The following is a 70,236-nucleotide window of genomic DNA, read 5'->3' as shown; positions in this document are numbered from 1 at the left end:
CTGAGCAATGAGCCCCGGTGTGCTGGTGATTCAGCATCGCTCCAGCCTAAGACGCTGCTGCACCAGCCCAGGCAGGAGGGCAGATCACAGGCAAAGTGCTCTAAGATGCAGCCAAGTCCCCCTCATCTGTGTGTCACCTACTTCTCCAGTCCTTTCAGATCAACCAGGAAATCACAGAAACAAATGGTCCAGGCTCACCTGGACCCAGATCCTGACTACACGTTCTTTGTAATGCATGTAGTGGGGCAGTAAGACATGCAACTGCTCTTGATCCAGTAGGACAGGATAAGTAGCCCCAAATCTGGCTGTTCGCACTGTACAAGCGTGTCTACTGCTTCTCCAAAATATGTGCCTTCATCTGCATAAGGGACAAACTGGGGACGTCCAGGCAGTTGGCTGACATCTCAGGAAGCTGCAGGAGCAACCAGCCAAGCTATGTATAAGCACCTAGAGAACAGCAAGGGGCTAGAAGTAACAGCCAGCATAGGCTTCTCATAAACAAATCACATCAATCCAATCTGATTTCCTTCTATGACAGTACAACAAATTGTATGGATGGAAGATTTGCAGTATATCAGACAGCCTCTAGTTAGGCTTTTGACAATGTCTTACAACGTTCTCATAAATAAGCAGAGGAAATATCATGGAGCTGAAATTACCATCAAGAGTGTATAAAACAAGCTGAAAATTCATACACAGAAAAGTTATCAGGGACTCATCATCAAAATAGAAGTATGCATCAAGGACTTCCACAGAGGTTTGTCCTTGGCTGTTTGTGCTCAGTATTTTCATCAACAGGTTGGCTAAAGGAATAAAGCAGAGGTTCCCCAGCTGTGGGATATGTGCGATTAGTTTTAAACAACCAGTTTTTAGGGGGCATATAGGCCAGAAAAGGCCTCTGGCTGCTGCTTCCAGGGCATCCTTCCTGTGCCTCTGCTTTTCTTCATGGTGGTCTTGAGCAGAAAAAAGTGAAGCTGTCACAATGCAGAATCTTATTACATTTTTTGTTGTCAAATGGGTACTCCTTGCAAGTACATCAGAGGCCAGGGTTAGAATTCAAAATCACCTTGATACATTGGAGAAATGGCCTGAAAGATAAAAGAATTAATCAACTGTATTGCAAGGACCTGTGAACAGAAGTGATGAACTGCACAGAGATGGGGAGGTAGCTAGGAGAAGATGACAACTGATCACAAGGTGAAGATGATCCAAAACCATCCTGCTATTATGAAAAAATTAAAGATACACTGGATTATATATTTAGATGTTGGCCTACGTGATGTGTAATTGAATGTCTTCTGCTCTGCTGAACATTGTTGAGGCTGCTCTTAAAGGAGGAACAAACATACCCTGGAAGGAAAGACTGATTGATCTATGGTTATTAAGTGAAGATAACAGTCTTCAAGTATATGTGGCCAACAGAGAAATAAAGGAAACAATCTGTTCTTTGTACAATAGCATAGTCAAGTAATAATGGGGTTTAATTGCAGCAGAGGAGATGGTAGGTGGGGTACTGGGTAGAACATGCCCACAGAAGAAGGTGAATCAGATGGTGAAGCACTGGAGTACGTTGCCTGTGTGGGTGGTAGACTTCCCATCACCAAAGGTTTTTAAAGATCAAGTTAGAGACATATTAATCAGGAATGAAATAGGTGTAATTTATCCTACTTCGGTGCAGGCTGACCTTTTGAGGTCACCTCCCCACCCTGATTTTCCATTTCAGCAGTCTGCCTTATAAATATGGCATGGAGGTCTGTTGCTCAATAGATGGTTAAAAGAGTGAATAGCAGCTGGTCTATTCCTCTGTTTTCAGGAGGTATGTTTACATTCCAGGTGTAAGAGTGGAGGGGAGAGACAGTGAGTTCTGATCCCACCAGCCAACAGAGGAGACTGGGCATCTATCCATTGAAGGCTGTTTAACTTTCCCAGCCTTTCAGAGCATAACATAAAGGACAAGGTGGCTCCCAGATGGAAGACAACAGACTTCAAAAACATGGAAGCTGACAGAGAGGGAAGTACATTTAACGTAAAAGTTAAAATTGCCAGAAGAAGAAAGCAAAGAAATTTCCACTTTGGTGGAATGGAACTACTGAAGGATCTGTGCTCTCTGTGTTTTTGGCCTCCATAGAAAATACTTGGGCAGAAACCCTCCAGAAGGTATGTTTGTTTTGAGCAGAATCTGGAGTTCCTGCACCGAGCTTTCTGAAGGCTGAGTTGCAGGACTAGCCTATATTGCCTCTACTCAATGTCATGGGAGACTGAAGGTTTTCACTGTGTTCTGGAGTCTGACACAGGCAGACAGACCACAAAGAAAAACACGGGAATAGATCCTGTAAGCTGCTTCAAATAACACTTGCTCCAGACCCTCTGGTGAATGCTGAGAAATTCTAGTTGCATGAAAGATGCCAACAGAGGAAGAAAATATTTCACAGTTTGCCTCAGGCTTCAAAAGGAATTGCTGAACATGTTAACTGACACCCTTTTTGACAGGCTGGTTTGTGGTCAATGCCGCTAACTAACAGGCAAACAAATGCCTGTACTCCAAGTCGGGATTTGTGCTCTATGCCACAAAGCCAAGGAAGTTGCTGCCAGAGAATCCCCAGAGCTGCTCTGTGAGAGTGAGCAGACCAACAGGATATCTGAAAAAACATCAGGAATGTTCCTTATGTGACAAGATGGACCATTCAGAAGGAAGGTTCTGCTGGGTATGAAAAGACTTGGTATGTTGACTCAAAGGGACACTCTGAATATGTTGCCAGGTATGAGCAGCTGACTTCAGAAAGAAATTAGTGGATACGGAAACAGGGAGATGGGAGTAGGAGGTGAAGTAAAGTCAAGTTGTGTACGAAGATGAATATTTAGCCAGAAATGGAAAGTAAATCAGAATTTAAGAGTCCTGCATACATTCATTACGATAAGATACATTTTTTCTTGTAGCACCGGCAATTCCATTAACCAGAAAGATACACAATCACTTTTCATACAAAAGAGACAAGAATTTTATTACCATTGTATCAGATCCAGTGACCACAGCAAATTCAATCTCTTTCCTTTGCCAGCTACATGATTCACAAGGTGTTCGCTGCGAAGACTGACAATCCAACCATTTGTGTGTGCTGAATGACCTATTCTTGATGTGAAGACTCGCATAAATGGTCAGAAATGTTCAGGAGGATGATGAAACCTGAAACGGATCCAAGTGCAGCATGATAGAAATGAGCTTTGGCTTTAAGGTAGGAAAGACGAATATCACAGATACTGCTAATGCGAGCTGGTTATTAAACTAAACTACTGATCCCTGGAGATGGAAACCAATCAGAAATCCTAGATCTGAGAGACCTGGCCAACATGGGACATTACCTGTTGGTGACAGAACATGGATTTCTCCCTCTAACTCCACCTGGAGTGAGGGATTAAAGAGACCCTGATTGTGACCTGCCAGTATTTCAGTGAGACTACAAGTCTAGTTCTTTATTTAGTCCAACATTCATTTTCTTGTATTAAGAGTCTGCTCTTTTAACAAGAGTTGCAAAAACTGACTTGTGAAAACATACTTACTTACGGAAATGGCAGAAATGTCTCATGAGATCCTAGCAGGAGCAACACATAATACCGATACTGTTGTCTGTCTCTTGGCACCAGCTTTTTATCAAATGGCTTTTGAGAGGTCTGACTGGAGAATATAGTATTAGCCCCATAGACAGAATGTACGACAGTGAAAAGCCAAGAAACTATAGTCAGTCTTTTAAGAAATTTCAGTTTGGACATTTTCTCTGTATCTTAGAATTGCTGGATCACCTATTTTTCAAATTACCAGCAAAAGCAACATAGCAGTGGTTTTCCAATTTCTCTCAATCATTATTAATTTTTTTTTTTTTTAAACTACTGAATTAAGGTGCAGAATTCATTCCTTGGTTAAGTACAGGTCTGAATTAACTCTGCCTTTTAGACTCAGGGAAAATTTAAAGCCCTTAACCATCACAATACGTTTATCTGCCACTTTTCTCCCTCCCACTTTGCACTTCCCAGTACGTTTGCCACCTTGTAGGGGAAGCTTTTCCAGGGATGGATTGACTTTTACAAAGCCTGGCTCAGTATAGCAGAGGACTAAATGACAACTTCTTTGTGGCAATATTTACTGTGAAAGAAGAATAAGCTACTAAATTAGAATAATCTCATAGGATTTAAGCACACTTTGATCTTGGTTTACCAAGGCACTTACTATGCCTTATATTTCCCTTGAATGGAATCTGCATTTTATGATGATGGGGGGGGGACCGGACTTCAAAGGAAAATAATTATGAACACGTGGATAAGATTATTTTGAGTGCTGCTAAGTATTGGTATAGACAAAAAGATGGTGCTTTTGAGATAACACTGAAGATGCACAGAGGACCTGAAAACATAAAACCCAGCAGTGAATGGAGCCTTGAAACATGAATCGAAACCCACAGCTGGGATTCATGATCCAGCCAAGAGAGGCTTTTTATTTACCTTTCCATGTCATTGAGTGCAACAATTCATTTATTCTTGATATATGAATACATACACACACACAACACTAAGTAATATCCTGCTGATCCAAAATGCTCCGCAGGCCTCACACCCTCCCCACCGGCAATCCCCATTGCAGCCCTGGGGTATGTATCTGAGAAATCTCTGCTTCGGACAAGGGAGAAAGCTTCATGAATCACCAAACAACACTTCTCAGGTGGGAAAAGCACGTTCTTTGTTCCTCTACCTGGAATTAGAAAAATATGTGTAAAAGTAAAGCTCTGAAAGCCCCAGGAGAGTAATTGCTCTTTTTCTCTTTCTTTTTGCTTTTGTTGAGCTTGTGAGTTTTGGAGTGGTTTGATTAAAGGCCTTAAAATTCTTTAACACTCACATTCAAATGCTTCAGATTTTTCCCCTGGCCTCGTGGAGTCTCTGTCCTCCTCCTCCTTTCTCTGTGTCACTTCTACGCTGCAATAAAACAATTGAATCACACGCTGGTACATAAATATTGGCAGATTTTTAGGTTTGCTGTTTTTTTCAGTCAGCCTATTGGGCAGACAGCCTAGAAAGGCTAAGTTATTTGCCAGAGTTTGAATTTCTGGCAAATGGTGCAGATCCAGTACAAATCTCAAATCATATTTCAGGAATGCCTTTCCAACTCTTCTCTCTGTGCGCTAATGACTATTATGGTGAAATGTGTTCCAGAAATGTGAAAATCAATGTAGTGGGAAATGTATCAAAACCACCTTTTCACTTATACAATCTCGGTTGTCCAAGAAACACAATTAATTAGTGTTATTGAGCTGTTTAGCTCCCCAATAAAAGCTTTTTGAGGGATTGTATGAAGAACCATTGGTACTGGAGACTTTGTACTGAAGTAATTAATCGAAGTTGATTATATTCTGACAAGTTAAACACAGGTTTGTTTGATATTACACACACATGGAAAACACATGCGCTATTGAGCTCCATACATAGGAGTTTAGATTAATGGTGTTGATGAATTATGCGGAGATTATATACTTTGCAGACACATAATGGACCTGATTTTGAAAAGCAGGCTGTCATTTTGCTCCTGCAATTTTGAGGGTGTGAATAATTGTAGGTGATTTTCTAGCAGCTAGACATCTCACTGCCTGGTTGAATTCCTTCGGGCAGAGGTCATGACTTGTTCTGTGCAAGGCACCTGAAGGCACTGGGACAGAGTGTACAGACAGTGAAGAACAAACCTACACGGGTGCTGCATGCTGGGACCACAGTGACCAGTGAGGACAACTGGTTTCTTGCATGGCTGTGGCAGCTGAGTTGGGACTTTCAAGAAGTACCTTCTCTTTCTAAGTTTAGGGGCATGTTGTGAACTTGAGACTCAACTCCAGAAGGGGAAGGAGGAAGCTGTCACTAAGCTTTCTTCTGTCACTAGGCAGAGGCTGGCGACAGAGCCGCCACTTAGTCCTGAGACCTGAAGCAGTCCCTGTGGGTCATTACTCAGGTTCAGCCTAATACCTGAGTCTACTACTCAGCATAATTTTCTTGAGACTCTATCTGAAGGTAACTGAATGTCATCAGGATGAGGACAGAGGTAGTAGCTGATCTCAGTTTAATGGCTGCAAGATACAGCTGGGAGGTAGAACGTCAGGTTCAAACAAGTGGCTTGATTCAGGCAGGGAAAGGACTCAGATTTTAGTCTTGGCTGCACTACTCAGCCACCTAGAGCAGCCTGTGCAGAACACAGTCCATATCAGATGCCTTCCCATGGTGTTTACCTGAATGAACACGTAGGGGTGCCCCTGGGATGCTGCAGCCAGTATTACATGGCGTTTACTGAATGCTTAGTGCACCACCAGGCATGCTTCCTTGGGCTTTTCCTAGGAGTGTGCCCAGAAGGTGCTGGGAGTGCAGACACCCTAATCTCAAGCTACAGGGGCAGGATGAGTGGAAGATGTGGGGAGCAGCCTGGCTTTCACAGCACTCCCAGGACTGGCTTCCGGGTCCATAAGCCATCTTTTCACAGAATCACAGAATGGTTGGGGTTGGAAGGGGCCTCTGGAGATCATCTAGTCCAACTCACCTGCTAAAGCAGATTCACCTACAGTAGATCACACAGGAATACAACCAGGAGGATTTTTAATTTCTTCAGAGAAGACAACTCCACAACCTCTCTGGGCAGCCTTCTCCAGTGCTCTGGCACTTTCAAAGTAAAGTTTCTCCTCATGTTCAGGTGGAACTTCCTGTGTTTCAGTCTGTGCTTGTTGCCCCTCATCCTGTCATTGGGCACCACTGAAAAGAATCTGGTCCCATCCTCTTGACATCCACTCTCCAGATTTTTGTAAGCATTGATAAGATCCCCTCTGAGCCTTCTCCATCTTTCTCTTCATGAGAACAGATCCTGATGAGCCCCCACATGTGTGATTCAGTTCAAGACACTAAATCTTGGAGTCAAAATGCAGGTTTTCATGTAAGCCAGGTACTTAAACTCCCACTAACATGATGGAGATCTCATTGAAACTGCCAGCACAGGGTGCAGAGGGATTCTGCCCTGCCTAAAGCACGATTTCCTTGCTGAGCTGCTGACACTTACCCTCTACCTCAGACGTCTGTGGATATCTGCGATCAGAAATCCCCATTTAGGTGTCCTTCACCAGGTTAAACCCTGCCCGTAGAGATGTGTAACAGCTACAGCACAGCGGCAGCAGGCTGTTTGTTTGCAGCATCACTGTGGTCACAGCCATGTGCTGGCTGCTTTTCCCAGTCTTCTCTTGTCCCCTGGACGGGACATGCCCAGCGCCCTGTGGCAGCAAACTGCCAACGCCACCCAGCTTGAACCAACAAGGAGAAGCCCCAAAATCCCAGCTGTGCTGAGTGGCCCTCTGAGGTCTGCTGGCTGCAGAAGCAAGAGATAATATTAACAACCGGAGCAGGGCAGAAAGGAGCAGTCAGCCTTTCTCCTGGGACTAGCATACCTTCCTCAAAGTTTTGGTGTGTTCAGACCTAGAACATGTTTTCAGCTCAGCCATTTCAGGTCACCCTGGCTGAGAAATGAGTTAAGAAGATATATCATACTCCATATTCAATAGCTGTACCCAGAGACTTTCTTTAGGCTATAGCTTTAGGTGTGTTACATAGAGAGAGAAGGGGAAAGACATGCAGAGCTGTTCTGTCTTGAATCTTACAGGCATGTGAGGAACAAATATGAGGAATCACCATGTGCCTACAGAAGTACAGTAAGTGGAAACTTAAAGAGGGCCACACAGCTCCTTTCTTCTCTGTTTGCGGTCTCTGAATCCAGCACTTGGCTCTCTGTGCATCATTAAATGTTGACCACTACCATGGTCTATAAAGAAATACAGAACATGAATCAATCATTTAAAAAAATGAGATCACAAATGTGAACCGCAAAAATGGCTGTGGCCCCCAGCTTGTCATGCTCCAGGTCCATCTGAGACAGCTTATGTTGGCATGTACTCTAGGCAATGATAAGCTGCATGACTGGCACCCCACCACTGGTTACTGTCCAGTCTTCAGTGGAGATTTCAACAACCTCTCCACCTTGCCTGATCCTGGGGAGTGCTGGGGTATGGGAGCAATGGGGTAGGCAAAGCACAAAGGTTCAGCAAGGGGTGGAGGGGAATCAGTGAGAGGTGACCAATGGCAATGCCCAGAGACGTCAAAAGGTCTTGTGGTACATGGTACTTTACAGATACCCTGGACAGTGCAGACGTGACAGAGGAACTGAGCCCCAGTGGGCCATGGCTAAGGACAGTTACTCCAGTTTTGTCACTCCACATGGAAGTTGAAGACCTCACACAACAGCACAGGTATGGGTGCTGGAGCAGTTTAGCTATATAAATACCTAACCCTTTCCCAAGAGTGCTGCTGCTTTGATCCCTCAGCTAGCTGCAAACCTAGAGAGCTGCAAAAAAACCCTGCAGAATTAGAGCCTAATTCTGCAGTTATTTGCTGCCTCCAGGAAAGAGAAATCATTGTTGGGAAGAGGCTTTTAACTCTCCCCCTGAGCTGGCTGTCTGCTGGAGGCAGTGGATAATCCCAGAAGCAAACCCCAAACCTTGCCGTGCGGGCGGACAGGAAGCAGTCCTTTCCGAGGAAGGGGAAGGACCTGGCTTCAGCTGCTGCTTCTTAATTAGCTGCTGCAGGTGGAGAACTGTGCAAGTCCCTCACATTGCTTTTGTAACTATCACATCTTTATGTGGCTGAACTGTTTTTTTCCACTGTAACTTGGCCATTTCTGGGAGAGAAATATTTTGGGCCACATTATCAATTTTCCCCCCATGGAAAGCTTATAAAAATTAATCTATAAGCAAATTGATGTGAGGAAAAAAGTTAGCAGAAATGTTTTCAAATGGACAACCTTCAAAGGATTTAAGCTCATTCCATTTGAATTACAAAGTAAGAGCTTCAGTCCAGCCACTCTTCAGTTCCCTACCTCTCTTCCCCACCCATGCTGCTTTGCATCACACTTGAACAGGTACCCAGTGAGTACTTTTTTCCTAACAATTAAATTTAGCATTGGCAGAAGTACCTTGATAGACTGTTCCTCAGGTTAAAGACTTCATTTGCTGCCCACAGCAGGCACAAGAAGCTGTTGAGCTGCCTTTCGGATGGCAATGTGCTAATCTGTCTCAGACAGGCAGAGGAGGGTACTCCTTCCTCCAGGCCTACAAGTTACAGAGACTTTCTGTTAATGATCCTAAGATAGTTCTCAGCTAGGGTAGCGGTTTGTCTGCAGACATCAATCTAGCTGGACTAGATGAAAACCACCATGAAGATACGTGACTTTGTAGTAATCCTGTGCCTGTTTAGTTAGTGTTAAAGCAAATTAGTGACACCGAGGTTAAATGACTGCTAATAACCTACAAAATCACAACCCTGCCTTTTCTTTAAAGTCAGATGCCAATTGCACAGCCAGGTGAGCACCGAGATTGTCCTCAGAGAGGACTGTAATAGCTACCATCCCTTTGGGATAAATACAAGAAACAAAAGCCTTCAAGATGCTTTGTGGAATCAGAAGATGCATTACTGCATGAATAATACAAAGAAATAAAGAAATCACCTCTACTTACAGGTGTCTTGTATCTCACTGGTTATTGGGTTTGTGTGTTTATGCAAGAAAGCAGAGCAGATCAGAGAAGCCAAGGACATGGCCTAAAGAAACATTAGGATTGGGGCTCCAAGGACAGAGGCAAAGCAGGGGAGGAGAGAGATTTTTGTTAAGCTGATTAAAAAACAATTGTAACATGAAAATACAGCTCCTAATTCCTCCTGTGTCTGGGGACACAGCACACTACACATTCCTTGTAGAAAGAGGACCACTGTAGCGAAGGCTGACCCTATCATTACCTTGATTTTCAAATCAACACAGCCCACAGCACTGTGAATTTTAGCGAGTGACCTGGAGTGCAAAGTGCGTGTTAGGAACAAGAGCCAGGCTCCAGATGGAGAAACTGAGGAGCTGTATGCTCACAGGCTCAAGACAGATAGCATAAAGGAGATGCCACCAAATCAACCATGATGGAATCATATCTGAAAGCCAAGTGCATCTGGTCTTCAGCTGCATCCTGTGGAGGAACCAAAGTCCTTGATCTACCTCCACCACTCCTCCATGTCACCTTCTGTGGTGTTCCTGCCTCCTGCTCTTCCTGTGCTCCTCTCCCCCTCCACTCTCAACTCCTTTTGACTCTACAGTGCCAAACAGCAGAATGACAGAGCTGTCGTCCCATGTCAGCTATGTGGCTGCTGATGCTACTTCCAATGCTGGTGTGGTGCTGGAAAAGGGTTAGAACAACCCTCAGCACATTTGACCTCTTTCATGACCTCCTCGGCAAAAAGGTTTTCCTTGACCTGAAGCTAGCAGCATGAGGTGTCATCAAAGAAGAAAGCATCAAACAAAGAAGGAAGAAGCACCCGGAAATCTCTTGATAATGGTGGAGAGATGACTTGTGGATTGGAGACAAAATTGCTTTTGGAGCAACAGCTGCAGAGCATCTAGCCAGACTAGGAAGCCCCATAGCTGGAAGCAGAGACACGTCTGCTCTGAATGAGGAGGATTTCCATGGAGCCAGGGAGACTCAAAGGTGTCTTGACAATCCAAAACCTGCTAATAGACGTGAGCAGCAGCAAGGAATGACAGATCTCAGAAACCGTGTTGAGAAAGCAATGAAAGGGGCAGAGGTCAGAGCAGACCTCACTCAGCCACCTGGCTGCACCAAGTGGGTTAGCCAAATGACCTCAGTAAAACTGTTTTCTACTCCATTTGTAACCCTCAGAGGCCAATCAAGGAGAGGAGATATTGTCCAGTTCAAATAATGCAAAACTTGATTTCTTCGAGGGAAAACTCCCTGACAGGGTTCTTGGCTCTGCTCAGCGTCTCACCCAAGCGAGTGGCTAGGAAGAGGAATAGGACAGGCTTCCAGCAGCCAGCCCAAGCACGCCAGCTCAGCCGTGCTGCAGAGCAGCCCGCGACAGACGACCAAGCGGTCCAAGTTTGTAGGAGCTGTTGAGATGTGGCGTGCAGGCAGCCATCAGGCAGAAAGAGCCAGATCAGAGAATTAGCAGCAAGGGGAAAGCTGAATCCTCTGACCTGGCTGAGGACCAGGCGAGACCTGTTCTTGGCATAATCTGGTGCAAACAAGGGCTCCCAGGATAAATGGGCAGTGGAACAACTTATGCACATTTAGCTGGACTTCAACTTGCAGGACCAGATCAGAAAAAGGAAATCAGACACCCCAAGGGCTTGGGGAATTTGCCCCACCATTTGAGTATTTCTCTGCAGCAGCCAAGCAGGAAAGGAAGCAGCTGCTAGAAAGAAAGATGGACATTAATTGCCATGAGCCCCATAAGCACAGATATGTCAAATGGAAAAGGTGACTCTAGTCTGGTCTGTGGCATTCTTGAACAATTAGAAGAAGTGATAGATTTGGTTTATAAAACAAGTGAAGTTGGCAATAATGCAAAAACTAAAGAAAGGAGTGCTGGTACAGTGAAAAATTTCGCTATAAAACACCAACTTGCTATAATAGGAGGCTGGGCCAGAGCAAAACATCACAAGAGCCTAGTAAAAAGCCTCTTTCCCAGTCTGAGAGTTGCAAGGACACCACATTATGTCAGTGAAGCCCAAAGGTACACAAACGAGGCCCCAGATTTCTGTTTAGTTGCCTGGAGTTGAAGGAGGAGACTGGCTACAAATCATCTGCTGGTATCTGTGAAATGCATGGAAAAAGTGGACACTGCCTCAAGGATAACCATTAATGGAGCAGACATGCTAAAAACAGTAAGGAGTAGCCTGTCCAAAAGTGAACCAACTAATTGGTCTCAAATGGAGACAGTGACAGAGAAATGTGTGTTTGTCCAACAGTTGGGAAAGCTGGGTTTGCAGATTAGACATCTGGAATTTGAGCTAGATTTCTGGATAGCTGAGATAGTGGATGAGCTAATAAACAGTTTGGATTTCATTATACCTAGTAGATGAGTAAGTGCCAGGAAACCATGTCTTAAAGACCCTGCCTGTGAAAATTCTTCATAAATATGTGGCATAGGCAAGCAAAATCATTTGTAGATGACTAGTTAGCAGAGAATAGGGAATGACACAGTTATAAGCGACATGCCATGGGGGCTTTCCAGACAAAGAAATCAGTTTCCAGAGGCTGAAACCTGTTTGAGGTCTAGAATCTCCAAGGGACTTCAGCTGCCCAAGTGTTGGTATATTGGAAGCAGGAATGTGTTTCCCCTTGTGTGCTAGATGTTTCTGATGAGGAACAAATAAAAGAGGGGGAGGGGGAATGAGGCCCAGAAAGCATGACAAAGTAAATGGACGTAGTAATTATGCAGAAGAAAACTAGCAGGCAAAGAAGAGTGGGAATAAATGCAAAGAGCTTGGTGTTCATTTGGTGCTGTGGATGGCTTACAAACCTTTGCTGGTGAGGTCTTGGGGTTGCCCTCCCTCTTGTTGCCAAGGTGGCACAGGACCAAAATAGAGGACGGTGGCCACAGAGCAGCTACTTCACTACTTAACTGAAGCCAAGTGCATGGGATATTCTGGGCAGCTGGCAATTTCAGGAAGGCAAGACTCAGCTCTCACCTTGGGCCTCCCTGTTTGTTCAAAGGAATGGGGGCAGCCCTATGTCCAGTTCAAGGCTGCAAGGACCACTGCAGCAACAGGGTCAGCCTTGCTTTCCACTCTGGATCTGACAAGCAGCTATGAACCTTGGTGGAAAGATCTGCTTCACAGTGGCAGAGCAAAACCCTCTGTGTCCACTGAATACAGCCACATACCCCTGCCATAGGCCAATGGATCACACCTCAGGCACAGCCCTGCGAAGATATGGCTGGACTGCTTTTAAGCATCTCCACATGACAGCAGTGCATCCAGCTTGTGGATGTCCCAGGTCATCCTAGGCCACCTCAGCAGGCATCTTCATATAGTGGTGACCTGCCATCTCTTCTGCCGCCTCAGTGGGGTGGCTCTGCTGCACACATTGAAAGCCATGGCGCCTACCTGGTGCCTTTACAGATGATCGGAGATAAGCCAAAGGCCTCCAGGCTGCAATGAAATTCCAAAAATAGAGAGCATTTCCCAATAGAAACACAGTTTACATTGGGCAGATGGGAAGAGAAGGAGGAATTTCCACTGACACAATGACAGTGGAGCTGTCCAGAAACAGCTGCTCATTCTGGATGTGCAGGACTGGGGAGGACTTGTTTCCTAACAAGAGGTTTACTTCTAAGCTTGAAGCTACTGCCCAATGCCAGCTAGCTTGGGCGAAAGAAAACCATTGCAATGGTCACTAGTACACAAGTCAGTGCTTGTGGAGTTACAAAGGCTCTTGTGATCATTCACAGGTCGTTTTTCTGTATTTTAAAATACCTTTCATATAGAAAACTGATGCTAACAGATACTGAACTTATAGTTTAGAGACAACATTGCTCCAGCAACATAGAGGATTTGAAAGTGTCCTGATTGTGGCAAAGGTTTCAGGTTTCTGAACTGATTTATCATATTACTGAAGCACACCTTGGGGTAAAGGTTTTATTTATATATCTTCACTATTGTTTGGATAGGAATAAAATCATTCTGGACAACAAAATGAAAATACTCTGACAAAAGGCTGTTGCATAAGTATGTAATAATTTATTATTCAACAATAACTACTTGCAATATGATTACAATAGATGCCACTTGTCTTTTTGTCTAGAACATACTCTTTAGACTACCACCATTGTAGACATGTCCTTGCTGAAGTAAAGGTGCTTTTATGGATTAAATGTAGCTGCTGCCTTTCAGCTGGAAGGAGTTAAGTCCTTTTGTGGATCTCAACATCAACAGCCTCCATATGAAACATGGGCATTGGTACACATATGTGTATAGAAAGATAAGTCTCTATTGGTCTTCTTTACTGAGACTTGGGTGTCTGAAATAGGGACAGAATGGGACAGAAAAACAAGAAGTGAAGAATCTTGTCCCGACAAGACTGGTGAAAAGCTCAAGGAAAAAAAAAATTAAAAATTATTTGGCCAGGCAAATGACACAAGGAACCATGACCAGAATGCCAACATTTTGCTGTTCAATTCCTCCCACGCTGAGGAGAAAAAAAGTTGAATGATCACAGTGAATAAAGAGGCTAGCCTCCAAACTATGTTATTTAATGAGCAATTTCCCCCCCGTAACAGAACCTACCTACTGGACTATGAGTTGTGAGTGCTCAGGTCGAAAAGGTAATACTTTTATTTTTTCTTAAATCTTTTGAAAACATCATTAATATACATGAACTTTGCATGTAAGTGTTCAGCAGACTTATTTATAACGTTGTTTTTACCTCTTCACCTACATAACTCAATCTCAGATTCCCTCAAACCAATTTATCTACATTATAAAATCAACTGGTTGCTGATAGAACTACTGCACACTTTTTTTCCTGTCAAAAAGAACTGTCAAACCCTGTTTTCTGCACCAAGAGAGGTAAGGCAGGAGCCGGTCCTTCTCAAAAATGAGGTGACATGCATTGCTGTGCTAGCAATAACTGTGTTATCTAGAAATTATTTCAAGCCATTGAAATTCTTTTAACAAACTCTTTTTGGTCATATTTTATTCACAGGGTAATTTTCATTCCCTTGTAATAAAACATAAAATGTTAGGGTTGCTTTAAATATATATCTATATATAAACATATATTACCACTATGTCTTTGAGAACTATGGTTGTGTACCGTAAGATGTGGCAAGCTCATACTAAAACAGAAGAACTCTTTCTCCATGGCATATTCATTATTCTCCCCTACTGAGTAATTCTATCACATGCCCTCTACAGATTCTTTATGCTTCAACAGAGATGCAATTTCTAACCAGAGCAGCTTCAATATAGAGTCTGAGCTTCCATGGATGTGTAATCATTTACACCTGTGCAAAGTAGATGTAAACTCACTTTGCACTCACTTTACACAGGTGCAAATGACTGCACAAGGTGAGAAGCAGTGGAGAATCAAGCCCATAATGACTGCAAAGCATTTAAGCAAGGGGTGATGGAGACCAACAGAGGCACATGGGGTATAGCAATCAGGTGACAAGTGCACGTCAGCAGCGGTTTGGGAGTCTATGCTCCCTCATTGTGTGAGCAGCCTCTATTATTAGCAATGGAAGTCAGGTGTGTGTGCCCAGAGGATAATAAATCAGGCAGGTGTGTGTGCATGCTGCAAATCTGGCTGCTTCAGCTCCTCCAGCACTGCTGTAAGGGCCAGGCTGCAGCAGAAAACCTGAGTTGCCACCAGGACTGGAAGATGCCAGGTGGCTGTGTGGTTGTGAGATCGGTGCACGTGGAGAATCAGGCTAAACCTAGGGGGTCTGGCTTGGTTTAGGGCATGTTTTTTGTTGTGAGTCAAACAGGTAATCCAAAAACCTAGTTCAAGCACTGCTGAAATAGTACAGGTGCTCTCAGCATTTTTTATTATCTTGCCCCCTGAAACTGCCCGAGAGCTGGGGAGTGCAAGAGCTTTCAAAGGGAACTTTACTTTTTACGAGCTGTTGGACAGGACAGGGTACATAGATCTAAAATTAATCTGCTGCCCTTTGTCAGAGCTCTCTGACTGTAAGGTTAAAGGCAGTAATTACCACAACGGGATATTTGGAGCAGGTTGGAGGAGAAGGGAGAGAAATTTTTTCATGCTGACTTTTTTAGCCTGAAGATTAGGTTTTATATAACAACTTTGCTTGGTAGTGAAAAAGACCTTCTGACATGTGTTCCTCTTAGTCTTACACCTGCCAGCTTTCTTCACTTTTCTTTCCCTAGCCTACTAATAGAGATGGTAAATGCATCCAGAGAAATACAGTTGCTATAAAGTACTGAAGTTTCTGTGTAGCGTGACATAAAAATACTGAATCAGAAATAAAGTATGTGTGCCATTTTTCCAGGAGACTTTTAAAATGTGTCTCTGGATATATATGAAAATATAAAATACTGCTCACAAAAAATTAAAGCAGAAAGCATACGCTCATGAAGGAAAACTGCTTCATTTGGTACAGGTATCTTTTCAAGGCAGAGCAGTCACACCCTGTGTGTGGCAGGCTGGAAATCTAAGTGTCCCCACTGATTTTGCTGTGTTTGCAGTACCTGGTGTGGGAGAGGACTGGCCATCAGTACAGAGGTGTTTTCTCATGGCTAAAAAGTTACGCAGAGCCGGCACTGATGTCAAACCCAACATTAATTTGCATCCCACAACAGTCAAGCTAAATCTGATTCACAAGCAAGATGATGACAGCTAGGACAAGGGATCATTTTTAGTTGTGAAACAGGCAATTTTGAGCACACAATTGTGGCAAATAATCCACATCGTTTCTTATTTAATGCAATCACTTGCCAATGACAGCATCAAAGATGTGGTGTCAAGGGAGGGTGGGTGAAACCTGGTACTGACCTGTTGCAGGCCCCTGTGGGCTAGAAAAATCAGAATCTAGAAAGGGATGACTGTTTCAATACTTATGTTAACAATAGACTGAAAGAAGCCTTTATTTTCAGTAACAGGTTTTGAGCAAAAGACTTTTACCATCTATTCCTGTTTTTCCTAGTAAGTTATGAAATGTTCATTTACCCCACATCAGGTACCCCCAGTGGCTTCCTCTGTAATGGGCTTTTTGATGTCTTTTAAGCATGAGCTACAATTAACAGAAAGAACATGTTCTCTGTAGAATCATAGAATAGTTCAGGTTGGAAGAGACCTTTAAAGGTCATCTAGTGCAACCCCTTGCAATGAGCAGGCACACCTTCAACTACATCAGTTACATAGAGCAGGAGCATAAGGGTTGTCCTGGGACCTCCTTCTCTTGAGTGACAGCAGTGCCAAGCAGCACTGCCTTTCCAAAGCGGTAGCATATGGGGCCAAGAGCGAGCCCCCCTTCCCCTGGTACCGGGCTCCTTGAACCTGCCAGCAGGATCCCACAACATCACCTCTCCCACGAGTGCTGTACACGGTGCAGCCCAAGTAACAGACACGCAACAGTGGGAGAAGAGAGTGGAACAGCTTCAAAGAGCTGAACTTCCTTCGGGTACTCATCTTGCTTTGCCTGCAGTCCCAGACGTAGCATACCTCAAAGTTGCCATAACTGTGTTGTTCTCTGTAATACAGGAACAACTGTGAAACTTCTGTGCCTGGTTGTGTTGAAATGCCTGAAGGCAGCTGAGATAGGATCTGGGTGACTTCACCATAATTGGCATTCATGGTAGGATGCCTCCATCACCTTCTTAGTGGCAGCTGGCCTCTGGTACCTGCTGTAGTATGCTGCTAGTCATGGTCAATGGTGCGCATGCTCTTTGGCTTCTTTGGAGGACAGTGAAATACTGTGAGTTAATCCCTGCAGACTTATTCATTTATCTCCCAGGTCTCCTCAAATGTCATCAATTATAAAGGAAAGCTTACAGCAATCTGGTAGCAGCATCTTGTACCACTGCTGCCATGAAACCATTTTCTTTTTCTATCAAGCTGCCATGAAATCCATTTGATATTTGCTGAAGGTGCATTTAAGGTACTAAAATATACTTCCTTTTAAGTGTTGCACAGGAAGACTTTTCTAGAGCTGTGGTGGATTCTTTCTGTCTTTATGTTTTCAAAGTCTAAAGCCAAAGAAGATTTAAATAGCTAAAAGTTTAAAACAGACTATCTTGAAAGCAGTCCCTTATTAAGAGATGACCCTCACAGTGCCTAAGTCTCCTCCTCAGCTCACACTTATTTTTTTGGTACCCCACAGAACATATGCTCGGAGCCATCTTAGGCTGGCAGTCCTACCTTATACCTAAAACTACTTGGGACCCAGGGCTTGAAGTATTTATCTTCCTAAATCCCCAGAGGATTCAGTTTGCTCTCAGAGCAGTACATCATAGGTCATACTTTAGTACAAAATCATGGGAAGTCCTTTTCTTTAAATGTGTCCCGTAACATGACCCCTGATTCTCCTACCTAGCCGAGTGGATAGAGCATTTTGGTGGGGACTAGAGCACGTGACTTCAATGCCATCGCTGGCTGAAGAGGATTAGACCCAGTCTCCTTTGGGCATGCCGGGCTGTCTAGCAGCGCTGTGTGGTCACCCTGCCTGGATAGTTACTCTGCTTCTGCTGCAATGGTGCTGCTCTTGTGAGAGGAAGATAGGAATGGGGTTCTGGGAAGGAGACATGGAGAAAGGGAAAAGGGAATGGGAGTGGGAGACAGGGAGCAACTCTGGGAGAAAGAGGGTTGGGTCCTGTCCCCGGTAGCTCCTTGCAAGGGAAGGGTGGGAAGCCCATGTGCCCTCCTCCCAGAAAGGTGTCCCAGCCAGTGCCAGCAGCCCGCTCCTTCCCTGCGGGATGACAAATGCCGCAGAGCGGACATCCCAGCTGCAGAACCCTGTGTGGTTTCCCATGCTGGGTTATCTGACAATCTCTTCTGAGCTCCCCACGCTGCTGAGAAGCTGCTCAGTGCAACTGCCTTCCGCAGTGTAATGTTATTTATCATTCATACACTTGTGTACATTCCTCACATTTTAACTATGAAAGCAGAACAAATTGAGCATGTTAACCATCCTTCCTTCTCTCCTGTCATCCCACTTGCCTTTGTAGTGTTTTTTTTTTTTCCCCACACTCTTGAAGGCTGCTATAGCGGTGTTAACTAATCAGTTTTCAAGTGTTTCCATTTACACCTTTTTTCCCCTTGTCCCTATAGGGGAAGCATCCAGCACACCCTTAAAACATAGTATAGCAGAGAGTATCGCTTTGGTGACCAACTGCTGTGTAAGAACAGATCTGCTTAGTCAGATATCATAATTTGTTGCAAGTCCAGCACACACAAGCTACCACATACCTTTGCCGTCTATGCCTGCAAAAATCGGGGAGACCTAAGATTTTATATTGCTCTATTGTGTCTCCTGCCCTCATTTACTCTGCTCTGGGGTGTCACTGGACATGAACAAATTGCCTTTTCTCTTTTGATGGGTTCCTTGTGTCTATGTGCCAGGGCCACATTTCTAGATTACAATTTCTGAAATGACTTTGTAACCCTGCAGCTGAGCAGATTGAATGGAAACCGTTACATTTTAATGCATCTATCAGCCAAAAGGGCACGTCTTTTTCACCAGTCTCTTCTTTGTCTTAAAATATGATTTTACAAATGACCGCATACAAGCATGTGTGGGTGCAAACACAAGTACGAAGCCTGAGACAAAACAGCACATCTGGCCCTCAGCTTGGCTGCCCGTCCGTCTGGTTGCACTTGCACTGCCTGGTTCTGGTCCTGCCTGAGGCTCAAGCAGGTCTGAAAGTGCTACCCCCCTTTTTATTTATTATTTTTTTAAGTAAAACCACTGCTAAAGTCCAGCAATCACTGACATCCAGTGGCGGCCGAGCATAATTACAAATGTTTAATTTCTGAGAGTCTTGTGTGTTACCTGGGGAAACCCAAGTTAAGATGAAGGCTTGGTTTTGAGCTCTACAAACGGAGAACAAGTCAACTGAAACACAACATCGCTGGTTTTAGATAGGAGAGAGCAGGTACTTGAGAACTGATATTGAAAAGCATCTCTGTGTTCGCCGCACAAAGGGGCTCCCAGTCGACTGTGCTGCTGTATAGTTTGGGAGTAGCCCCAGATAGCAAACAGAGCTCTGCCTTTTGGAAACTACTGTGAGACCAGACCTGAAGTTTCCTCCCCAAGCAGTTTTCAGTGGGATAAAATTCAGATTTGAGCAACAGTGACCCCACTATTTTAGTCTAATAGAAACACTATGCTGCAGGGTGAGCCTTTCAGCCCTCCCCAGTAAGGCTCAAATATTGATTAAATCCTCTGATGGGTGATCCTTCCTGAAGAAAACAACATCAAAGTTACTGTTTTGGTTTAATGCCATTCAGCATAGATAATTAACAATTTCTTTATGGTTGGAGGAGGGTGGGAGAGCATTATGGACCTTTTTTTTATCCTGGTGCAAATACTACTTGTTCCTAAATGCTTGTATAGTCTTATCTTTCTTCTGTATGGGCTATGGTGCAACTGCTGAGAGAGTTACCTATTTTTCTTTTTTTTTTTTTTTTTTCCACACAGTCACTCTTCTAGAGTGTCTGACTGAATTTAGGGAATGCTTAGGAAAAATTGTAAGGAAAATATGGAAAAAGGGTCAGATCCTCATAGAAAGCATGGAGACAAAGTCTCTGGATGGCATAGCCTGTCTTACAGGACATTACTACAGGAAATACCACTTTATCAGTGAAAGCGTAATTAGAAAATTCAAGCTCTTTTCAGGACATCTTTGATATTTTTTTTCCATTTTTGGGGGGTCATGGGGATAAAACTGAAAGAAAAAGGTCATCTAACTTCTATTTTTATTTCTGAAACTCCTTCAAGATTGTTGGAGCAGGAGGTGAATTTTGACGAGCATAAAATACTTCCAGCGCAGCAAACTTTAATGGTTGCTGACACCACCATAATTTAAACCTTGGGCCTTTGTAAACAGTTTGCATAGAATGCCCTGTAGGCAATGTGAGCTCATTGCAAGGGCTCCAGTGCTTTCTGTCTTCACAGACTTCATTTGTCTCTTCTCCTTCAGCACCCAGTCCTTTCTGTTCTGTTTCGACCCCTTCTGATACTCCTTCCAGAGAGAATATTGCTTCCTTTGACTTTTTTGCCAGTCATCATGGGCCCCTTTGCACTGGCATGTATTACAGTAGTATCTCTTAAAGCTTTAGCCATAAACAATACCCCATTACAGGGCATTAGCCGTACCAGAGATGCTCTCTGCTGCAAGGGGTTCAGTGGCAAAGGATGTATCCAACAAAATGGGGACTCATAGTTCATGCTGAGGTCTAGCTGGGATTTGAAGCCACTTTCACTCAGGTGTCCTGCTCTACATGACATACTGTCCTTAGCAGCAGAGAAACCTGAAAGAGGAGAAGCAGCAGCACATCTTAGAGTGGCAGATTTAAACAGAATGAAAAGGAGGAATTTCACTTCTTGCTTTGAGTTTCATAGATCTTGGTTTGTGCCTTCTGCCCATGTGGGTAGGGATAGTCTTCTGTTTTGCACTGTATGGAGGGCCAAACAGAAGAGGGATGGCTGAAAAAGTGGGAGAAAGGAGTGACAACCCTTCCCTTGCAACTCACAAGACTACCCTCCCTGGATCATCTTGGCTGACCATGCGAGTAAGGGCTCTCATCTTCCCCTGCTTTGCCTCGCAAACAGCAAGAGTGATTCCACACTCATGGAGAGCATTAGGAGAAAATGACAACGAACCAGGACACACTCAAGAAGCTGAAGGAGCCAAGCTTGCTCCGAGGCTGATACACGTCTCCACACAGCATCACTAATGAAGGATTGCTCTGCCCGCAACTGGGGAGAAAGCCAGAATCTCTTTTCTGATACTGAAATAAAGCAGCCCCCCTTTTAGACCAGTCAGGATAGTAATTGCTCATTCCTCAGGTCGAACAGTACATATGCAATCTCTTTGTTAAGTAGCTTTCTGAATTTTTGCTCCTTGGCTCTTGCAGTTGCAGCCTGTGTGATTGCCAGCCCTGAACGTCGGCCAGGAAACCCCACTCCCAACCCAGAAGGGGCTAATCCAGCGCTCAGCACTTACAGCTCAGACACAGCTATAAATGGGCTGCTGGTTACAGCCACTGGAGAAGGGAAGGGGGAAATGTCCCACATACGGCTTCTAAAATTCAATACAAGTCCTCTGGTTATAGAATATGCAGAAACCTTAATTATAAGAGAAGACCAGCGTGTGGAAGATGAAGGGGAGCCTTGGTGGCTACCGCTGGCTAAAGTTGAGACAAGACAAATAAGCTGGAGAACACTTTTTCTTACAAAATAACTATAAGCCACAGCATCATAGAATCACAGAACAGTTTGGGTTGGAAGGGACCTTCGAAGCTCTTCTGCTCCACCCCCCCTGCAATGACCAGGGACATCTTCAACTAGATCAGGTTGCTCAGGGCCCCATCCAGCCTGGCCTTGAATGTTTCCAGGGATGTGGCATCTACCACCTCTCTGGGCACCCTGTTCCATTGTCTCACCACCCTCATTGTAAAAAATTTCTTCCCTATGTCTGGCCTAAATCTTCCCTCCTTTAGTTTAAAAGCATTAGCCCTTGTCCTACTGCAACAGGCCCTGCTAAAAAGTCTGTCCCCATCTTTTTTCTAGGCCCCTTTTAAGTAATGAAGGGCCGCAATAATAATGTCAGTATGCTTTAGGTAAATATGCCCAGGCAGAAAGCCCAACGTTGAGAAAGAACAGGGTAACTAGTTCAGATAGAAGGGAATTAAATTTGAGGTAAGCTAAAACCAACATCAGATCTCTTTGTGGTATTGAAATAACTTTGCTACTGCCTTGAACATCAGCCTTCAGTGTAGAGGAAGTGGAACATGCTGTGAGGGAGACTGGGTAACAGATGTCTTACCTGTCCTTCTCAGATCTTCAAGGTGGTAGTCTGTTTCTAGGATTTGGAAGCGTTGTTTAGGTAATCAAAATATGGTTCCTAGCTAACTTACACCATGCAAAGTCACCATCTGTGTAGATTAGATATAAAACACTACCGTGCCAGCAAAACAGCATTTTATGCTGGTTTGTACAGGCATAAGGGCTTCATGGACTTACACTGGGAAGAAACAAAGGGTAAGAAGTCCTTCTGCCATGTTATTATCAGTGTGTTCAGAGTCCTGGATGGGAGGCAGGCAAACAGCATTGCTCAATTCATCACCATTAGAAAATGAATGTGTTTCCACACCCCTGGACAGCAAATGACAGAAGGCATTGGCTCCTAAGGAGCTAGTCTGCAATTTTACCGTGACTGGCTGAAGGACTTGGAAATAAGAAGCATTTTTCCGCATGGGCCCTACTGAAACACGAACCTGGAAGCTTGTCCAGCCAACAGCTGGGATTTACACATTTCTTTCTGTACCTGTATTTCTTTGTCCCTCCAAGGGTGGATATAATCTGGCTGCTTGATAGCTTTAAGGCTGGAGAAGACCTTGGCTGAGCTAAGGGCATCTGCCTGAAAGCAAATCACAATATCAGGGTTAAGAAACAGGCAACCTTTGTTGCTGATTGTGTACTCTGATTGCAAGAGCAATCTCGTTGCTGTGTGCTGAGCATCCCAGGCCAGTGGCTAAGGTACCAGGCTGCTTAGGCATCACATTCAGGGCTGGAAAAAGGGGTCAGAGATAATTTTTCTGCATGCTTCTTCTTCCTAATATAATATATGACTGGTTCCTATCTTCTCTGACCACAAGAACTCCTGCTCAGGTTCTCAGAATCTGCTACTTTGGGGAGATCTAAAAATGCCTTTCTCAGAACAAAAAGATGGTTATTTTACCATTATATGTAGAATCAGAAAAAGCGAGCCTGCAAGATTCTTGATTCAGAACACCAGTTTTGAGGCTCTTTACCTAGTCTGGGGAACACATGCATTTAAGTCCCTGTTCTTCCTCAAATGAAGGGGTTTGAAGTCTTTGCCTCCTTCTACCGAGCAAGAGAAGAGCTGCTTGTTGGCTAGTGACTGTTGTGAATGGATCCACAGACAGACACTCAGCTTGCAGCTCAGCAGTGGATCTTAATCTTTATTCTGGTTAATCCTTACATAAAGCAGAACAGCTCTAATGACAAATCATGAACATGAGAGTGAGCAAACCTCAGCACTTCTGGCAACTGGGTCCTTGTTCGGGATTTGCCGTACAGATGAGCAACTTGAACTTTCCTCTTCTCTGTGTTAAATGAGTATTACGCCCTGCTGGGCTCTTCTGAAATACAGCTGCCGCTCTCTGACCAGAAATATTGTCATGGCTCTGAGAAGATATCCCATGCAGTTGGTATTTTCCTCTTGCTCTGTCCTTGCGCTGCTGGTTCCGATGAGTGCTGTTAGCATGTCAGGACTCAGTAGCAGAGAACATTCCATTCCTGCTGTCCTTGTCAGGACCACAAAAACGGAATGATAATTAAAAAAATCGCTTTGGCTCAGATCCAAAGTTTCAATAGTTCTTGAATTTTCAGCAAATCGGGAAGCCTGCCACCGCTTGAATGGGTCATCCTGTTTCCCTGTGTGTTTTTTTTAAAAACGCCACCACTGATTCACCCATGTATCCATGTACCCTTCACAGCATAGGGGATGTCATCTCTCCTGACCAGCCTCCAGAGCAGAAGCTAGGGGGCCTTTATGGGGAGGGGATTTTACATCCCTATACCTAACTCAGAACAGGATTTCCAACCAAAGCTGATGTGTGCATAGCATAGCCTAGCCCCATGCTGTATGATCAGGGGGATAGAGCACTACCAGTGTCCCCTCCTTGTATTTAACAGATATCATTACATATCTGTTGGAGGAGGAAGAAGTTGGGTTGGCCATTATCAGGCTCTGAGCTGTTTGGTGGGACAAACTAGCCCACTAGCTGGCACACCTCTGATGTCCTCAGTTCCCTCTGGATGAAATTCATTAACACCTTGAAAAAGTAAAAAAATATTTCCTCACTTCCAAAATGTTCACTTTTGGGTTGACAAAAACTGCTGTGTTGCTGTTTCTCTCTTTTTTACTCTTCTTTTTGGCAAATGAATGAGGTGTGTGGGGGAAATCCCTCAGCCTACTACTTATGACTACACACAAGGCTGGGGTGAGATTTGGAGGACAAACAGTGAGAAAGACCATCTCTACTGACACACATTAATGGAGAGTGCAGACATGTGACTGATTGTAGGCTTTCTGTTTTGCTGTTTTCTTTCTGACTCTACTCTGTGTCTTACATTAGGCTGTGCTTGGGAGGAGGGAAAGAAAGCTAAAGGGTCCTTCGCCTAAAGAATGGAGTTTGGGGGCATCTTGGGCATTCTGCAAGCTTGAGCTCCATGGGGTCACTGGGGCCGCCTTCAAGAGGTCTTGGTGGCTTTGCATGCTTCACTTCTTCAGCATACTAACCTATGTCCACTGGCTAGTCTTCATGAAGCATTTAATTCTGTAGTTTTAGAGCTGTTGAAAAAGCAAAGAGAAGATTTATAACAACATTTGCTAGTTCTAGGCCAACTGGTTTGGCACAGGAAAGAGCTATGTTTTTCAGAACAGCTTTTCAACATTCCACTGTTAGCTAAAATGTATGAAAATTACAGTTTTGAAATGACCAGATGTTTTTGCTGAGAAAGAAATAGATGACCTGAAAGGGGAAGATGAGGCCTGAACTCAGGCTTCTAGGCTACAACTGTCAACTTTTCAGCTAATGGATGACCTACCACCATCTAAAACTACTAAATTTGTGTGATTAATGCTGCTAAATTGCAGCCACAGTATATTTATAATTTTCTCCGTCAGCTTGATACCATTTGTGCAGCATCACTATAAAAGGTGAAGGAGAGAATAGGCGATTAATCTGGTGTCCTTGTACAGAACAATATGGGATAGCTCTCCTCAAAGCAGGAGCTTTCAAGTGAAATAAACTAATGGTTTCATCTGTTTCATTTCCAGCTCTACAGTTTTTTAAATCAAGAGGAGCATATCCTTTCCATGTTGTCTGCCTTTCTAGACAGAAACTGAGACTAGAAACTTTCTTCCTTTCAGCGTCAAATCACTCACTACAACACAACCATCCAGTACTTTATTCATGTGACTTAACAAGAGCAGCGGAATCTTATTTTGGCCACCCATGATAGCCTAATTGGACTGGCCTGTGTTAAAAATCCATGCTGGCTTGATAGGATACTTCAAATGCTTTTCTTATTGCTCGGTTGAGCAGTTACCAGTCAAATGAGATTAAGAACAAAGAGAAGGACTCTGGAGAGAGATGTGATGGTGTTGGGTTGCAATCCACCTCCTCTACTTTATAGCCATTGTTTAAGGTGCTCCCAAAAAATCCCGTAATAGAAAAGCTCTTTTCCTTCAAAGCAGACATCTGCTAAGGGGGGAATTAAGCGAAGCTGAAGATGGTGGAGGAATTATTGAAACATAATTACTGCTGTGCAATGTCGTTCTCCAGTAAAAAGGAGTCGATTCCTTAGCAAAGCCCAGCTGGCTGCCTCCATGCCCAATTATCAGGGGTTCTTGTCTTGCCACCACTGCACTATAGGTGAGATTAAGAGCACCCTGGAGCTCCCTTACCACCCCCCTGAGAAGCCCTGATTCTACGAGACACAGCTCACCCCGCTCCAGGCAACAGCAGGAGAAGCCAAGGGCAGTCAGCACCTTGGGGATCAAGCCCAGAAAGCTGCTGCTTCTGCTCCTGAAAAAGTGTCATCAGCTGGCTCTGCTCCTCTTCCAAGAGAGCTGACAAAAAAAGCTATTTAAAAATCTGTTTAAAATTACGTATTCTCTGCTCTAGATTTGCTAAGCTCGTTATAGAAGTGGAACGAAATTCCACAGCACATTTAACATTTTTATTGTTCTTATTTTCTGAGCTTTTCCAACCTAATAGAGAATGGTTGATCCCACTGGTGATCCGAGAGGGACGAGGTGTGGGAATCACAACAGCCTGAGCACCATAGCAATACTGTGACTACCAGTTTGGCTACTTCATTGTGGAGGCTGATCCAAGGAGGGATTAAGAGGATTTTGTTTTCCATTTTTTAAGTTGAATGGGCTGGGACGAAAGCCTTTTACTGCATTTCTGAACAAGTCAGGGTATTTAGAAAAGCAGTAAAAATGGACTGCACCAGCACTGGACTTTGAGCAATATAAAATCATTTACCACAGGAGACTGACTGTATGAAACCACCCAACTTCCACCTCTTTGATCCTTTAGTGGTCACTCTTGACCTCCCATCTTTCTCCATTCCTTATAGCCTTCTGCAGAGAGAAACCAATCCACTGTCTAGCAAGTAACAGGAAAATCCAGCCCTGGAACATCTGATTGCCAGGATGTATTACAGTCTGAGGACTGTGTGGTGGCTAAGATCAAATACGAATCAAATATAAGCCACAGCTTAAAGTCAAGTTGACCTTCACCTTCTGACAGTTTTGAAAATGATTGATCACTTTTCATTTGCTCCCCCTCTCCTTCTCCCCACAGATTCCTAATTAAGGGCAGAAGCAAAGGGAACAACTAATTGTTATCACCAGTTTGGATTTCCAGACTAAGAAACTTCAGTTCAGGGAAATGCTGTCCAAATGTTATGCTAAACTGACCCACAGCCAGGAAATTTCAACACTGCACTCCTTGCTAATCTACATGCATCAAATCATACACATTTTCCCCTTTTAGCACCTACCACTTGTGCCTGAAGAGTATCCAGCTCTTGACAAAAGCTTCTGCTGAAGAGGCAGTGTTCGCCTTTTCCACCAACAAAGGGAGTGCAGGTGAGGGGAAAGTAAACCTCACATCTAATGAGTGATATCTCGGTTTGGATGACCGACTTGTACTACCTCCCATCACAGCCAGCTGGAGGCTTTGTTGACATTTCTGCAAAACCAAGGCCTCAGTACCTCAAAGGGATTAGCTTTTGTGACCCTTTGAAGGCTACTGCTAACTTTTTTAGGTAACTTCACCAATCTACCTGCTGTTTGATAGGTACTTGTTCTATGCAGTTAAACCAATGTAGCTACAAAGCTCTTGATCAGAACAGTTTTACAGGAATGAAGTAGCAAAGCTGTAGAAATGGCTGGCAACACTGAACACACTTCTGGCTAAGCAGGCACACAACTGGGCAGGCTGCACAGGGAAAACAAACTCCTTGATTTGAATCAAGCAAAACAGTGTTCAATTTGTGGTTAAACATCTATTGCAATTTCTGGCAACTGACATAGTAGCACAGGCACATGTGGAAGTAAAAGTTCATCAACTGGCTCCCAGAAGGGAGGAGAAGGTGGATTTGTCTTCTTTCCCTCCCTCCCTCCCTCCTTTGTTCCCTTCTTCCCTTCCTTCCTTTGTCTGTAGCCTAGCAGTTATCTCAGCTGGCTTATGTTATAAAAGACCCAACTTCAAATCTTGCCTGTTATTTCGCAGGCTCTGGAAGGTTACCCCAACTTTTAGCTTGTCTTGTAAGCAATACCAGACATCCATACCACACAATTATTTTATATAGCTTCCCTTTAGGCTATCTTGCAAGCAGACTACTTCTCCTGCCTGTTGCCCGCCCTGGAAACTGCTCCAGTCCTTGCACATGGGGACTCTCAATGGGCCAACATACTGAAGTCGTGTTTCTGCTTTAGGCACTAGCAGCAACAATCTGGGCCAATAAATCTTCTAATCCTTTACAGATCAAAATAGTCCAGAAAAACCTGCCCAAAATCTTATCTCAAAGTAGGTCACCACTAGGTTGATGATCAGATGTATTAAAGACTATTTTTTGTGCTTAATTGTATTAATCAGAAAACAAACAGATTTCAACAATGGAAAGTTCTTTTTAATACATAGATGGGAAGGGTGTCAAGAAGACAGTAGATACTGCCAGGAATCACATGTAATAATTTGAAAACACATTACACCTCTAAATGGAGCAGGTCTATTAGTATTCACACATATAACAGTGCCTGAGTTTATAATTAAAGATCAAAAATCATTATGTAGTCAAAGTAATAAAGTACATGCAGGCCACAAACATAGAGACAAAATGACTATACCAGTTCTAGTTGTCAGATACAGTTTAAACTTGGCAAAATTTTGGAAACAAAGGCTGTGAAAACTGGCTATCCACAAGTAGCAGAAATTTATTCTACTGGCTGAGATCAAGCACAGAGCTAAATCCCATATGTGTATTTGTGTGTGTATCCACACACACAAACATTTATACAAATATAAATGCATGCATACATATGTATAAATCCAAAGACCACCTAAGAGACTTTCAAATTTTGACACTTTCTAAAGTTAATTTAGATTTTCCCTAGCTGATTTAATGAATGAGAAATAAAGCAGTTTAAATCACTATCAGGATAATCCATTACTGTTCAATGCTTTGAATACTAGTCATAGTTTTCAAAAATGTTTAGCAAATTATGACTGAAACAATTAAATTCAGCCTATTGTTCGGTACATCTGGAAGTAAATGTTTAGTAATACTGGTATCATATGAATTAATTACAAAGGAAGGCAGGGTAGTCAGATTACTCTGTGTGAATGAGATTATATTTATAAAAGCACAAACATATATATAGTTAAAAGACTATATACAAATCTCAATAATTGTGTCAAAATCTGAATCTTGTTCATGTATTCTTTGTAAAACCCATACAAATTTCAGCTGTGGGCTTGACCTCAGACAACAGAAGAGATTTGTTGACAGTCTAGGTTAGCCAGTTTTCATAGTTCTCCTATCCAAACTTCTGCAAAGTAACAAATCACACCAGACGATTACTATTCATTTGCTGTATTTCAAAATTACTTTGTTAAAAAATCCAATTAAGCTTGTGAAATGATAACAACAGCACCTTGTCATTAGTTCAGATTACAATTTTCCTGAAGGGCATTTCTAATCAGGTGTTTTGGGAGACGGCTGTTTTTTAATTCTGTGCATGATAAGTAAAATCAAACAGATTCACAACTGATTGTGATTCTCCTGAAGACAGAAGAGCTTCCTCCACCTGCCAGTGAAAGGTCCAGGATGTTTCTGGGCAGACAAAGTTAATTATAACCTATGTGGCAATTCCCTAAAATTTAAGTGGCCAGGTTCTGTAAAACATGCAATAATTATGCCCATTGTCAATATTAATTATAACCCTTTAGAATATTTTTAAAATACACACACGTGTTCACTGGTTTCACTTTCCCTTGCTTTGTATTTTAATTTATTAGCTGAGATTTTGGGGAGGAAGATTCATCCCCCTCACCTATTGGGTTCTCTTTTTCTAACTAAAGGACAAAATCCCCATCCCTCTCAGATTGGTAAAGTTCGACTTCTAGGCCAGAATCTTTGGAGCAGTGTGTTTGCTGTCGATCGCTTCCTCTCGTCTCTCTGCGTTGCTTTGGTTTTGCTTGTAGCCAAGGGGATGGTAACAAACCAGAGTTCTGGCTGGTGCTGTCCAAGGTAACGGCTCCTCCGAACCCACGGCTGCACCCAGGGCTGTCCCACGACATGACACAGCATGACAGGACACAACGCGACAGGACATGACACAGGTGTGTGCTACATCACCAGCACAGCCAGGGAGAGCACTACCTGCTAAGCAAAACCGTCCTATGTTTTGGGGACTTAAGCATCAAAGTCACGACTGGAACCTATTCCTCAGTTCTAAAGGCAAGACAACATGCATGGATCAAAGTCCCTTCTTCTGAACCTCTCTTCATCTTAACAGGTTCCCTCAAAAAACAAAAACAAACCAAACCAGACAAAGGTTAATATCTGTGTTTGAAAAACCTATAAAATTTTGGCCGTTGACTAATCACAGTAAGATAAAATGCATTCTACACATCTTAATCTTCCCAGAAACATACCCCTTTGCTGCCTCAGTAAATCTGGGAGCTTTGAAAGCACAGCCAAAATTACAGGGACACAAAAGTTGCATTTTTAACAGGGACTGCATGCAGCCACAGAGATCTGTTTGGCAGGGAAGGGGAAAAAGAAATCTGTGTGTAAGCTCGCATACACCTTCACTGTTTCAGGCAAAGTATAATAATTTCCCTTGTGAATAGCTATAAAGTTATTGTAGCGTTAAAGCTGCGTAGACCTACAGTAATGGTATTTCCTGACATTTCCAAATGTTAAAAGGTCAACAAAAACAGTACGTATGGAAACAATCTCTTGTCATTACATTCTACAGCATGAATTAAATAAACATTTCCTCTTTTTTCTTCCTTCTCCTGTCATTCAATGTAAAAATCTAAACTATGACACCAAACCTGCATGAAACCAGTAAGAGCTTTAATTAAAGAAGAATTCAATGAAAGGAATTTATTCTGTTTCAGTCAGATCCACTTTTTCTTTGCTTACTGAGAAGTTAATGAAATTCCAACAGTAACCACTGACAAAATGTGAATCTGTCCAGAGAAAGTCTTCCCCAAAAGGAAGCTTCTTGCAGCAAAAGCCACCCATCCCTAACCGGTACACAGACTGGTGTCCCCCAAGGCAGTAGTGTTTACTGCCTTTGCTTTGCACATTGTGCAAGAGCACAGCTCCCAGTGAAGCAGGAAGTTCAGCCACTGCCTTGTACATGCCAACAAGCCCATCAACAACAACTTTCCAACTGTTTTTTGAGATCAGACTGGGATCTAGTTGCTCCTAACATTAGCCTTAATCTGCATAGGCCACATATGAATAGACAGCTCAGCAGTGGGATGCTTAATATAGCTGGTTTTGCAGCATGGATCTGAGACTCCAGACCCGCACAGTGGTTTCTTAATATCTTCTTGTATTGCCAGACAGCATGGATTATGTTTTCAGTGTGTTAAGCTGTAAATCCTATTTCATGCAAAACCTTGCTGGGCACACTGATGCTCTACCAGAGCATGACTGGGCTAAAGCAGCAAAGATGTGACTTATCTGACCTTCTACTGTGGTCCTCAGTCATCTGGCAAGCTGGAACAGGTTCAATGAAGAGCTGTCAATAAAGTCTGAACTAGACTGTTGAAAGCAATGCCCACCACAGAAGCCATGGCACTGCAAATTTCTCTTAAGCTGGGTGAAAAATAGTACCCTTCTGCATGATGAGACTGAAGGACTTTGGACAGAAGACAACCACTGGAACTGCAAGAGAAGTGGAGACACATATTGGCTAGCAAGAATGAGGGACTGATCTGATGTAACACCCAGGAGACGCTGCTATATTCAGAAGCATGTAGACATAATATGCAGCATGTGTGAAGAACTACAATAACAAGAAACTGTTAGGGAGAACATATTCTTATGAAATCTCTTCAAATTGGGCCACTATTGCTTGGGTTCACTGAAGTTCAGTGTGGAAGAGCCGGTCTTCCTCTTGGTCAACCACAGAAGCTACTTAACTCCTTTATGGACCTATGTGGAGAAATCTGCCCCCATCACTTCTCTGTTATTTTGGATTTCTATCACCAGTCCTTTGATACCCTCTTCTGGTTGTCCCTACCCCAGTTTTCTGTCTTCCACTCTTGATTTATCTGAAAACATTGACAATATTCAGGAAAACACGTCAGGAACATTTGCATTAAGAGCAGGTACTCAATCCCATGGAGGAGGCCATGAACAGAATTCTAAGTAGTGACTTGTGCTGAGAACAGAGGGGTAAGGGATTCAAGACCATCATTTCCATGTTGCAATGGCATCTGACAATCACAGTGACTGAGAAGGATGTGTTTGCCTCACAGAGACAAAGAGAGGCAACAGCAAACCAAACCTCTGGTCAGAACCATTGATACAAGAGCCCTAAAAAGTAGGCCTGAGGGAGCAGGCAGTTCTGCTAAAGCCAGTGAGTGAGAGAGACTTGGAAATGTCTTTTGCTGCCAGTTCCTGAAAGAGTTTCCTGTGTTTTCTCTGTATTTAAATAAATAAATAGATAGATTGAACTGACTGCACTGAAGATGCTCCCCACCCATAACCAATTTCTTTCTTCTGTGGGGAATAACATGGTAGATCCCAAGTCAAAAGGGAGATTTCTAAAACGGCACCACCATCTCTGTGTTGTCCAAAGTGTGCCCACCCCACAGAGTACAACCCCACCAGTAAGTTATATTCCTGGAATAATATCCAGCTGTGTCTGTTGAGGAATATCACGTGTTGTTGCTCAGCTTTCGTTCTGTTGGGAGGCCAGTTTACTATAGGCAGCTCAAAGCTTTGGGTGCAGCTCACCAGCCATATCTGGAGAACAGCCTATTCAATACTGACATTTTACTTTGATCTCATGTTTTGTGTGGGTGTGACAAAAATTTCTCTTGTGGCTCTCTGCTTTTACTGTTAGTGCTGCTCATCTTGTCCCACATCTGAAATAGGACCTGCAAACTGTACTCCTCCTAAACAGAAGTTATTTACCACACTGGTGTTGGCACTTCTTAGCCTTCTAAACATCCAATAAGTTATCTTCAAATTGTTTTCCATACACAGAAAATGCACAAACCCACACAGTGGTTGCATTGTGCAGTGTTACCTCCATCATGCTTTCTGTCCCAGGATAAATTTTACCTCTGGAGGACGAATTACTCTTGCAAACATCTGGAATAAAGCACTCTCACTATTTAGACCCAGTACTTTCAGCTGCACAGTAGCACTCACCTAATGTATGTGTGGAGGATGACACTTCCCCACCTTTCACCAGACACGTAGCCTCACACACATTATGGAAAAAGGCAAAAGTCTGGTAATGTAACAGTGCAGAACATAAACTGCTAGTTAGATCTTCAAACACACCCAATATTCCTTGGTTTAGAAGAAGACACGTGAGGCTCTGAGGACAGATTAGGGTCAACTACAGGAAGTTCCATCCCAAATGTTCTTTCCAGGACCTGGACCCAGAATGAATACGGTAGGAAAAGCCTCACTAATAAGTCAAACTCTTTCTTCTCTCACTGAATAAACCAAACATTTTTCTAACCTGTATTGTTTCTGGCTCTGCTCACCGCTCAGCCCCTTACTACAGCTTACTTCAAAATTCCTTACTGGGGGTTTGGCAGAGGGAGTATGATCTATAGCATGACCTTGCAATTCAGTGCACTGCTGTCATTTTATATAATGCGCTGTAAAGCACAGCTTTTATTGGAAATGAAACTGCATAAATAAACAGTCTAATGTGAAGTAAAACATTTTGCATTATAAATGTGCAGATTCAGGTTGAGAGAAATTAATTACTAGAGAGACAAAAATCAAGCAGCAACGTGCCTATATAATTTTGATCATTTTAAAATGTAGCCAGTGTCTAACAAATTCTGTTTCAGTTTTGTACTCTTTCATTAGGTGGAAGATTTATCCGCCTACTATAGAGACCTGAATGGAATTAAACCTGTGCCTGGGGCTCTCCTCATCCATGTGAGCTCCAACCCTCTGCTCCACTACAGCGACTATAAACAATCACTGGTTGCATGAAGTAAGGAAAAAGCACAGTGAATCCAGTTTTGCAAATCAGATCAAAGACGAGTTGGACTTTAGTTATCTAAGTGGAATCTCTTTACCTCTACCATGGTAACTCTACTTTTCCTACATATACTGTCTGACAGCTTGTTGAAAAACCATCTAGCTAATGCATACACTCTAACACGTGTTTAATTTTGTGCTTTTTCAGTCCATTATTAACTGAGCCATCACTATTTGTTCAGAATTCAAGGCTGACTGCCTCCATTCTCTTAAAAAGCATAGAGGCAAAATTCATAAGTATCGGCCTTGCATACCATACAGCATGAGAGGTGACAGTAACAATTATGTGTCTGGAAGGAGACATCCCAACCAGGCTACAGACCATTAGCTAATATTATTTCGGTGTGTCATTTTGAGAGAGGATAAACCTGTCCTGGTCGTCAGCTATGTAAAATACTTGGATCATTAGGCTAATCCTGGCATTATCTTTCTGGTTGGGTTGTTTTTTCAGTAATATACTCACAGTCATTCAGTCAAATACTTGTGCCAGAACTATCGCCCACGGAAAGCACTGATCCTCCCTTCTGAGCACCTCCGTGCTTTGCCTAACAGGTTGCAGTGTCACAGCCCCTCAGAGAGCCAGTACCAGGCACTCAACCCGCTCTGCAGCTGACCAGCCCCAGGGAGGTTGTTTGATCCAGAAAATATACCCCCAAAACTAAAATAAGAGAGAATATAATGAAAATCACAGAACCGCAGTATAGCAAATACATCTGCTTTTTCCTTCCTCCATTGCTTCAAGGCCATCCCTGCAATATGGATTTCATTAATGGCTCAGAGACAACCCTGCAGAATTACAAGTTCAAGATGTTATTGGAAAAGTCACCCCGTGACTTTTTTTTTTTTTTTTTAAATATCGTAGTTAAACCCAACTTTAAAAGAGCAATTATTTGGTGCATTGTAACACTGCCAACAATTGGGCTGGGAGTATGTACATACACACCAAGAGCATAACCAACAGCAAACATTTTCTGTGCAGCTTTCCCCAAAATAGAAAAAAATATAGGTAAAACTATGATACAGAAGCTGGGTTTGAGCAGCAATAGAGTATAGCTCTTGAATCTGCTCAACTGAAAGGTCTCTGAATCAGGGTCAGTCACTTCATCTGTGCTTATACACAGATTTATGAAACCCAAATCCTCCACTGATAGTTTTCTACTAAATCACACAATTATTTCACAGTGCTGCTATATTTGAAAGTCAGCTACTGTAACAATAAAGGATAATGCTGTCAAACAGCCTGATGTTAAAACTATTGAAACACAACCTTTTCATTGAGAAATATGTGAATTTCACCTTAAAGTTTTCAACTTGGTCAATTATCAAAGTTTCGAGTACATAAAGCAATTGCATGAAACCAGAGTGGAAACAAGACGCTGCGGTTCTGAAACAAGCTGTAAGACACTAATTAGTAGATGAGGCTGCAGTACAGCCAGACTCACCGCTGAGCTTGGAGCCCAGATACCTGCTGGACTGGGAGCTGGGGCTGGCTGTGTTGTCAGTGCTGGGTCTCCAGTTTGGCACCAGGGTCAGCCTCTCCCTGTGATCGTACAGCCGTGACTGTCACCGTGCCCCGCTGCACATCCAGTGCTCCGGGAGAACCGGATCTCCACAATTCAAACAGATGTTGGTTTTTTTTTTTTTTTTTTTTTCATGGCTAGCAAAAGAAAACAGAATCATAGAATGTTAGGTATTGGAAGGGACCTCAAAAGATCATCTAGTACAATCCCCCTGCCAGAACAGGAACATCTAGATGATGTTATGCAGGAAGGCATCAGATGGGTTTTGAATGTCTCCAGAGAAGGAGACTCCACAACCTCCCTGGACAGCCTGTTCCAGTGTCTGTCACCCTCAATGAGAAGAAGTTTCTTCTCAAATTTAAGTGGAACCTCCTGTGTTCCAGATTGTACCCATTGCCCCTTGTCCTACCATTGGTTGTCACCGAGAAGAGCCTGGCTCCATCTTCGTGACACTCACCTTTTATGTATCTATAAACATTAAGGAGGTCACCCCTCAGTCTCCTCTTCTCCAAGCTAAAGACACCCAGCTCATTCAGCCTTTTCTCACACAGGAGACGCTCTACTCCCTTCATCATCTTTGTTGCTCTGCACTGGACTCTCTCCAGCAGTTCCCTGTCCTTCTTGAACTGAGGGACCCAGAACTGGACACAATATTTCAGGTGTAGGCTCACCAGGGAAGAGTAGAGGGGAAGGAGAATCTCTCTGACCTACTAACCACACCCATTCTAATACACCCCAGGATGCCATTGGCCTTCTTGGCCACAAGGGCCCAGTGCTGGCTCATGGTCATCCTGCTGTCCATCAGGACCTCCAGGTCCCTTTCCCCTACACTGCAGACTTTTACAAAGTCTGAATTTGCTCATCACAAAGAAACCTCTCCAGGATACCATGTCCTCAGCTAGGCATGGTCTTGCCTTGGCCCAGCTGCCCCAGACCTCACTGAGGCTACCCAGCTCCTCTCATCGAGTATGTGGAAAAGCACAGCGGAGCTGGTTGGTACCTAACAGGCCCCTAAAGAGCTGTTCATAAAGCCACGTTACTAGACACATCACCTGAAATGGAGAACAAGATGAAATGTTCCATATTTTGTATCGCACTGCTGCAGTCTGGGACAAAACGACATCCCATGTTTCACCCACTGAGACAGGAGAGGACCTGCCTGATAAATGCAGGCTGTCCAATTTCTTGCATTGCATCTAGAAAGCTACAAAAGACAACTAAGAGGCCTCTACTCCAGGGTGTGTTTACAGATAAATGCTGCACGCTTTGTACACTATATACATGCCATAACAGGTTTCCTTGGTCATTTGTGATGAGCTGCCCTCAGCTGTCCTAGTCTGCCTGTTAAAAAAAGGACAGAATATTTAAAGTGTGCTTAGGTCTTCTCACACACCACTGGTGTAAGAATATTAAACTCATCCCTTCAGTCTTGTATTACACATTCTTTGCCAGTTTATTTTTTAATTGTTTTTGTGTGTGTACACAAATCCCAAGGCTCATGTGCAAATTAGGATTCCTGTCCCATGCCAATCTGGGCACATGCCTTGTTTGCATGCTCATTTAAAAATGTGAGACTTGTCGTTTCAATCTGTTACAGTAATTTAGCTCTAATGTAGAACTGGTGCCAGGGTTTTGAAGGGTTATTTTTCCTCTCCCTGGACAAACTGCTATACTGGAGTGGTTACGTTCCTACTTAATGGCATGAAGCCACTTAAAAGAGTTAACCTTCTCTATGCAAATGTTAACAATTTTCTGCTAATACTATTCTACTTAAAATAAAATAGAAAATCAGCTGCTGCTGTTACTGAAATACGCAGGTACTCTGAACCATGGCATGATGGCAGAGAGGGCTCTTCAGTTTGCATCTGTGTCACAGAAAAACCCTGACCATAGGCTCTGAAATAACCAGATTGCTCTGGATATGTTTGCAAGTAAAATGAGCTTACTGTAGCTCCATGTAATTCTCTCTCTCACAGCATTCTCCATTCTCTTCCTTTCACATAGTGTTACAGACAGCAACACAGGAATCCAGCACTATCCACCATGGCTAAAGGAGCATCAGCCTTGGAGACGGGTAGACAGCTCTGAGGCCAAAGCAGAGGCCCAAAGCACGCCAGAGGGTAAGAAATGTGCTGGCAACTTGTTCCCATGTCTGGAAATCTAAATTCTGAGACGTGGAAACCTTAATTCTGAGATGTATAACTTCATCTTGCAGATGCTGAGTTGAGTGGTCAGAGCAGTTGTCTTCAATTATGGTGAGTGCCAAAGGGTGGAGAGAAACAAAGATGGTAACAAGAACTCGATGCTGTTCTGCCAGCTCCTGAAAGATTATATGTTTATTCATTTAGTTAGTTACCAAAACACCAAGCTTTTTCAAGAGAAATCTAGACTTTGTATATGTCTCTGTGCAACACAAGTGCACAAACTAATCTTCATCCAAGATGGTAGTTAGATACAGTGGATGGTAACAATACTGATGTTTACTATTTATAATACCCTCTTGGTCAAAATCCAGGAATCTGACATGTGTACTGAGGCATTCTGAATTTCCCAAAAACTATCATCACAAGTAACTCAGATTATTAGCTGCAGAGCACCCAAGTACGTGGTTGGTAGCACACACTGTCCTTCTCTGAAATGCTAATATTCCAGTTCTATATGTCACTTGTCAGGAGAGAGGACTTCTGGACAGAAAAGGCTTAGGGTCAGAAATGACATGATTTATGGCAGAAAGATCATAAGTCTACTCAGTAGATCTTGGCACCCCTTTAGGAAATATTGATTAGATGGTGAAATGCTTAGCTTTCTTCTTTGTGGAACAATTCACTTTGCCTGGGCTATTCAAACTGAATTATATTGTATATGAAGGAAATGACAGGAAGAGAATGTTGACTCAGGCTCAGAGGAGTCTCACCACCTCCTGCTTTCAGCATTGCCTTAAGCCATGCAAAACGTCCCTTCAAAGCACCGTCAGTGCCGCCACAAATAAAAAGTTAGACCTGATTTAGCTCTGGCCGTCTCAACATCTGATGCCATACACCGTTCCCTTTTCTGTGCTGCTTCAGGTTTAAGCACAACTTAAGACTGTGGCTCTCCCTGCTGATAGATCTTGTCATAGGGCATCATGCCTCTCTCCTGTCCATCACCTGGTGTGGGTCTGAGCCACCTTTCCAGAGGTGCTCTGCCACCAGTTTCCTCGGTACAGCACTACCAGAAGGCCACCTGCTGCTCAGGGAATACCAAGGAGTCAGACCAAAGCAAAGCTGCGTCAGCCCATGTGATTTGTCTTACCTTGCAAGGGCAAGTTCCAGTGCTGGCGCTCAAGCTTCTTGTGATTGATGTTTTTCCCTTTACTGTATCAGGTCTGGTTTAAGTTGTAGATGTTAATAGTTGACACTGCCCTTTCACTTCTACTCTAAGCCACCGTGAAAACGCTGGGTGGCATTAAATAACAAAGTAAAATATGTGCAATAAAATAAATGCATTGTATATACTAGTAGGATAACATTCTTCAGATGGCTGGAATCCCAAATAAAGCATCAATAACGAGTAGCATAACACCTTCAGAGAGAACAAATCTGAACCAGCCAGACTCTGGGTTCTTGGCTTTTCAGCATGTAAGAAATCAGTAATTTTATTTGCCATAATTTACAACAGGTTTTGAATGTTTCTCTGCTTCCTTGGCTAAAAGAATAGATCCATAAAAATCATGGTGTCATATGCAAATGGAGATACTACGAGTTCAAAACAGAGAGAATACAGCTTAAGGCCTCTGTCTCTTAAATTTTAAACTTCTAAATGTGGGGGCAGGAAAAAAAAAAAAAGGACTACTATGATTAACTTTGCTACCAGATCCAGAAAAAAAATGAAGGTAATAGATTACAGCAAAGAGAAATCTATGGAGCCTATACCTGGATATCCATCAAATGCTGTAGGCAGCAGCGCTGCAAACTGTGCCCACAAGGTCACACCCTTCTGGTGGATTGAGGGTCTTTTGTTAAGCCTTCAAAATTTCAAAACATGCTGTTCCGAAGGCCAGAGCCTTTTGAATCAATGGTTTGTGAAAATAATTCACCAACACACACAATGGTTCAAAAGCTATGGTATATAACACAGTACGTATCAGCCACATTCTTGGTGTTCGGGATACTGTGGGTTTTGTTTAAATTGTTTAGCAAGGAGAACAGTTCCTGGAAAGAAAAGAGGTTGCATAGATTAAAGTTTTTCTTCCAGATCAATGAATGCTTTATGTTTGAAGGTTACTGCTACCACCAAATTGTTCACATCTGCAGGGCTACATTTAAAAAAGAGACACCATTGGATTTCAAGAGGTATTAAAGAAAGCAACAGGCAAAATCCTCGCCAAAACGATATTTTATCTTTGTAAAGACAGAACTTGGTAAAACAAGTTTCACATTTTCCTCAACTGATTTCTATGCTCCTGATTGAATATGCAGATGATAAGAAACACAACAGATTGTTCAAAAGACGTCTGTCAAAGATTCTTACTTTTCTGCAAACATAAATGCAGCCTGTGATTTGGCAAATGAACACAACATTTTTATGTTTTGATTGTTGATTTTGCTAACTCTGACCAAGATGAAAACTTCAAACAAACAATGTAGAAGCTATACCTGCTTAATGTAAGAGTGATTTGCTAGAACTAGAACTGTTAATAGAAACGGTATTTATTTCTCCTTCTAGCTCCATCCTATCCTGTTTACAATCTGATAATCTGTTTCAGAATAGTTAGCTTATAGATTTATAAGTCATATGTGGTCAAAGAACACACCCTTCAAAAAATATATGTGAAGTATTGTCCCAAAATAATAAGTTATGTTTATTTACCTAAAATCTCACACATGCAAAGTATCAAGAATCATTTGAAACTTAAAGATCCATAATAAAATTCTGAACAAGAAAAATAAAGGCTCTGAATGTACGCTTACAAGCACTCTATAATTATCAACAAGGCTTTCTTTATGAAACTCTTGTTTCTCTTAGTTGCTGCTTTAGTTCAATCCACACAGGACTACAGAAAGGGAAACATCTCAGTTCCTGTATAAAATACAATCTTTTCCCTCGATGGCAAGAGGAAAATCATGATGCATAAGAATTCTTTAATATGTTTGCCTTTAGAGTTTATTGACTTTACTCTTACTGGTATTTTACCATGTAGGAATAACATTTAGCTACCAAAACTGAATCCTTGCTAATTTAAAACCCCATCAATTCAACTGCATTTTTTAACAAGTTGTGTTAATCTAAGCAGCACAAACCTAGCTGGGCAGAATGAGCTAGGTCAACCACCTATATTTTAAAGGTTTTCGTTCTTAAAAAAAAAAAATTAAAAAAATATATCAAGTCTAAAAATGAACAGCATAAATCAGGATTCAGTGACTTAAAGGTGGAGCAAATATCCCTCTGGGATAATAAATCAAGTTAGTACTTGAATTTGTATCATCTGAGAACATCTTTCAAATTTATTTATTAGGTAGCTGAATGATTTTATCTTATCCATGTGTAGCCATCTAGTTCTGCCTGTATCAAGCTGTTCCAGACTGCATCTCCCTGAGCAGTAGCCTGTGCTGCATTGGAAAGAGGCTACCATTGATGAATATGGTTTTGATTTTGGAAAAGTGAGCTGTCTGTCTTTATCATGGATTAAGGTATCATTCGAAGGTACACAGTACACTCGGCTCGGAGCGGGCCAAGGTTGTCTCCATGCCTGCCAGCCCTCCAGCCAGGCTCTCCATCTGGTTCTCATAACGCTCCCCAGCTACATTTCATCTCGTAAGCTGAGGAGACGACGCTCGATTAAAAGCAGGCCCAGCAGCGATAGGCTTCAGAAGTCAGGGCAGGTATTCTAATTATGTAACACATGTAGTCATTTCTGGTACATAAATTGGCTTCTTACCGGTACGTATTTTATTGGTACTGATTTCTCCAAGAATGGGCACTTTAAGGTAAATTACATCACCCTCTGCAACACACTGGGGTAAGGAAAACTTCTGCTTGTGTTTTGCCTCTTTAGTCTACTTTCAACTACCTTAAACCACTAGAACATCAGTAAATACCAAGTAGCCTGAACCCTTGCAGCCATAAAGACATCCCTCCCTGAGCAGGAGGTGCTGCAAGAAGACTCACATTTTCTGAAGTCTGTTTTGTCACTGCATTTTCAACACCGCAGCCTCCGCCTTGCAACAAAACTCACCCCAGCGCAGATCCTCAAGCTCACACAAAACCCCTGGAGTTCATTTGGATTCAGGGCTGTGAGCTTCCAAAGTGGCTGGTCCTGTTGCTGTATAAAAAACTGTATAAAAAAATCTGATTTACAGTTACCATAAGTACTATTTCAAGAGCAGCACACAAAGCCACACAGCAAGCATTACACTTGCTCAGCGATATCCTTCTGAATATTGGTTGAAGTTACTTCCATTGTTTCTGAAATAAAAGAGATTTATTTAGGCCCTCATTCAGGAAAGCATTCAAGTATAAGTTTAAATAAAAGAGCTAGAAGTATAATAAAATAAATCGTCTAAAGTACACTAAAATATCTGGCATGGAAATTTTCTGAACCCTTTCTAGCAGATTTTTGACATAAAACAGAATTCATTAACATCCTACTGCAAGGAATCACATGTTTCTCTAGTAAATAAAAGGTAAATAGCCTCTCTGAATTGAAAATCGACAATTTTAAAACACAACCCCTCCAAAATGAAAATAAAGTCACCTTGCTAAAAGTGTTCCAAGCCAGAGGTGACGGTGTAAGCTATTTCTCTACCCTAATGAAACAAGTATCAAACCTTTATGTGTCCAGCAGGTGACTGAACTTATCAAGCAAAATGCTGAATTTCTATTGATTTTGCTGTAACAAAAGCCACCACCTAGTGCCAGTGTCAAGTCAGGATCACAGGAACAGTTACATTGTTCCATAGATATGGTGGCATATACCGCTGCAAGGCAACCTATTCAAAAGCTATCGATCAGCTCCACAACTACTTCTTTTTCCACCCAGCTCGTGCACACTCAGTGAACTAGCAAACTGTTTTGATACACAGCAGACTTGAAAAATCCCCAAATTACCTCCAGCTACTAGGAACATTTCAGCAGATATCTTGGATTTGTTACTCTTACCTAAATCGGTGTGTCAATAAACAGAAAATACCTTAATGCTTGATATGAGTCTGTTATTTCTCCTGAACTGTCCTGGAATCCTAAACTTCCACCTGTCCAACATGAAGGGAGCATCTCACAGAATTTACTGCTTAGTGGAATTTACCCTACAGGATGCTTTTCTTTTTTTCTTATCCCACAGGAGGGTAAGGCTCCAAGACTATTGAAAAAGTTCAGCAGAGGTCAGCATTATACAACCTCTGTGTGCATTGTAGCCCTATATTTAAGAACACATTTAGTTACAATTTATTTCCATGGCCTGATTTATTTTTTAGCAGCCCATGTGAATTCTTTCAGGATGACATTAAATCATTCAGCTGCACCCATTGTGTTGGATTCAGTATAGACTGGACCAAAGAATATATAGGCTGAATGCCACTCTGTCTCTTAGGAATTACATGCTTGCTAGAAGTAAATTATGGTGTATTATAATACAAAAGCATCGTCATGAGTTATTTGTGGCTAAACACCAAAACAAAGGAATATGTGGCAACATCTGATACACAATTGACTTACAGCCATTTGCTCCAAGGAATTAGTTACTAATCAAAATGATTGCCATTAACTTGTTCTGTAACAAAACTTTGCACAAAAGAAAACCAAAAGCCCTTCATGTGGCCACAGAAAGCCCCATTTTTAGGCTAATGCTCCGCTAGATGTTGGGCCACCCCTCTTAGGCTTGTCTGTTCCACCTAAACTGAATTAACCAGACATTTTACTTTAAACTTGGTCCTCCCCATCCAGGCTCCAGCTCTCTGTTGATCTGTTCCTGCACTTGGTGCTGCAAGCCAACTTTGCACATGCAGTGCTCCCCACACACTCTGAACTGCTCTCATTTACTTTTCCTTTTCATTTCACCCAGTTTGTTTCCTCAAGCCCTCCAGAGTCATCCTGATTGGTGTCTCTGGATGCTATCACAGCACAAATAATTTGAGGTGAAAAAGGCTCCGTTCTGAAAATGGAAGCAAGTGAACTCTTGGAAAGAATTTGAACATTTCTAGAATAAATAAAACATTTTAAATGTTATTCAAATAACTTGCTTTCACCTCTCTTTTTATTTCCTTAAAGTTAATTGGAAAGAAAGAAAGAAGTCACCAGGACACACATTCCAGGAGTCTCCTTGGTATAAATCAGGCAGCACACACACTGCACACCAGTAACAATGAAATGACCCCTTAAAATACTGCATTTCTTGCCAAGCATAACTTCTTCGAAGACTTTAAACTTCACCACTGGCCAAAAGTTGAACACTGAAAGTCCTTCTTTTCCTAATTGAAGTTGAGGCACAATTCAGAGAAAGGGAAAGGCAACCCATCTCAGCTGCTGTTTTCAGTTGAAAAGCAGGCCCAATAGTTAAGATAGAAATGGTCTCAGACTCCAAACCCCCAAATTCTCCTCAGGGACCAGCCTACCACTCTCCCATCATCACTAATTCGGGTGTATCTTTTTCTCAGAATGCCTGTGGAAACCACTCACACTTGCTGTGTTTGGCCCATTCAATTCCAGACAAGATCCTGTCCTGGGGTACCCACCAAGATGCAATTTGAATTGTAGGACAGAGGAGCAAGGTCAGAAGTGCCTTGTGATCGACCTTGCTTGCTGTGCTGTAACGACCCATCAACACATGGAAATCAGAATCGCGGAAGTTGAACAGTTCAGTTTAAGAGCGAATGGAAGGCAAATACGGCAGAGCCTTATTCCTCCCACAAGTTTACAGCTTTGTTCCTGTGACTCCTGTGCACTTGATAGATTGGATACTAATGGGCCACAGGAAACAAAACCAGATGACTAAGGTTAGCCAGTAAATCTTAAGCACTAGGAAAAGCCAAAAATAGGCTGCGTTTAGCTCCTCCCATGTTATCGAGCTATTCAGAATAAGCACAAACACTGAGAAAATTATTCATAATTTGCATTTAAATAGAATCTGCTATTAGAGGGTATCACAGCACTTTATGACTGTTAAATATTTTTGTTACTAACAGTATAAGTGCCTGACACTCATCTGCAGTGAAAAATGTGTCAAAGAATAGGAGACAAACTGCATAGATATATTGCACACACCACTGCAGGTCTCACTCAAAACAACTGAAAACCTTTAGAAGCAAAAGTGAAAATAGCTGAAATATAAAATCCTTTATGTCAAAAGACTTCAGAAAATAGTTTCTCTCGAAAGTTTTTCCTTCCGCTGCTTTCTGTTAGGAGAAAGAAAAAAATCCCTCCACAATCCCCCTCTTCAAAAGAAAATGCACGTTTGATTCGACTGAAAGAGCTCAGTGTCATGAATCAGATCTCCCTTTTTTGAGGATAGAAGATCCCAACAGATTTTCTACCTCTTCTGCTCATAGAATTCAAGTTGTTTCGGGCAGTTATTAAGAAAATAACCACACAAAGTGAAACATTCAAAAAATGCAAAAGAGGCCAAGCAACCCTGTTGCTTTCCCCGTATCCTGCACACTCAACCCCTGCAAATGCAGAAGTGCCATTTGACACTAATAACTCGCTTGCACAGTTTGCTTTTAGCATCTGTGCCTGTATTTAGGAAAAGTAAAATCAACACTGCACCCAACAACAGAAAATGGTTTAGCACATAAAGTAAGGTTCCCAGCTGGTCTATATGGGGACAATTATAAGGGATATGAACCAAGCAAACAGAGATAAAGCCTATGAAGACTGAATGCCTGTTACTTAGCACTTCCAGCAGATACCCTTTCACATCAGTCTCCCGCTCCAGTTCACAAAATAGGCTGCTGCCATCTTATGGAAGAGACCTTGAAAAGCATTTGGTCCAAAAATAATTCTGCTCTTCTTCCCTTGCTCCTTTTCTTCATCCCACTTGCTTTACTCTGCGATTAATAACTTTTAAAAAAATAATTTACTTGCTTTGTAAAGATTTGCCTATCGTGCAAATCACCTATGATTTTACAGTAACTTTAGAGCGTCCAGGAAGTCAGACAGAGCAGTGTACTGAGAAAGGGAACACACCAGCCAGGCTGTGAATCCTGACACCGCCTCAGACAGAGGTTTCTTGTATGATACAACAAAAGCCAGCTGGAGCCATTCAGCCACTACGGGATAAAGTCATCATTTTTGTTCAGTCTTAAGGCAATCATTCTCTGTGCTCCATCTCTGGCCTTCTCTATATGGCCAGCTTGAACCAGTTTAACTAAAGGTGTGACTTTTAACATGCTTACTGAGGTAAATGAAAATATACCATCTTAAGCCTGAAGCCAGAATGTACACAAGGGCTCGATTTCTCCATCTGTAAGGCACAAAGAGCTGCATTTCCAGCATGTCAGGGAGCTTTGCTGAGATATTTTGCCTTTGATCCAAAAGGGAAATCCCTCCACAAGTTTCCATGTTGCTGCATGACAGAAATGCAGATTTGAGACAAGGACTGACCGCCTGTGAAAGGAGAGTGGCCAGCAAGGCTGAGATACTGCATTTGTGTGAATGTAGGACTCCCACAAGTTCACAACTCTTCTTGTCACTTAGGACATAGTATTCAACTTGACTATTTAAATCAAAAACAGTTTTGGAAGGAGTATGATCAGCACAAGAACCAGGATAAATGCATGACAGAAGTCAGGTGCTCTCTTCACCTCCCACACCAGCAAACACTGACCTGCTACGAGCAAGCCCAAGCTCCGCAGCCCTTCTGTGACTGATGCTAAATGGTAAAATGCAAACCCTGGTCAACCACTTAAATCTTTTTGTCTAACGTGGCCTCAGTTCTTCATTTTCCTTCGCACCCTGAAAGGGTTTCCAATCCACTGTTAATTGAGGAGAACATTCAAGAATTCTTGCTGAGAATAAACAGCTCTTAGTGTCTAGGTTTTTAAGCAATATTAGCTAGATTTAGGTGACTTGCATCCAAGAATCCTACAAGAATTAATGAAGAGATATCTAGTCATTTGATAGCTATGTTTAATAAATACTGAATTCCACTGAAATACCACAAAGGAGAGAAGTTATGGTGCTCTATCAGTATCCAAAAAGGCAAACAGGAAGCTATATAGACATTAATCCCGGACAATGCAGTAGAAAGATGATACAGTATGTCATTAATAAAGAATGAAAGCGTATTTCAATCACTGTGCTTCTAGGAGGCATGAACCAGAGAGAACTATGCTAGGGATTGAAAAGATTGCTAAGGGCTTTTACAGTCTCCAGAGCTTCAGGTAACTGCACAAAACAGGTTGGGTAAGGGAAAAATGGTAGCAAAACACAAGAGCATAAGTCTTTAAATGAGATTTGCCAGAGGGTGAAATAACCAGTAGAAATAAACATTTTTAAACACCATTTATTGGAAAAGGGTCTCATCAGAAAAATCTGCTTTCCTTCTTTGAGGCAAACACAAAGGAAGTGGTGAGGAAAATGGCACAGGAGTTTGACACAACACGATCAGACTTTCTAAAGAAAAAGCTCACACCACATGGTATCTGTAAGCTCCGTGCTCAACAGATTAAACTGACATCACTCAGAAGGCAAATGTCAGCCAGGAACCTCAGACAGTAGCATGGCCATGACACCGCGGGCACTCTTTGCATCAAGAGTTTGTAAAAATTGTGAGTCCTTGCTAGTAACAGTCAAAACCCCCCAAATTTGACAGACTGCTGAGCAGAAAGGCAAAGAAACCCTATAGAGACATCAGGATCTTCTGGTAAGATGAGTCCATTGAAACAGCACATACATCCAGCATATCATTCTTTCCAAGAGCAAAATTGTAACTGAAATCAGCTCTAATCCAGAGGAAGTATAACAGTCACCTCTCTCTCACCCAAAGCCATAGGGCTAGAGCAACAGTGCACAGCCAGCCCTGGCTCCTGGGTCAGGCCATAACCTCGATTTCCCCATACTCCCAGTGCACCTGAGCAAAGCTTATAGATAGGATCACTGAACTACCACAAGCAAGCTATGACTACTGTACTATGGGGAAAGAAATGGTTGGGGTGAAGAACATGAGCTGGGAACTCAGGCATGCTAGTTCAAGCTGTGGGTTTCTGTCTCCTCATGGGATTTTTCACAAACAATTTGTGCCCGCATACCCAAGGGGAATTTGCTACCTAAATGCTTCCACAGAAATCAAGACCCATCTTGCAGTGATTCAGGGAGCTGATCTCAAAGCACTGCAGAGGGCTTATGATTGCAGAGAGCTCACATGCCCTGGTAATGGATAGCCGCAGGTGCCCAAGGCAAACAGACTGCCTTCTTTCTCTCATATCAGCTTGCAGAGTCTCATTTAGCAGCATTTCTTAGTTATGCCTGCAAATATCTTATTATAATGTTCACATTGGCCTTTAAATAAAAATTCCAGCACTTCCATGGCCCCTTATTAACGGAGAGATATAAAATTTCAGTAAGGAAAGAAATTGTGGTTTCAAGGGTCCACTTAGTCTCTAATCAAAGCATAAAAAAAGGACTTTTTAAAAATATGTACTGAAGATATGAAAATCAAACTGCCTTTTGTGTTTTTTTTTTCTTTTACTTTTTTACTTTCCTGAAAGGCTCCTCCAAACAGCTGCGTTTAAAATGGCCTTTCTACAGTGCCTGGTGTTTTCTTTGGCAAATTTGGAGAGCTGGGTTTTGGGATAAACTGAATTGCATCAAAAGACCAAAACAGGATTAGGAGATTCGACAGGACTTCATAAAAATCAGTTGTGCGTGGGCAAAGCAGGAATTTTTCAATAGGTCATTTTAAAGATAAAAGCTCTGGAGGAAAGAGTTTTGCTTGGTGGCAAATTCCTTTAACCCTTGCAAAGCCTACAGGAGAGCCTGCAAGGGAGGCAGGGCTTACAGAGTATGAGAACACACAAACTCTCACATTTTAAAGTTATTTTACAATCATTTTTCAAACCACGCACACATGCACTTGAGCAACAGCATGGTCCTAAAGATGGGCCTTTCTGTCCATCTGTCTTGCAGGCAGTTTGAGGCTGGGGGAGGCAGAAAGGAGCCAATTCTCTCTTTAATATTCACGGGCCTACTTTTCATTTCCCTGCCACCTCCTAATTTGCTCCCTCACTTCTCCATATCAGTTATACTGTAAATAAACCTAGGGATCAAGGGAAATAAAGAGTGTATGCTACCTGCAAGGAGATTTTGCCCCCGCTACAGGTGTAGGTCAAACTGCAGAGCTCTATCACCAACAGCTCCAACAGCACAGGATGGGAACTGCAGGAGGAGTGATGCACGTTTCGACATGATGCACACTTCTAGAGCATGTTTTGAACAGTGAAACACTCAGAAGATACATAACCCCTTGCTAATAGATGGCAACTGCTTTATTTAATAGTTCCTCCATTAGAGGTATTGAAGTAACCCTTCTAGCAATGTGGACAGTGTTTGCAAGTAATTGCAAAATATCATGTTATGCTTCAGGATAAGCTACCATTAAACTACGTTGCTGTCTCAGCACCATATAATTTTTTCCCTTTCTAATTTCAGCCACGACTGTAAGATTGAACATCCCTAAAATATTTCCAATCTAATCTCCTTTTATTGCTAAATTAACATCAGATCTAGAACTCTCCACTAAGTATAGGGAAACCACACTAACGTTAATCACTTACATGTGGTCACTAACACACTAATAGCAGCCGCTCTAAGAGATTTCAGGCACACAGTGCTGCCAGTGCTTAACGCAGCAGGAAAGCGCATGGAGCCATCAAACACCGGCCTGAGTCAAGGGAGAAGGATAAGCACCGAGCAAACGAAAGAATGTGATTTTAAATTACTGAAACAACACTCAATTATATTATTTACTTAGAGACAGAAAAAACACTCAAACACTATCTGCCAGAAAAATTAGGGGTTCTTCAGCATTTGTTTTCGTGTGTTTCCATGTCTGCTGACTTGACTCGTGCCACTGCAGCCGGGCACAGCAGGGGTTGATCACCCCAAGGATTTGCCTCAGCTCAGGAGCAGCTACTTGAAACACCACAGCTTTTTAGCGCTCGTCTAGGAGGCAAAACTCCAAGCAGACATTCTGACATATGTAGACTACCACAGGATCATTAAACTAAAAACTCAGGTTTTAGTGAACAAGAAAAGGCTCAGAGGTGTTTTCCTGTACACAAATAGAGACACAGAGCACTTAAGCTGCTTTCTTCAGAGCCACACTGAGAGAGCTAAGTCTATTACTACATTTAAGCTTTTTGATATGGTTCACTTCCACAGACACTGATACATTTTAAAAAAAAAGAGGTACAGGCTCAGAGAGGGATTACATTACTAGTTCCATACTGTATTACCCAAAAAGAAAAAAAAAAATTGAAAAGGCATCACTTTACAGTGAGCAGGTTTCCTGTCCAGCAGGAAATGCAACTGCTTCTTTATTTTACACATCATAAATGAAACAATCTTCAGCTTGGTTCCATTAGGCACACAGGCATCACCTGGCAAATACAGGTTTCAGTAGAACCCCCAGCTAAGGGAGCATGTTCTCATTACAGCAAAGGAAATAAAGGTTAAACAGAAGGACAAGCTTTCCATTATTAAGGTTCCAAAAACACTGAAAAAGGTTGTCTGCGGAGGCAATAAAATCTTAATTGTTTGGATTCTTGTAAGAATATTTTAAATACATGAATGGTTTGAGTGTACTTGATCCTTTCTCAGGGTAAAGAGAAAGACTACTGTGGTGTCTTAAAGTCCTTTCCTGCTCTGTTTTCCCAGACTAAGTCTGCAAACAAAGGATGTATTCAGACTTGAAGCTAGTACAATAAAATGTTCCAATCTGTTTACTGTCAAATAATTTTGACTTCTCTGGAGGGCACGGCAAATGCATTTCAAGGACTTTATTGCTTCTCACTACTACTGTGAAATATGTAGCAAATCATTTCCACTAAGGTCAGAAGACTGCTACTCCTATTTTGAGGATCACAAGAGAAAGGAAGCGCATCATTGCAGTCCTTCAGGTGTCACTGCTCCCTATCTGCAACTTACAGGAGGAACTTCATTGCACATCATTCTGATTGTTTCAGTGTCACAGAGTTTGCTTCTCCTCTCCAGGCAAAAGGAAATTACAAGATTAAAACATGACCTTTTCTTACAGTTCAAAGGGAGGAAAGAAGGAGCCAAGATATTTCCAGAGTAAAACTCACCTGCTGGCTCAGTTCACAGAAATCTGTAAGCCTGCTCATCACATTTCATCATGTTTGCCTGTGAAACAACAGAAGTTTCCTTCATTCCTTTTGCCAGTGAGCTTGCAATCCTACAAGAAAGCAGGAGTGTGGTAGGAAGGTGCTCCTGCCCCTGGAGCAAGATTAGACACTTAAACCTCACAGCTGGAGCAGGTCCATTCCCAAATATGCTCCCTATGGCACCAAAGCAGAGAAGACCAAGGAAGCAGCCTGCTTTCTGGAGGAGTACATTCAGCTATTGAGCTCTGTGTTGCTTCAGCCAGACTGCCATCAGTATCTGACCTCCCGCTTCTGCACCTCATTAACAGGTTGTTGATGCCTTCTACACCCTTACTTACTCACCACCCTTCTACCTGGACTGCTAAATATACAGAGGGAGGCACAGGCATTCGGGCCTGACACAAAAGGGTGCTGCTGTGTCTTCTGGTTCACACCAAGGAACAGCAACGTGCTGTGATAACAGCATTATTGCTGCCATTTTGTGGACCTGAAAAAAGACCGCTGCACCTTAACACTCATCTCTTCCAAACAGATCTGCTAATTTAGTAAGTCCTCTCCTACAAGCTTTGAGTCACTGTAATTTACAAAAGGGCCTGTATAAATAACACCTGCAGTCTTGAAAACCAACAATTCGTTAATTCAAACACAATTGCCAAAGCTTGAATGCTGTCAGTGCTCCAGCAGATTGCATTGGAAAGCGTCTGAAAGACCATTAAGACTTCACTAGAAAACGTAAGGTCCTGTACTGAGTACAGGATTGGCTCTGCAATTTTCTGGACTCCTCCCTATGGCCACATTTAAACTCTGCTACCTGTTAGGGCATTTTAGCACTGGTGTCCATACAGCCCAGCCACCCTCTGGGATGAAGCCTGTGCCTTGTACCAGTGATCCCATTGGAAGGACACCAGGGTGTGCAGGCCTGACAGGAGCCGAATATCATCCCTGTTATCTCCTCAGGGGAGCAGCTGGTGGAGCAAGACCCCAGCATATGCTGTGGGACAGACCTTCTCCACAGCTTCAAGGCACATGGCGTAAGCTCCCTTAGAGTACAGCTTAAAGCACCAGAGGAACGGAAAGGAAGCTGTTCTCTGTCAAACTCTGTACTAGCAGAGGCGATCTGCTGCTGCTGCTAATGAAAGTACATTTTTCTCTTCCTACCGGTTCTTATCCCTCCAAAAGAAAACTGTTCAAGCTCATTCTAAAACAAGTACCCACACATCTTCCAATGCTTATACAGCTCAGTTACAGGAGGATTTACCAACAACATCAGCAGCAGCGCTTGAAAGCGCAACCTTGCAGGGATTAACCTTCCTAACTTTTTAAAAGCAGTTCAACCATTTTCAAGCCAAAATTTTTTTTGTATTTGCTTTTGCTGGATTTGCTTTACCAAACAAACAATTAAAAAAGGCTAAGGTATTAAAAGACAGTTTTCTTCTGTCAGGAAACCAGACATAACCAGGTACAGATTCACTAGCTGAAGAGAACTTGGCTCCTGTCATGTTTCTCAGTATTTCATAGCCTTTGGTGTCCATCAACACACAAGGGCATACAGAGTAAAAGGCCCCATCTTTTCCTGGTTGGCAAAAGACAGTGAAAAATACATATGCCCGCTACAAACTGAAGTTAACAGTGGTTTCTCTGAGGTAGTGCACCTTCAAAAAACAAATCCACAAGTTTTGCCATGAAATCTTTACTGTTCATTAAGACCTGCCCAAGAGGGACGTCATCTCCAACCCCCAGTTCCCAGATACAGTGAAAGCTCTGCAGTCAGCATCTCAGATGTCTCTCAAACCATGTTCTAAGGTTTATCTGTGTTTTGCTTTAATTGCATTAACATTTACAGCCACACAGGTTTTCGGGCTTCTTATGGCCATGCCCACGAGCACAAAAAGCACATGGGTACTGCAGGGCCTTTCTACAGCTTTGGCTAGAGAAGCAGGGCTGCTAACCCACCTTGAAGTCCCAGCAGATGGCCTAGCATGAAGTGACTCCAAGCCCTCCCTCTACTGAGGGAGGAACACCTACTTCTTCAAATCAAAAGAATCTCATTTTCATACCCCACAGGAGGTAATAGCATTTCTTCCTCTCCCCCCATCTCTTACAGCATTCTGACACAGTAACACATCAGGTTTGTCACAGCAAGGTGCCAGCAGTACCAGTTGTCACTGTCTAACACATAGAGGCACCACCATCAGCAGTTATCAAACACAATCAGGAATTCAGCTCTTCTGAAAAAATTGAAATACTGCATATCAGTCTCTGTGGCGCAATCGGTTAGCGCGTTCGGCTGTTAACCGAAAGGTTGGTGGTTCAAGCCCACCCAGGGACGAGCTCCCTTTTAAGGACCAAAAGGAACTTCATGAAGTCCGACAAGGGAGAGCGTCAAGTCCTGCCCGTGGACATGAACCACCCCCTGCACCAGCAGATGCTGGGGCCTACCCCACCAGAAAGCAGCTTGGCCAAAAAACACCTGGGTATGCTGGTAGGCACCAGAATAAACATAAATCAGCAAAGTACCCTGGCAGCCAACAGTCTCCCAGCTGCCTTAGGAGGGGCATTGCCAGCAGGTGAAGGGAGGTGATCCTTCCACTCTATGCGGCACTGAGGGGGCCACATCTGGAGTGCAGTGTCTAGTTTTGGGCTCTGCAGTACAAGACATGGACATACTGAAGAGTGTCCAAAAAAGGGCCAGAAAGATGATAAAGGGACAGAAGCATCTATCCTATGAGGAAAGGCTGGAATTGTGCAGTCTGGAGAAGGCTCGGGGGCATCTTGTCAATATATATAAATACCTGAAGGGAGAGTGCAAAGAGCATGGAGCCAGGCTCTTCTCAGTAGTGCAAAGTCACAGGACCGAGGCAATGAGCACAGAATGAAACACAGAAGGTTTCATCTGAATATCAGGAGGCATTTTTTCATTGCGACAGTGACCGAGCACTGGAACAGGTTTCCCAGGGAGGTTCTGGAGTCTCCCCTCCTTGAAGACATTCAAAAGCCATCTGGACACAGTCCCAGGCAACCAGCTCTAGGCATCCTGGCTCAAGCAAGGAGGTTGGACCAGATGAGCTCCAGATGCCCCTTCCAACCTCAACCATTCTGTGATTCAGGATACTGCTCAGTAGAAAAATCTAAGTCAAATCAAATCCAGACAAATGTGATCTCTGACGTCTGGCACCATGAGTACCCAAGATAGCACATATGGGCTGGATGCAGCACCTTGAACATTTATATCAAACATCCATAGCTAAATAGCAGTAACTTGTGCGGATCATAACACAACCTGCTCAAGTTTTGCAAGTGTTTGAAAAAAAATGCATCCAGTTCAGCCTCTAAACATAGAATTATTACACTAAACTAAGGGGCAAGATCAGCAGGATTACTGTAGTTCACATCCTCAGGTTACTGGCAAACAAGGGAACTAACAAAACAAAGCACACAGAGCAGCTGGCACCATGGTATGTGACAGCAGTGAGAACACCACTGCTTCCTGAAGTGATGCCAAGGTTGATGAGACAGCCACTGGTATTATTCGGGGACTTACTGAACTCACATTTTCATTTAGTTAAGACTTACTTCGAGCAAGCTGCTCATCTCATTATTGCAGTACAATAGGAAAAGTGATGCTGTAGTTTGGATAAAAGCCCCACTAGTAATAAAAATAATAATAAAAAAATCATGAAATCTCCAGCAGAAGCCTGTCCCACCTCCCTTTTTAAAACCGTGGAAGAAGAAATCCAAGACAAAGCCGTACCACCACTTTGTAGTATTGTTCCATGCTAGTGTAAAAGCTATGGAAACAACTTCAGTTTTCACTGTCTTTAATGATCATGTAAGACTTCTCACTTATCTCATTCTGGTTTAGTAGTTTCTAATAAAACTATCTGCCACAGAAATGGATACTCTCATCACACGATGAAGAGCAAACAATAGCTATGCCCATTATCCCTCAGCTACCTACTGAGGTAGACTGGAGGATCTCTCCTGCACACTTTTCCAACTGCAATGCTCAGTATTGCACATAGACCTAGGCTTAGGTCAGCATTAAGCAGAGGTTACAACAGAGCTTGCAGTATCTTCAGAGATGCTTGGCATTATAGCTACAACAGTGAGAGTATGCTCGGAGATAATGGTGATACAACTCTGACCCGCAAAGAGGAAAGTCAACTTTGAAAGTACACAAACAGTCTTATTTCAAGGAGGGCAGGTTCCCCCGCCCGACCTCTCCCCCCCCAAAAAAAAAATAAAGAGGGAGAGAAGGAGGAGTAAAAAAGAAAAAAAAAGTAGCAAAGCAAATTTGCTCCAACAAATAGTGGAAGGACTGGGATCCAGTGCTCCAGTACACAGCTTCTTGACAGAGTGATGAGGAAAGGAGGTGAGACTCCAGGAAAAGCCATTCCTCAGGGATGTAACCAAATATGCTTAAATGACGAAGAAGATAGAAAACGCTAGTTGCAAGTCAATTGGCTCTCGGTCTCACTAAATACGCTCTTTCAGAGTCCTCTGTCCCCAGAAATATTCTGCAGGGAAAGAAGGCAAAACTGACTTGCTTCTTTTGCAGAACAACACCCACTATTCAGAGTACCCTGCAGTTCCTCCCTTTGACAAGAGCTGTCAGATCTGGCAAAGGCAGAATGAAAGATGAATCCAAGTCCTGTGATAAAAGGAATTTTTGTGAGAAAGTGAAAATTAAATTTCTTCTCAACATACGGATACACCCAAACTAGGGGGAAAATAGGTATGGAAATAAATTACAGGCATCTGCCAGCATTATGATACCTGCCCAATATTACCAAAATAATACCAAAATAATTAAGTTATTCAGAGTTTTAATGTTCCTACAAGTTTCCTCTATTGCTAGCCTACAAAAACCAGAAATCCTTTGACCTCAATGCCAACAAACAAGATTTGCTGAGCCCACATATGTTGCACGGAAGATTAACGCAAATCTAACATCTTAATACAATATGTTCATGTTTAATATTACATATATTTAAATTATCCTACTACATTAACAATACTACAGAAACAATATTTTGTAAAAACAACTAGAACAGTTAAGTCTTCAAATGTTGGTATTGTTTTCTAGTAAGTGTAAAACAGAATAGAAAACAAAGTTTATGTGTGAAGAATAAAGTGTATTTTAACAGAAGCAGCCAAGACCTGCTGCAAAATACAGATCATGTATGGGGACATTTACACAAAACCTTGCAGTAACAAAAGGTACTGTCATTCACTATATTTACAAGAAACTGCCCAATAGTTCAGTTACCAATTGCACTATAGTGATTATTAAAAAGCAAAACAAAAACCAAAAACCAAACCACAGCATCCTTGTCCTTCACAAACAATTTGTCTGTAAGAAGTGACCTTAGGAAATACACAACGCTACAACAGGAAGAGGTAAGAAAAACTGAATACTGTGGAAAAAAAATTTATTAGTCTATACAAGTCTTCTGAAACAAACCATTGGCTTTGATACAGTAAATTCAAGTGAATGCTCATTGCAATAGTGTTTATCCATACAGAGATCAAGAAGCCCTATAGTTTCTCATTTAGTGTCTGTGACACGAAGTTTTATTTCTGAACAGGTAGTCGCACAAAGCAGACATGTGATAGAGATCTTCACAGCCACAGTGAGCTATAGTTTGAGATAAATCACAAACATTTAGGAAAATGAGGCATCTGTGCCGAAGTGTGGCAAATTCATTCACAATGAAAGAACAGAGATGTCATTGAAACTCCTTGCCAAAAACGAAGACTTTCTACAGCAAGTCCAGAGTAGACTGCATCATAAAAACCTAGAGTGCAAGACTACCACAAATTTAGTATATAAATATCACAGGATTAAAACTCCAGTTAAGCCATCAACTGAAGTGATGATTAAAAAGAAAAAAGGGTATCCCTCAGCTTTGCAAAGGAAGCTTTCAAAGCATCTCTTCAAGAAGGTGCTGAAGCAACTATGGCCTGGACCAATTTGTATTTTAGACAGCTCTGCTGAAAGACAAAAACTTAGCAGATTTGTCTAACTGTACCATCTTATTGTTTTTAGTGCCATAAAAAAGCATTTACTAGAAGAGATGAAATGTAACATTTACAGCTCACACTGTTTTCAAGATCTGTGCACACTATAGAGTTCTATAATTTCAAGAGTATTTAAAAAGAAAACAAAGAGCAGACAATGCAGTAATGTATTTTTGTTAGATGGATTTGTTTAGAAGAGTTACATGATGAATGTCTACAGTCATAAAATTTTTAGTGCATTTGTTCTTGCACATTATTGAATGCTACTTATAAAAACCCGAAGATTGCAAATTGGGCATGCTTACCATAACATTTTCAAACTGGGAAAGCTGCACAACATTTTTCCTACCAGTGTTCACTGCCATGATACAAAACAAATTGTGCAAACTGCAAGGTCCCTAAAAATAGCATTTAATGAATTTATGTACAGAAAGATGTCATTATCTGTTTAAATATGCAAAGAATAAGCTTCCCAAAGTTTATAACATAGAACAATATCCACCACATGCTCCTCCTCCTCCATATCCTTCATCCCTGTTTGATAACTTTACACCTCTGTTTTGGCTCTCACTCTCCCACAGTCCAGGAGTCTGAATGATCTTTTCAACAAGTTCTTCAAAGGCACACTGTACACCATCGCATGTTTTTGCACTTGCCTCTGGAGAAGGGACACAAGAAGTCAAGTGTTAGCATAGCTTCTAGTTACTTGTTTAACATTTCTCTTTCAGTTAAGTCTCAACTTACAAACTAGACTTCCAACTTCTACAATATATTCTGCAACAACACAGTGGAGCCAAAATTAGCAGGTATGTAGATTTCTGTCACCACATGAGGCAGCACCTCAAGAGACTCTTAAGAGAACAGTTTCCAAGTTGAATGTAACTACAATATCTGGAGACAACTATAGCTTAGCCTTATTTTTCTATGGAAAGCACTTCAGCAGGAAGAAAGGAGGGTTCTACTAAAGATGTCTGATAAAGCTGGTTGTTGTTCTGTATTTCAGTTTGGTACATTAGTAAAAACTGCAGTACCAACATACTGCAAGAAACAAGGATCCATACGGTACAATTCTGGATCATGACACAACTCATCTGATTAAAAGTTATCAAGGATTTCATTTCTTCTGCAGTTAGCAGAATTCTAGGTAATTCCACTCAGGAGCACTACTTTGGCTAAGCCCAAGAAATCTGCTCACAGGGTGTATTATGAGAGTAATAGATAACATCTGAAACTGTTCAGTCCAACTGAGGCTTGCACTGCTCTTCTACACAGCCAAGCAGATACTTAGCATATGTAGCATGTATATATATATATTTATAATTTAAGTTTTAAGTTTCTTTTAATCTTCCATGCATTTAAGATCTTGTGCCTTAATTTTGAACTTCTATTTCCACATCTCACACTGAAGCCAAAACCAAACACAGTAAGGTACCACACAATGACACGCCATTAGTCAGAGATGGGAACATACGCCTAAGCACAGGACGTGTCAATGAACTGCTTTGCTACTGGACTCACCCTATAAAGTAGTATGATTCTTAAATGAAACATGTAATAAACTTATACATAAACAATCATTTCATCACCCGATTTATCATCATGAGACTTCACCTACAAGACCCACCTCATTTTGCAGCAAGATGAGACCAACATATTTGCTGCGGTCATGATTATGTAATCATTCACTCCCACCCACCACTTCTAAGTTAATTATATTCCTGCTTATTTGTACATCCCAGTTCTAATACAGATTTCTGTCAAGTACCAGCACTTTTGCTATGCTGAAAGCTGGCCACTAGTACCTCTTTCATTTTGCTTCTGTTATTAATTTAGCAAGTTGGCTGGGAAAAAAATCAAACAAAACTTGAAACCTAAAACAGGTTTTGTCAGACTACAGTAGAGTCTGTATTCCACCCTTAATCGTTAGGCATTTCAGTATACTCATATACAGTTAGAACAGATACCTGGACATATTTAGGGACAATTTTAAAAAATATGTGAATGCCTATTATCTTTGTACCTACCACAGCTGAGAAATATCATTAATTGGATTACATGTAAAAGACTAATCAGGCCTACAGAAGTGGAACTTTTCATTATGTAACAAACCTGCAAATTTCTATAACATACCTATGAACAACATGGAATGTTTTCTTGCAAATTTGAGACCTTCATTTCTGTCAACTTCACGGTTTTCCTATAATAAGACATAGCATTAATATGCACTGTTAGCAAAATACACCAACAGATTACTTACCGCAGTTAAATTCAGTTTACCTTATCAATCTTGTTTCCAACTAACATCTTCACTATGTCATTTCTTGTGCAGTATGTTTCCAGTTCATTTAACCAGTTATCCAGCTTGGCAAAAGTATCTCTTCTCGTGACATCATAAACTGAAAGACATTAGTAATATTATTTCCACAATATTTTTTACAAGAAATACAGCTTATGTTACGAAAGAAGCAAAAATTACGGTTTTTTGAATTATAAAACTGAAGGAGTCCCAAGGATTCCAGTTTACTTGCTACAGTAAGATAATAATGAGAAGACAGACTTGAACATCCACCAGCTCAAATCACTGATATTATGCCAACACAGAGCAACTCTAAGATTCAGTCACCTGCTACTCTCAGACTATTTTATTTTGAGACATCCTAGTTCCCAGGCTAGAGACTATAATTCTCCTTTTTACTGATTAAATTAATGTATACTCTGAGGAATCTGGTTGGGATTTTTTTTTTCTGTTTGTGTCTCTGTACTGATGGGATGTTACACAGTTAGAATCACTTGAAAAAGCATCAGTCTGCTCTGTGTAGGAGAAACCCAAGGCAAAACCCATAACTGCAACTTCACAGTGAAGTCTCTTTTGCTTTTCTTTCATATATGGAAACCTGTTAACTAAGCACTGAGCTCTGAAGTTCTGCTTCTGCACTGCTAGAAGTGAGGAGCTAACCAAATTGAGGGTGAGGAAGGAAGTAACAGAGAAAGCTGATGCAGAAGGAATACACTGAGAAGAGAAAAATCTCTTTTTTTTGACTCTGGGCTTAGTGAGCACAGGCAAAACCCAAAAGTAATAAATAAAACACAAATTGGCAGCACAAGGAACAGCTCCAAGCTATCTCTTCAAATAGCAGTAGCTTTTAATCTCATACCTATATAAATAAATAAATAAATAATCAGCGGTTCTCTGCCTGGTGAGACTGAATACACGAGAAAGAGGCCAGAATACAACAAATTCAAGATCCTTTTAATATTAGAGTTGTTCAACATGGATACAATGATTTTTAATATTAGATATTACAGAAAGGTCATATGAGTTTGTGTAACTCCAATGCACAAGCAAATCACAAACTTCTTCAAAATTGCATACAAAGCTACACTTACCTAGAATAACACCTTGTGCACCTCTGTAGTAACTGGGTGTTAATGTTCTGAACCGCTCCTGACCTGCAGTATCCTAAAAAGCCATTCAGAAAATTCCATTATTCAGAAGTTGAAGAGAATCTAGTTTAGCTCTCTGGTATTCTGCTTCTAACAAACATACAAAATAAGATTCAAAGTACACTCAACTACCAGATTAACTGAGTTTATACCCTACTGTTTTACTGCACATTAACTTTGAGATTTTATGTAGTCTGCCCTGTGAAATACCTTTAATCTATTAGGTGTAGTGAATAGCTGGAAAATACAGCAGTAAGCCATTTCTGCTGAAGCATTTGTTCTGCAGTTAGTACAGCAGCAACTGGCAAGAAAAAAGTATAGCTACAACACTAAGATTTTGTAACAAGCATAAAACCCATGGCAACAAAACTAGTTCCTTCACTTCAATCACCTTGATCCAATTAAATTTGATTCAGTGCCAGGGTAAATGCATTTAACATGCTATGAGAGAGCAGAAGCAGAAATAATTCAGAGGCTTTTCTGGTTTTAAGTATAGTTGAATTTACATCCTCAAATTTGAAGTGTCAACAGCTCTGCAAAAAAAACCTAAATTTTAAAATGCAGTTTTCTTATCAGAAATTAAGTTATAGCGCACACTCATTCCAGAGTTCATACATAGAATATTAAAATAACTTCATCCAAGTCACCCCAAGTTAGAAGCAACACATGAAACACTGTGGATTCAAAACAATTCCCTACCAAAGAACCTGAATAGCTGAACTGGACTTTCCAACATTCTACAAGCCACTCAGTCAATCCCACACATCCCAAACTGTTTGTGTGTCATGATACACCCTTCTAAACTTTTCGTTTCCATTTTACCTCAATTATTTCTTCATCTTCACCAATATGAAAGAATATAAATGCTAAGGCAGTCCTATGTAACATTTTTCCATGCCATGATCACTCATCGTTCTGTTATCAGTCTGGTTCTCCTCCTATAGCTGTTGCAGTTATTTTACTTGTCAAATCCATTTATTTTAGCAATTATTACTGTTGTCACACTAAGACATAAGTCCTGTTTGTTTGTTATGTAACACCATCAAAGCAACAGAAGTATTACAATATATATTTAGTGTTTCACTATTGCTTCCCAAGGAAGTAAAGGTCAGATATCCTGCTTATATGAGAAACAAGGTTTTATTCCTGCTTGCTACAAGAAGTCACAGATGAGCCCCAATATTCAAAAGGTGCTTCAGGTCACAAGTTTGCAGGCTGTTTTGCAGAATGTTTCAAAAAATAGCTTGGAAGTACTACCTTTTCCTTCCTCGCTTGCCACGAATATAGGAGTTCTACTTTTAACTAGAGTAGATGTTGAACACTAAGGCTAAGATTACAAACACTGCCTGTCCTTCCCTTCAGCTGCATCTGCTACAAATAACACTAACCTCAAGCCTATAAAAGTGTCTTTGTATGAGGGCTATTAAGCTTTTTTAGGTTAAAAACTGTTTTGAGAGACATTTGAGCATAAATTGAGCACACAACAATAATTCTTAACCTATTAATACACTTCTGAATTTTGCTTAAAACATTCAGGTTAAGTGCACCCTTTTAAAACCTGTCAAGTACACACAAGAAAAATGCATACAAGGAAGTTGCAGATTGGCAAGGGCTAACTTCAGCAGTTACACAATGAAATACACATTAAAACAAAAAGAAAATTAGGAATGGTCCCAATCACAGCTTTAAAGTCTGACTGACATAGTGCCATTTTATTTCTCCTTTTCTCTACTCCTACCCCGACGACACCCGGAATCAGTGCTGCAGAAGCAGCTCACAGACAGCAGAATTGCCCCATTAGCCATTGGTCACACAGTTCATTCCACCTTCTGAATGGTTCAATATTAGCCTCCTGCTCCTCCAAATCACCTTCATATTAAAAAGGATTCTATACAAACTGTACATTATACAACCATCACTAACCCTAAAGCAAAGCAATAGACTAAGAACTTTGGCAAGACTTACCCATATTGCCAGTTTAGTTTTGTTTCCATCAACTGAAATAGTTTTCACCTTGAAGTCCACACCTAGAGGAGGAAAAATATTTTAGTTCTTCAAACATACTACACCTATTTTTGAAAGAGAAAGCAAAGAAGAAAGAAAAATATCAAACTCAGAAAACACATTGTGTTTTGGCAGGAGCAGGAAGAGTGAGTTTCATTAGCTGTTTATGAACCTTACTCTGAAAACTCAAGGTTTTGTCCCTGAAGGGCTTTTGCAAAAGGTTAAGGTCCTTTTAAGCCATTGACTGAAAATATTTTATGGTGAGGCATATACTACATTTCCTGTATTGATGCACATATTCCAGAACAACTATTCAAGTTTATAATTCAAATACATTAATTTTCTATTCACTACTCACATGTGTTCTTCTTGAGTACATCAGTGGTCTTGAAGAACAAAATGCTTTCAAAATAAAGAAGGAATCTGCATTGAAGTAGCTATTTGTTCTGTTTCCCTATCTCAACCTTACCAAGGTGGTTATGCAGAGATAAACTGACAGAGACTCATCTACTACATAGTCAACATCCTGTATGAAATAACTTTAGATGTCAGTAATTCCTCTAACATGTCAAGCTTTGGAAGATTTGAACATGCAGCATATCCCTTACAGGACTCTGGCAAACTCAGGGACTCACTAATACCATGCTCAGTGACCAAGAAAAAAACTTGACAATATGGTAACAGTTCTGCTGTTGATAACAGTTCTTCCTCTCCCTCAGCATCTGACAATCTCCCCCCCTCCCTTTTTTTTTTTTTTTAAATACACAGGAACTAGCAACCTATCACCTTGCCAAGAACAACCTGCATAAAACTCAAGCCAAGGAGGACAAGATCTTAACGACTGTGCAAATTTAAAGGATACAGCAACACACATCAGTTTGAGATGCTGGGTACAGTTATGATCCATTTTACTGCAGTTTAATCCTTCGGTTACCAATAGCAAGTAACTGGAAGCAGGTTTAAATTATTTTGGAATGACTCCCACTCCCCACCAGGCAGAAGCCCTGCAATGAAGTAGCAATGTGGAAAGTTGATACCTTTATATGAACAACTTTCAAGGTTAACAGCAAATGTTTTGCACTTTTACTTAAAACAACAGTCATCATACTTGCTACAAGAATAAGAATTTCTCTTTCAACTATTCTAACAAAAAATGTTTAAGTAAGGCCTCATGATAAGTGTGCTGGACCTTTATTTTCAAGGCTCTGCAGGTTACAAACAAGCACAAATAGCTGCCAAAATACATTCAACTTACAAAGCCACAGAAGGTATACAGGATGCTTAAGAAACTGCACATTGCAAGCAGATTTACAACTTCACTACAACTGAGGCTTAAGAGCTTTATTTAAAAAAAACACACCCAATTTTTATTCAACTATTTCACAGCTTCAGCTCACTAGTGTTCCACACTGGAAGAAGTCTACAACCTTTATTTCAAGCAAAATTTTGTCAAAGTAAATTAACTTTCACAGCAACTGAACTCAGTGTTTTCAGAGACTATGGGTCCCTAACATAGCAGTAACATAATGCTCCGTGCCATGCACAAGGATGGTACATTATTCAAGAGTTATGTTCACAGAACAATCACTATTAACTTTGTTTTAAACACATGTTCTTAGAACTTTACCTAGTTCACAGAAGACCGCTATGCTAGCAAGTTGACTCAAATTGATCCTAAAGAACATCTTGTCCTGCCAAATATTCAGCACTGAGCAGTAACTTTTAGACTAACAGAATATCTTCTTCCACTGTAATTGCGTATTTCTTTCCCTAAACTGTAAGAATCACCATTGCTCAGCCAGGATGCCCAACAGCTCACAGTGCATTCTTTTATCCATTTGTCGGACATCAAAACCTGTAACTCTGGATATTACAAGCCGATGAGATACTTAATGCAACAAGCCAAAAGTATGTAACACTAGTTTCAAGAAGGAAAACACTTTTTCCTCAGGACAAACATAGTAGGTATATTTTAAAGCCACAGTATCCTTCTACCATTCAGTAAACAGATCCAGTGTCTTGTCCCTGCATAGTTCTGCAGTTTTCATTTAACAGAAAGTGAATATATACCTTTATGTTTGCCTTGCTGTTTGCTTAAAATTAAAAGATAGTGCTTTAAATTCTGCATGAGAAATGCAAGTAATTAAGAAACTAAAAAGAGACATGAGATGCGCACAATACATTGTTTCACTTATGAAATACAGATTGCACTGAACACCTATCTAGTACCTCTCATACAAAGAGCAAGCAAGTTAAGTATTAGTAGCAAGAACAACAAAAAATACTGGGGAATATACAGTCTGATAAGATCCATGTGATGAAGCACAGTGAATGAGTTAGACTCGAGAACACAAGGAGGACAGGCTCCACATACCACGCTATCGGACTTCCACAGGCGGGGTCACAGTAGCTCTACTGCACAACACTACTACAAATGTCAGCTAGATAGGTCTAACAGCCTAATCTAGGCCAGCATTTGTTCAGTCTCCAGAAACTTCCTTTTTCTGCCAAATGATCATTTTTATTCTGGATTTGCATATTTGTTTCAGATCTCAAACTCTATTTGAAGTACTGTTCATACTATTATTCCTTTTTTTTTACACATAAGAAACATATGAGGGTAGGATCTGACAGTAGTAAGCCTTGAGTTGTTGCTATTTAACAGCCAACAATTAGCTACCACACATGCTGTTATGCATTTTGACAAATCCCAAAGAGGAAGAACTACTTAAGGAAATAATTCCTTAGTTTGCCAAAGAGTGCACTGATGTCAGTTTCTGACATTGGTAAATATTATTAGATATGAACAGCTGAATGAAAAAAATAAACAGCACACCACAATCAAGTTGCCCACACTAAGACTGAACTAGTCTGTTGGTATCTAAAACATCATGAAATCTAAAGTACCTATTCTGCACTGATTTATTGGCCCACATGGTTGATATATCAAGGAAGTTATGCGACTTGAAGTATACATAGTGTCAAGGCTAGTTAGATTAGAAGACAAGATTGCCATCTTCACCACCTGATATATTCCATTCCTGCTCCCTGCCACCCTTTCCTCCCTCATGAACTGAGGTAGGGTTATTTGCACAAGTTTGGTTTTTTACAAGAGATAAAATGAACAAAAATAGGCCATATTCCTCCCCTCAGCTGCTCAATGCTTCGCGTTAAACAGTACTCCTGTATGTTATTAACATGACTGAAAAATAGATCAGTTTATTAACTTCTTAACCAATTACACAGAGCTGGCTTTGTTTATCAACAGTTGAACTTAAAAAAACAAAAGGGATACAAGTCCTTAGCCAGAATTCTGAAATGCACTGTGTGGAAAAGTCATCTCTATTTCCCATTACTTCAGTTATTAATTTGGCACACAGCTGCATCACATGCTTAGAAGTTTCATTTTGCTTCCCCTTCAACAACCCTCTACGTAGTATATCCTGCATTCTGGGTCACTGCCCTCCAGCACAACTGACTTCACTATTCGTGGGTATCACACCAACATAGCAATGACACATCACTGCTTTTTTCGCCAGCAGCTCTGGATTCTTGGCTCTCTGATTTTTCTCAGGAGTCTAGCTGCCAACACACTGATTACTCAGTAGAAGAGAAAAAGCCACATTGTAATTTCCTCCCTATAGAGCAAAAGAAGAAACCACACAGAGCCCAGGACACTCTAGTATTGTCAGGAGTTGCAAGAACTAACATCCCCTATTAAAGTGGGTCTTAAATCTTCTTAAGACAGCTACCAAGTATCATATCATACAGAACACAAGTTCTGGACAGCAATATTACTATTCAAAAAACTTGATACCTATCTCGCACAGATAAATTGTTAAGAGACATAACAGTGGCTCTTACATTTTGCTTTTAGCCTGAAATGCTGGCAAACAGCGAGCTGCAGATTGTTCCACTAGCACTTTTCACTGCCTGTACCAATGATTTCCATCTTCATGGTGAAGGGTGACATTTTTATCTGTTTTCCTAGCTAAGAATATATTTTTGTATAAAGGGGACAACTACAGACCAGGCGATGTTTTACAGCAATGAGCACTACAGGCTAAAATTGCATCCACATAGTTCTTTTCTTACAGAGAAGAAGACGTTTAAATTTCACAACCGGTTAGGCAAGTCTAAACAAACTAGAATTTTGTACTGAAGGTGGTATAAATTTTTCTCAGGTAGCATCAGCACATACTTACCAATTGTTGCTGCAAGTTCCGGGTCAAATGTGTCATCTGTGAACCGCAGCAGAAGGCTGATAGGGAGGGAAGAAAAATAAAAGTTACTATTATTGCAGCATACCCATAGTTTGCCAGGAGCCTATAAATTACAAGTCTGAAAGTAACAGCAAAATAACATAGCTAAATAAAAATACATCTCATTTTTCCATAGTTTCTCTCCTACCAAAAAAAAAAAAAATGAAATTAATACAGTAGGCATGCTCTGCTAGAAGAGCCCAAGCCTCTTCTCTGCACCTACGACTAAGTATATCTCTGAAAACAAAGTACCACACAAGTTGTCAAATTGGTTGCATGAACAGTCACAAGGTCTGCTCTTCAAAGCGCTTTGCTTCTATCTTATTCTATTTTCGTTCTCCCGGAATTCAGTACAAAAGATTGTTTTGGTTTTATATTGCCTCACATAGTATTTCTGTAAGCTTGAGAAGATAATACCAAGTCAGCTTTTCACCCCAAAAATAACTCCTTGAACTGGCACACAGAACAGTAAGGACTACACCCATCAGAAAAACAGATGCAGAGTTTAAAAGCAGAATTAGCTCACCATTGTTTTATGATTTTGTATCCTTTTTGCATATAAGGACTTCCACAAACACATGTTCCCCTATCCTTTGCTACCAGTAGAACAGCTACAACTAAGATTTACAAGCACATCACACTACAGTAGCAGGGTCCCTCAAAGAAGTGCCCATAATGCCACAGTACTTGTGTCAAATGTAAATATTTAGGCAAGAGACAAAGACTCTCAGCATGCAGTTTTTTTAAATCACCAGTCTTATGCATCTGTGGCAAGTGTATATTACCATGTGGCAGACAGCTGTTTGCTATGACTGACAGCTTCTATTCATTTCGAGGGCACAGAAACAAAACAAAGCCCTATTGATTTTTTTAGTCTTTTCCCATCTCTTCTCTTTTTGCATGTGAATTTAGCAGCCAAGTCTTTTTCAGCATTCGGACACAGTCCTGCATTGACAGAAAACTGACTGCTGAAATTCCTTCAGTAATTCTGGGTGACAACTCTGAAGTTAACCACAGACCAACTTTTTTTTTTCCTTACTCCAGAACCCCAAAGTAAAATGGGAGCTTTATTTACCAAAGAATAATTTAAAAAAAAAAAATACTAAAAAAACCATCAGTTTTTAGTGGTAGCTTGAGACAGTTGAATCAGGATGCTATTTAAGCGCAGCTATTTTTAGTTACAACCAAACCTATTTAAGGTCATAGTAGAAGACTAAGATTACTGTCATAAAACCATCAAAACTTACATGACTAGTGTGGTACCTTCCTGCATTTTTATCTCACTTCCTTTACTAAAATCTATGGCACTAACAAAAAAATAATAAAAAATCCAAAACTAAACAACAAAAAAGGTAGCTTAGACAAAAGCCATGAAAAGGGCAGGGGGTGGCCGTGAGGGGTTAAATCAACCTGAAAGGACTTAAGAACGAGTGTAGTCAGAAGAATCAGTGATAGAACTACTTCACTGCCTGCCTTAGATGCCCCTGTCTCCCTACACCCAGTGCTGGGTCGCTTGTGACTCTATGTGTACATATTATGGAGCAGTTTAACACCAGAGCGCTACGGAGATGTACAGGCACACCGCTCTTCACACAACACCAGACTGTACAGGACACAGAGAGGCCCGGATTCCCCCGGCCAGGCCGGCACAGCTCTGCTCATCTCAGGCAGACAGCGGCTCTCTCCTCGCCGCCGCGGGGCCGGCGGCTGGGGAAGGGCTGGGGCAGATGCGGGCAGCCCCGCGCGGGGACAGCCCTCTTCTGCAGGGGGGCTGGCCGAGAAGGGGCGAGGACGCTCCCCGCGCGGGGCCCAGCCCTCCCCAGGGCAGGCCGCGCCGAGGCCGGGTGTCCAACGCGGCGCCGCGGGGGCCTAGGCCGGGCCTGACCACTGCCCCGCGTAGTGGCAGGAGAGGCTGGGGGAGGCGGGCGCCCCCTCACCTGGACTTGCCGACGCCGCTCTCGCCGATGATAAGGATCTTCAGGGTAGTCAGCACGTCCTCGTCCATCCCGGCAGTGCGCCCGGCGCGACCCCGACCGACGCTCCCTGCGCAGGCTACGACGGCCCCACCTGCGCCTGCGCGCCCCGCCGCCCCGTGTCACTCTCCCCCACTTCGACGCCCGCGCATGCGCCTCAAGTGCACGAGCGGCGGGAGGAGACGGGGGAAAAACACCTCCGCCCTGCGCCTGGCGCATGCGCACAAGGGCGGGAGCGGAGCCGCCCGGCGTTTGTTTACAGCGGGCGGGGAAGGGCCCGTCCGTGCCGCCAGCGCGCCTGCGCGGCGGGGCGAGGAGTGGCATGTGTGGGAACCGCGTGTGCGGGACCTGCCCTTGGGTTTTCAGATCCTGAGTCAGGATCGGTGGAGAAAAGAAGCCCAATAAAATTGCAGAGGGGAAGGAGGAGGCTTGCGCCGCACAGCAGTAGCTCACCAGCTGCCTGTGCCCACGCAGAACAACCGGCCACCTCTGAAACCTACCGCCAGAAACATGGGCTCGATCACAAACCCCGCTGTGCCCAGTGGCGTAAGCCAGTTGATGTGTGTCGCTACATTTCTGCCAGCAAAATCATCCATTCTTCATTGAAAGCCCTACATGTTCTAAAACTAGTGCCAGTGAGAAAGCCTCTTTATAACCAATTCAGCTGATGTACTATTCCAGCTCCATACTGACCTCAGACCATGTGTGTACAAGCACAACCCTTAATGAGCTGCACCACTTACCTGGGTCTGAAGTTGTCGGCGGTCTGTGCTGCAGCCCCTGGGCCAGCCCGGTGGCCCCTGCCCATCTCCAGAGACTGACTCACATGCGAACAGCCTCAGCCTCTTCCGTGGTCACACAGACTGACGGAGATCAAGCCATGTCAGCAGGTTGCACAAGGCAGGTGTACTCAGGAGGCTGGTGTTCTGTGTCAGAATGGTGGCTGCAAACAACACAGTTCTAGCAGAGTCCTAATTTTGCTGGGCACTTGCCTTCGACTGTATTACAGGGTCGACACAGCGAGCATTCTTTTGTGTTTGTGTGGTAAACGTCTCTGGTGCCTTCCCCTTCCACTTTCTCCTGCCTCTTTTACCTCAGAAAACCGACTCCCGGGATAAGTACAATAACAATAATTATCCTATTAAATTATGGAGGCATATTGTATAATTAAAAATGTGCAAATGGTTGGCTGTGCTTGTACCAGGACTATGCCGGTTTATTAGTAATAATCTGAGTTTTTTGAAGGTGTGACTTGTTTTTTTCTGATTTGGATTGTGCTATGCACTCATACAAGAAAGCAATATGTCTATACTCTGTAGTTTTTGTTGGCGTGTATAGGAGCTGTGGGTCTTAGCATGGAACAGGATGAGAATTTGAATAGTGGACACAAACAGCAAAGTATTCTACTGAGGATACTGAATCCCTTGAAGTAAGAGAGTATTTGCATTCTAGGATTTGATTTTTTCCATTGTAGCCATAGAATCACAGAATGCTTAGAGTTGGAAGGGACTTCTGGAGATCATCTAGTCCAAAGTGTACAATATGGGTATTAGTATCAGTATGGGTATTATATCAAACTATTCAGTATGGGTATTAGTCCTGATTCAGATTGTAATTCTATACCTCACTCAGCAGGAAGGGTTGGCCAGGATGGCATTCATATACTTGACCTTAATGATGAGCAGATGCAAGAAAGGAAGTAAAATCTGTCCCAAATGAGCAATCCCACAGCTCATGTTTACAGATGTGGTGC

At 42.1% G+C, this 70,236-nt stretch overlaps 1 protein-coding gene and 1 non-coding gene across 3 annotated transcripts; one reads left to right on the top strand and one right to left on the bottom strand.

Moving 5' to 3' along the window:
- The first annotated feature begins 53,034 nt into the window (after positions 1-53,034).
- On the top strand, positions 53,035-53,108 carry TRNAN-GUU (transfer RNA asparagine (anticodon GUU)). Its single transcript has one exon. It is a non-coding gene; the product is annotated as a tRNA-Asn (tRNA).
- Positions 53,109-55,726: 2,618 nt separating this feature from the next.
- Positions 55,727-68,620, bottom strand: RAB18 (RAB18, member RAS oncogene family). 2 transcript variants are annotated; one of them, XM_065832301.2, is made up of 7 exons: positions 68,448-68,617; positions 66,454-66,509; positions 62,210-62,271; positions 60,188-60,260; positions 59,078-59,196; positions 58,931-58,997; positions 55,894-57,458 (listed from the first exon to the last, which is right to left on the bottom strand). In XM_065832301.2, exons 1-7 carry the CDS (start codon positions 68,513-68,515, stop codon positions 57,280-57,282), a joined length of 624 nt encoding a protein of 207 aa, XP_065688373.1. In that variant the 5' UTR covers positions 68,516-68,617; the 3' UTR covers positions 55,894-57,279. The 2 variants fall into 2 exon arrangements, with proteins under 2 accessions (XP_071661360.1, XP_065688373.1); XM_071805259.1 differs by lacking the exon at positions 58,931-58,997 and having other exon boundaries at positions 55,727-57,458; positions 68,448-68,620.
- Between the last annotated feature and the right edge of the window lie 1,616 nt (positions 68,621-70,236).

Source organism: Patagioenas fasciata, chromosome 2 (assembly GCF_037038585.1).
Source record: "Patagioenas fasciata isolate bPatFas1 chromosome 2, bPatFas1.hap1, whole genome shotgun sequence".
In the NCBI taxonomy this organism is placed as follows: domain Eukaryota; kingdom Metazoa; phylum Chordata; class Aves; order Columbiformes; family Columbidae; genus Patagioenas; species Patagioenas fasciata.
This window is presented reverse-complemented; position numbering and strand designations above follow the sequence as displayed.

Coding starts and splice junctions, on each gene's coding strand:
- RAB18 (XM_065832301.2), bottom strand. CDS start 68,515: ATGGACGAGGACGTGCTGACTACCCTGAAGATCCTTATCATCGGCGAG. Junction 58,998..59,077: donor TTGGAAACAAGATTGATAAG/GTAAACTGAATT, acceptor GTCTTATTATAG/GAAAACCGTGAAGTTGACAG. Junction 57,459..58,930: donor ACATTCCATGTTGTTCATAG/GTATGTTATAGA, acceptor TCCCTTCTCCAG/AGGCAAGTGCAAAAACATGC.